General features: G+C 40.1%; 2 long non-coding RNA genes across 3 annotated transcripts in view; both read right to left on the bottom strand.

The window, feature by feature from the left end:
* Window positions 1-10,635, bottom strand: part of LOC132654541 (uncharacterized) — a 13,219-nt gene extending 2,584 nt beyond the window's left edge. Inside the window, exon 1 of one of the 2 annotated variants that reach the window (XR_009592169.1) lies at window positions 10,592-10,635. This is a non-coding gene — a long non-coding RNA (uncharacterized LOC132654541). Of the gene's footprint in view, window positions 1-1,414; window positions 1,459-10,591 lie in introns of those variants that run through there. The other variant, XR_009592168.1, reaches the window with a different exon arrangement.
* A 47,479-nt stretch (window positions 10,636-58,114) lies between these two features.
* Window positions 58,115-64,037, bottom strand: LOC132654719 (uncharacterized). Its single transcript, XR_009592411.1, has 3 exons — window positions 63,848-64,037; window positions 62,259-62,375; window positions 58,115-58,743 (listed from the first exon to the last, which is right to left on the bottom strand). It is a non-coding gene; the product is annotated as an uncharacterized LOC132654719 (long non-coding RNA).
* Window positions 64,038-72,089: the final 8,052 nt, after the last annotated feature.

Raw genomic sequence — 72,089 nt, 5'->3', positions numbered from 1 at the left:
ATTTTTCTTCTCGTTGCTAGCATTTGGGAAAAAGAAATTCTTTAAGTTGCAACACCTGAGTTTTCTTTCCCAGGCTTTTGGAATGCATATACTGGACATTAGCAGTTGGTTTGTTCATCGGCAGCAGAGAGATAGCAAATCATGCTAAAAGAATATACAATAAACAGCTTCACAGAAAGTTCTTCTATTCTCTCCCCGCACCACCACACCAAGGTTTTGGAAAACTGGACTTTTTTTTTTGTAGGTACTAGACCTTAGTCCTTCGTCATTCAGAATCTCCCCGAAAGCCAATAGGTGGGGCTTGATGCACAGTAGATAAGGGAGGTGCAGACTCCTAGCCTGGGTACCTTGAACTGTAGTCCTAGCATTACAGTGTGCTGGTTGAACAAGTCTAGACCTGTTATCTAACCTCTTTATCCCTGTTTTGTGCCTGAAAAAAAAAAAAGATGGGAGACGAGGGAGTGTGTAATTATAACTATACTGGATGGTTTAAAGATTATGTGACTTAATGCTTATAAAGTCCTTAGAAGGGTGTGCAACACAGAACAAGCACCCCCCCCCAAGTATGAGCTTATTCATACCACAGCTCCATTCACCCGTCCCCTCCCCCTGCAGCCTCGTACCAGCTGAATCATCAGCACTGTTGTGCAACCTTTCTATCTCCGTGAGTTGGTATACCATCGCTATCACTACTCTGCTGTCCCTTGTGCTTCAATACTCCACAGACTCTACGTGGACTCTACATGGAATCCATCTCTTTGGAACTCCTTTCAAAGAACTAGTAATGGAGACAGGGGCGATGCAAGCTGCGTTCTGAAGCCTTGAGTTTTATGCGCATTGATTGTTCCAATCTGTGTTCTCCGCTTCCTGGTTGGCCGTATTGTAAGTTTGCACTGTCTCATGCATCCACTGTAGAGGACTGAGCTACTCCTATTGGCTGTATCCCCTGCCACGATGGACTGTAGACTCTAGGAAACTATGAGATCAAATGATCCTTTCTTCCGTGACGCTGTTTCTGTCAGATATTTGGTCACAGACATGCAAAAGTAACCAATGAATTCATTTACTCCCAAAGGATCAATGTTGATGTCTCTGTTTATTCTTCAACCTTTTTATTTTGGCAAGCAGATCTATTCAAACAAATTACTACAAAAAAAAAAAAAAAACCACACACATAAATCAGTGGGCTGATAAGATGGCTACGAAGTAAAGGAGCTTGCCAAACCTAAAGACCTGAGTTCAATTCCTATGACCCACATTGTACCATGACAAAACCAACTCCCTGAAGTTGTCCCTTGACCTCCTGACATGCATACTATGGCGCGCGCACGCGCGCACACACACACACACACACACACTAAATATATCTGTAAAAAAAGTTTAAAGAAAGAAGAGTGAGATGTTTTTAACTCACCTAAATTGATTAGTAGCTTCAGGAATAAAGCAAAACAGAGGACACGTTAGTCAGCCTAAACACTAGTCGAGTAAATGTTTGATAACACACTTAACCTTTGGTTATCCAGGCCTTGGAGTTATTCTGCTTTCCCTAAGTTTGCAGTGAGAAGCGCATTCCTTTTTCTAAAAAGCGCGTCACACGATGGCTGCTGGATCTAGTTTGCATTGAGTACAGTGCTGAGAATGAGAGGCAGTTAGAGTCTTGCAAAGTTTAAGTTAGTTTATGCTCAGATCAGTTCAAGAACTCATTTTCAACAACCTGGCTCTGATGTTTTATTTTAGTTTTCAAATTTAATTTTGGAAATCTCGCCACTGTGCAGTGAAATCACAGGACTCAGTGAAACATACATCTCACATTAAAAAGAAGCCACAGAAATGCTAACCACGGCTGGCAGAGAAGCCGTCCTGATGTTCTCAAGTACAGCACTAAAGCATGACTGGTCCCAGCTCTCCAAGTCCACAGTAAGATTTTGAGTTTCCATTTCAAATTAAACGAGAACATTCTCTGTATTCAAAGGGAAAGACAGAAAACTTTTTTCCTAGGCCTCAAATTTTCTAGAACTTCTGGTAGTTCACATTAAACATCACAGCAAACAAGATGTAAATGAATAAGAAACAGATGCATCACCCTGCCTTGGACACACTTATGAATTTTAATATCAGGAATGCTTGGAGAGAAAAAAGCTGGTGAGATAATAAATTGATCATGGCTGTATTACATTATCTCATAATGAGAACGATCTTTGCCACTTGAATGCAAAAGGTCTGTTTCCAATATGTTCTAAAGTTTGCATTTGTTCCAGGATCTTTAGTAGTATGACACTGTTAATATATTCATGAAATAAAAACTTTTGTGCTGTTTTCTAAGAAGGCATTTATTTCTAGAACACTAATTTTCTTGTTTTTTTCTAATTGATTACTCATTCAGTATTGTTTTCCTTTAAGCCCTCTAATTATTTACACATGATCACCTAGATGATGCCAGGCACACGGCCACATAGAAACATATATGCCTAATTTTCTTCCACTGGATCCACAAGAAGAGGGAAAGATAAAGCAATATTTTAATTTTTTCCTTGTACATATCAAGCATTTTATAATGGTGTGGGTTTTTTTATGAAAAAAATTTAAGATCAGAATTCAGTTATATATTCTCAGAGCTGGAGATTTTAAGGGGATATTTGTTGACTTTCCTAGAAAGTAGCAGGGAAAGAGACTTCAACTTTCTGATGGACTGTGCAGGCCCAAACCTTCATGAGTATAAGACCTAGAGACTCTGCTGTCGAGACTATGGCCTCTGTGCTTCGTGAGATGAACTGCTGTTTGCTCATGAATACATAGAACGAGCACAGATATGCAAGACATCAGAAGTGTAGGCCTGCCTCATGTCTTTCGAGAACCAAAGGCTCGAGGTTCAAAGTTTTCCAACTTAACCGTCTTTATGATTAGCTGCAGTTTCCTAGACCTTCATGCTGCTCCCCCCCCCCATTTGGAATTCAGATAGGACACCTCTGAGTTAGTCAGAACTAAAGAAAGAATGTGTGGCCATCAGGCCGGGAAGAGCAGCAACCCTATACTTTCTAGAGAAGGATCTCCCATGGGATGGCCTGGCACCAGAGTTACAGAACATTGTGAGCCACCATCTGAGTTCTGGAGATGGAACCCGAGTCCTCTGGAAGAGCAGCCAGTGCTCTCCACTGCTGAGATTTCTCTCCACCTCCTAGTTAATAGTTATTAATACTCTAACTGTGAAGGTATCTTATCCATTTTCACTCCTCTTAAGGCCACTACATACAGCTACCATATTTTTGGTCTCTAAGCCTCCGCTCTCTAGTAATAAGAAATTTAATGGAGAACACATCAACATATTACATTCCTAATCCTTCCTCTATTCTTCATATATCCAATCCTTCTCACATCCTTCTTACATGCCAATCCTTCCTTATATCCTTTGGCTCAGGTGACTGGATTTTGAACCCTGTTCTCCAGCATTCATTCTGTCATGAGACCACCCACACTTCCTCAGCTCTGCAGGGCACTAATGGATGGCAAAAGGCATTCCTTCTACCCTAAAAGCATGCTAGCTACTTTGGCATAAAGATTATTTGGGCAAGGTATTTTAACACAACAGGGGCCATGCTGAAATCCCAAGGTCCCTGTTCCTTCTAAAACAATTCATAAAGCCACCATATGAAAGGCGTAAGAGGAAAAAAAAATGGCATTATTTTAACTACAGATGAAGAGTTGAAGTTGAGAAAACTATACAGATAACCTGTATCTGCCTAGTTACCTTTTTTAAAAAAAAAAAACAAAAAACAAAAAACTTTGAACTGCTGTAGTCCTTCTGCCTTGTCATGCTTGCATAATTTACTACCTGTTGTCCACACTGAGCTAAAGTGTTTCACTTGAATTTCTCTCTTGGGTCGTCACCTCTTGAGGGTGGGTGGCTCCCACAACATGTAAAGTTAGCACGTATGCTTACTTCTATGGGTTTGTCTCAGGCCAGATGAATTCCCAGGTCCTGCTAGAGACCCTTTGGAGAGTACAGGGGAAATGATTTCTTTTCCTGTAGTTTCAAAGAGTTCTTTTCCTTGTGCAATCTGGTCACTAGCCAGGGATCTGCAAAATCAAATGGCCAAAAGAAAGGTGACTGAGTGGTTTGTTGACCCGCACAGTGCAGGCCCCTCAGGGGAACACAGTGAAGATTAATGGAAGAGCAGAACCATTCTCGGCTTGATCTTCCGCAGCATCTTCACCAAAGAATGGCAACTTCTCAGAGACAGGACGAGACAATGGGAAAGTGTTTTGGCTTTCCAGGGCGATAAGCTGTAGGGGAGAAATGCATGGGGGACATTGAAGGCCTGAGGTTTGATATGATATGCAGGTCCATCTTGGTGCTGACTCCATCTTTCTTACGGCTGTAAAACATCATCGACCGGGATTCTTGGAAGGTCTAATTTAAAAAACATATTTTGCTTTCCGTTAAAAAAAAAAGCTAATTATAGGCTTCTTTGGGCACATCTGTTGGTTTCTGTTTGCCTCCAGCTCAAAATAACCTTTATGTCAAAGTAACAGACTTGGGGATACCGTAATTAGTGACAACGTGTTGTGATCCCTGTAGTCAATTGTGTTATTACTCTATTATAAATCTGTTTATAGATGATCTCTAAAACAGCTTACATCTCTGCTTTCTCCATCCTTCCTGCTTAGTCTTATTTTCAGATGTAATTTACCAACACTAAAATCTTAAGTATAGTTAGCTTACATTATAAGGTGTTTCTGTGGAGCTAATCTAATTATCCTACTTTACAAAGCCTTCCTATTTAGTGTGTCTGTCACTTATTCCCCATTTAATTTTTTTTTTTTTTTATTTCTGCCACATTCAATCTGGTCTTAACTTTGTGTTCTTATCAACACAGATGAAGTGCATGGGTTTAAAATTACTCTATTGAACAATATTTGAACCAAACATCTCCTGGCAAAACTGCAAAGATAAAGATTAAGATTTCTGTTTTGTTGAGGTGGTTTGGCCCCGTGATATAGTAAGCTGTTGAGGGCGTATATGTTCACTGTGCTTATGTGAGAACTGCCACAGAGCTTTCCAAATATTCCCAGCCAGTCTAGTTAGAATATCATTGTAACAGTTTCTCCATCTGCTATTTCCTTTTGGCAGATGGATTTTTTTTTTTAAGTATGCTCAATCTTGCTTGTCAACACACGTTTTTGCATAAAAGAGAGATTATATATATATATATATATATATATATATATATATAATCGCTTGACAGGGACCTATTAAGGAAGAAGACCTATAAACAGCTCAGCCTCCAATCACTGAAGAGTACTAGTAACTGCCAGAGGGAAGCAGATTAACTTAGTCTGTTGGTGTCCTCCCTTTCTGCATTTGACATTTCACTCTCACTGCTACCTATATCTCTTCCTTAGTGGACTGATTATGTTACATTTATCCACTTTTCTAAGTTCTTTGCAATGCAATGAAACATAAAAAAAAAAACTTTATCTCCAGAAAATTTGAATTTTTTCACACATCTTACTGATTTTCATGTAATTTCAGAGTGATCAACATGAACACACTTTGAAATACAAGTGTGTGTGTGTGTGTGTGTGTGTGTGTGTGTGTGTGTGCTTTGGGAGAGTGGATGGATTATGGAGAACAACATTCAGAAGAGGTACTGGCACTGTCCTCATTACCCGCAGCAAAACAAAGACCCAGCAGAAGGAACAATGAGGGTGAGATGAAGGAGGGAAATATGAGCCATTACTTTAGCTAGGAGTTATGAATATTCTTTTCTTCTTCAGGACCTCTGCTTTAAATGGCCAGTTGTTACAGTCTCATCTGACATCCCTGTTGGCATTTGGTCTCCTGGAAAGGATCAAAAGATGCCCTTGGAATTTGAGTATAAACAGCATTCCAGACTCTCTGCTGACCAGATCAATAGATCCATAACCGCGTGAGAAATGTGAACGTACCTCTGAAGTGGGCTCAGCTGTGGGTCTGGAACCTGTCCAGTGTCAACAGTTAGGAAGCACTGGGGGAAAGCGGATAAAGAAGGAAGATACTGTCTGATGTTCACCCATGCTTATCAAACACATCCCTTTCACTTTCAGGGGAAAGCTTGTCATGCAATTCATTATCTACGGTTGTTCCTTTTGAAGAAGTTAGAGTGATGGATGATTTTTTTTTCCTAAGGCCTCTTTCAATCTTAAAGACACAAACCTCTGCAGCAATAAAAGTGGCTTTTCTTCTATATTAATTCCTAGAATTATCCATGATCACCGATCACCATTTCATACTGCATTATCAGTAAACATTTTAATTGCCTATTAATGGCCAGATTCTAAAGAACACAGTCTAGTTCCAGCTCTTTTTCTCTGGGAGCTTGTAGGCTGACAATGGAGAGCCACATCACCTCTTTTTGTCCTAGAAACTCTGGAATGTGCGCCCTACCTCAGCGTGGGTGGCTCATCAAAAACTCATAGCTGACCATATCTGTTATGCAATTACCAGCAGATTCATACAGGACAATATAACACGTGTTTCTGTCTCCAGTATTTTGCTGTAATATTTGAAACCAAGCTTTTAAAGTGCTTTAAGTTCTGAGACTTTTAACAATACAGAGTGTTTGAAGCTGGTCTTTGAAGTCTGGTCTGCTAGGAGGGGGATTTATAAACAGCAGTCTCAGAGACATTTATGTATATGTGTAACATCACAGAACTGGCTGAACTTTACAACACGCACACACATTACCCAACCTAGATTTTGTGCGCATATATATATATATATATATATATATATACTAACTATTGTTTAGTGAGAGACCATTCCTTTTCTCGACCTACACTTTTTCATATGCTTTAGGAGAGAAGATATAATGAGAAGGCATGGGGAAGGGACAGATTGCCAGAAATTGTAGGATATGATAGAATAAACGACTAAGTAACTACAAGAAAATATATATATAAAAAAGGAAGTATTTAGAGGAAGTCAACAAAACTCATTTTAATTCTTAAGGCAGGTATTGTTACAATATGAACAATTAGTAAATTGCCTGTTGAACATTTTTCTAAAAATAAGGGTGTAGCCTTTCTATAACAATGCCAATTTCAAAGTCCAACAATAAAGTTATTACTGTTTACAATGTCTTCCACAAGGTCACTTTTAAACTTTGTGATTTAGGTTTAGGGAATTTTACAAAGAAAAGGGAGTGACATATCTCCTCATCTAAGTACATTTAACTATGTTAAAACTGTAGACATTGTAACTACAAAAAAACCACATGAAGACTCTAAAGCATAGAGACGGTAAGGTAGATTGACCAGAGAATTTGGACATGACGGAAATAAAGCCATTAGATCCCTGGATGCTCTTCTTGCTTCATTTATTCCAGACTTGGGGCTGAAGAAGCCAGCCTCCTGGAAACAATAACAAATGTAGACAAAAGCAAACACAAAACCTAAACAGAAAGAAAAACCAGCCAAAGCACGATTTCTTCTGGCAAAATACTTTGAAAGAGGGAACCAAAGAAGAGAGAAAGCTGTTAAACAATCACTTCCCTTATTTAGCAAAATACCACAGTGCAGAGGGGAGATACTGAGAGAGAACTGAGCCTAGGCTCTGACGTGGTAAGACTACAACCTCATGAAGTTGTCTTAAGGGACTTCAGTGTTTTACTAGGATAGTGCCTGGGAAAGCCAAGGAGGTTCTGCTGGCTGGTAATAAGACATTTCCTGTTCACTGCCAGTGGCAACTATATGAGAAAATGAAACTCCAATATTTGATTATCAGCCATAAAGAGTCCTCTCTGCCTTGCATATTTCAATAACAACCAAATGAAGGATGTGTTCTCTAACAGCTACTTGAGATTAACAACCATTTTTCTCCCTGCAGATTCAGTGTTAAAAGAAAATGCCAACCAAAACAAACCTACAAAAATTTATATACCACAGAGAGTCTCCTTAAATAATGTGAGAACGCCCAGGTTTCAAATGAAAATTTTCTCCTCATATCAAGAACCAGTAAGATCTCGTAAAGGAAGGAAGTAGATTATGAATAGAGGAAGTGATGCAATGACAGAGACATTATCTGAGAAGGATTTTAGAGCTGCCATGTAAAACATGCATCAATGGGTGATCACAACCATAACTCAAGTCACAAAAAAATGTCTCAACCATTAGATGCTACAAAAAAGTTATACCCACAAAGTCTCATCCATGTGACCACCCAAATATGAGCTGACCACGGATGATGACAATGAGCACCCTAGAGAGGAAAAGCCAATGAGGTCTCAACCCTAAACAGAGAAGTACAGACAGCTGAGTAAAGCTGGGGGCTGAAGAAGTGACCCTTGCTAGCCAAGAACACATCACTCCAGATTATTTTGATGAAGATATATGTATATAAAAATACATATATGCGTGCAATAACAATTAATGAAAAAAGAAAAGACATGAATTTGAAGAACAGGGAGGGGTATATGGAAGGATTAGGAGGGACCAAGGGGAAGGGAAGATGTTGTAAGTAAATTAGAACCTTAAAAATTAACAAGAATGAACAGAAACAAATGCAAACTCTAGAAATGAGAAATAAAAAAATGGAAATAAAAAGCACAGTGGACAGAACCAGAGCAACAGCTGATATTGTGCTTCTGTTGTTTGCTTACAATTGAATGGGAGTAAAAGACAAAAAAAAAAAAAAAATTAAGGGAGGAGCAGCCCTGCTAGGCCTCAGAGGAGGACTTTGCAGCCATTCCTGAAGATACCTGATAAAACAGCGTCAGATGAAAGGGAAGGAGGTCCTCCACTATCAGTGGACTTGGATAGGGGAAGGGAGGAGATGAGGGTGGAAGGAGGGAGGGTGGGATTGGGAGGGAATGAAGGAGAGGGATACAGCTGGGATACAGAGTTAATAAAATGTAACTAATAAAAATAAAAAATAAAAAGAAGAAATTTAGGAGGAGGGAGAGGAGGTGAGAGAAAGTTATGGGAGATAAGTTTTAATGTATTATCTACATATATGAAACCATCATTAAATAAATACCATTAAAAATAGAAAAATATGAAACTCTCCAGGTGTTTGAAAATAATAATAACATACTCATAGATAATCTATAAAGTACAAGAATGTTCATGGAATATTTGAAAATAATCTCAGTCTCCAAGCTGGGTCCCTAGTGGAGCAGGGGCTGTCTCTGATGTGGACTCTGATGTGAGCTCTGTGTGAGCTCCTCAATCACTCAATCACTTCCCCTGGGTGGGTCAGCAGGAAGAGGATGCAGGCAGTCCTGAAGAGCATTGATAGTTTGTGGCTAGTTAGTAAGGGAGAAGGTCTCCCCCTTTATGAGGGCTGAGAGAGGGAGATGGGGGAAAGGGGGGAAGGTGAGACAGGGAGGAGATGAGAGAGGGAGCTATGATCGGGATGTAAAGTGAATAATTTTTTTAAGAAAAAAAGAAAATTTGAAAGTGAATTAAATAGAAGAAAACTAGCAACGCTTGAAAAGTTGACACTCACTGCTTAAGAGACTCTGAAAGGGAGGCTGAGGTTTTGATAGGAGAAGGGCAGAGAAGAGGAACAGCATGTAAGTCAGCGAGTGCCCACGTCTTTAGGTTATTGAAAGAAGAAAGCAAGGGCAAGGCAAGGAAGAAGAAAGCAACGGAGAAAAGAGAAATGAGCGAATAGTCCTACAGATAGAAAACAGCAGCATCAACAGGACAAAGCAGTGGCTCTCTAAAGATTCATAAAGTGTATGAACTTGTAAAACCAACGAAGGGAAGAGTCAAATCATTATAATACTGCTGCAAAACCTGCAGCTGGCAGAAGAATAACAAAGAGTAGGATGGCCTGTGTTAGACACATAAATTTGAAAATACAGATGGAATAGATTAATTGAAAAATTCAAACCACTTAAACTTGTGCAATACAAAGTCAAAAATTAAAATAATAGTTAATTATTAAGAAATGTGAATTTGTAATTTAAAACTTCCTTGAAAAATGTCCAGGCCCATATAATTACATTGGAGAATGCATAAAGATTTAAGAGAAATTAATATCAATTCTACATAGTCTTTGCATGAAACTATTAAAGACTCTATTTGTTTTATGAAAATAGAACTATCCTGATATTGAAACCAAACTGGGGAGGGGAGAACACTGGAAAACAAATTAATTCAGAAGCCTATCCCCAAAACCATAACCAATTAAATTTGTTACTATACAAAAATTATTATGTACTTTAAATTAGCGAGGTTTATCCCAGAAATTTTAGACTGCTTCAATTTTCCCCAGACCAATCATTGCTTACCATATTATCATATTAACACGTTAAAAGCAAGAAAGTATTATAGCTGGTACATAGCAAGAAGGTACTATGTACCAACTGTAATAAAGAATGAATGATGCTGGACAAAAGATGGTGTACGGAGCAGTGGATGAGAACAGACTCATACAAATTACAGAAGTAATGGCATGTACGGATACATACACATATATAACCAGAAATATTGTTTCAGTAGACAAGAAACAATAATGGTAATTGAGACTTTTTTGTTTTATCAAACAAAAAGAAAATCTCTGTTTTTGAGTCCATTTCTGGGAAAATCTGGATGTAGATTTAATTACCTTCAGCCTTCGGAGTCCTCAGAAGGGAAAAATGTCTCACCCGGAAGCTTCTCCACACTGCCTACAACCATAGCTCAGACAGTATGCTACTGTTTCATTATTTAACTGTAGGTTACCAGTGTTTTGTGTCTACATTTAAAGATTTTACATGTGGAGTTGTTGAAATATTTATTATAGTTGAAAGAAATATTTACTCAATAGCATCACTCATTGAAATAGTGTTATGAGTTAAATGGGCGTTTTGCACAGCCTGGGAAGCCAGCCATTGTGTGTGAGATTGTTTTTTAGATAATATGTGTTCCCAGATCCTAGTACCCAATACAATAAATCCCAGTTACAATGGAAGTCTGTGAACACAATGACTATTGTCAGCTCAGCTATTCACCGAACAATAGAAAATATTAATAATTCAGCCTGTTCTTCAATTCTTCATTCTCCTTTCCCGAGTCACAACTTGTCTTTGCTCAGTTTGTGCTACATCCCTTCTACAGGGGTGTTTGCACCCAAGAGCTTTTGTTCTGGAGACTAGTGAACGTAGAAGGCTGGAAATGAAACCCGAGGCACAAATTATGGTTGAGAACCTTCAGTTACGGCTGTGCCTCTCACTGAGCTCTTTGGAGCGTCTGTCATCCCTGTGCCAATCTGCACACTATCCCGAGGAAATGCGTGCGCAGTTTGTAGAAAGCAATTCGCTGAACACTTTTGGAAGAGACTAACCTTCCCCGGGCATTTACCACAGTCCTTGGATGTTTGCATGAATGCTTTCAAAGGGCTTAAAGGTAAGGCTGCCCAAATGTCTGAGTGTCACTCGATGACAGAATTCAGCAGACTCCAAAGTTAGAGCCTCTTGGCTGAGACTGGCATGTCACCTAGGGCTCAGCTCCTATCCCAAAGCAGGACAGGAAGCAGACAACGAAAACATATTTTCTAGTGTGGGACCAGAAGGACAAGGAACTGGCTGTGAGGGAATTAACTGTGGGATGGGTTGCTTATGGTCTCTTCATTTTTCTCTTCCAAAGTTTATAATCTTCTCCTAGCCTGTGCTCAGGGAAACAACTCCACACACATATAGAGCAATATGCACCTGGAATGGAAACAGGAAACCAAGGCAATGCAAACCCTCCAGGTGGAAGGCAGAACTAATACGAAGGGCATTGGGTAATGCCAGCGGTCAGGAGAGCTCAAACAGCTTGCTCTCAGTGAGCTCAGTCACGACCCTGACATCACAGGAGACATGCCCCCCCAGGATCTTAATCTTGAGCAGTTGTGGAATTTGCTGGAAACTGCTTCTCCAACCTTTCCCCAACGCTTGCAAAATCGCACACACTTTCCAAGACTCATCATAAATCAAGGGCTCAGGCCAGGAAACAGCTGCAAAATTTCTCGGGTCGCTTTTCCTTCTTCTTCCATCTGTGGAGCCGGAGTGAGTCAGCTTTTGATTCCAACTGGAGAGCCAGCAATGACAGCTCAAGTAATAGCCAGCTAATTCCAGAGAAAGACCTGGCTAAGTTCACAGAGCATCTGAGAATGTTCCGGGGATTCCCCACTCTTCCAGGAAGACTCCAAATCTATAGGGTGACTGTGCAACCTTTAGAAAGGAAATTTTGTAGATGGCCTAGGAATGGCTTCCTCTAAAGGATGGAGGCTTGTGGACACCCTCATTGACTCACTTTTAGTCTGTAACGATGCACTTTCCCCTTAAAGATAAAGTGGTTTTGCTTTTTTGTTTTGTTTTCTGTTGTTTGTATGTCTGTTTATGAGATAGGGTATTACTATGTAGCCCAGGCTAGCTTCAAGTTAGCAATCAAGAGGCTTAAACTAACCAAATTCTGGTATTTTACAAAAGAACAGGCTCATAATTCTCAAACAAAAGGTGATTGCTGCTCAGAACTCTATGCTGCTCAGAAGGGACGTGTTGAGTGGCGTGTTGGCTAATTTATGCATATACAAAACATGATTCAGGTGTGAACTATGAGAATTTACCCCATCTTCATAATTACTGTTAGGGTTCCTTTTTTGTATCCACCAGGACCATGTGATAATTTTGTCTACCCATGGAAATAAATGAATTTATAAAGTAGTAAGTCAAGTCTTTAGGGACCTATTCCATTTTTTCCTGCCTTGTTGGGTAGGATCAGATCTTCTTTAACTACCGCTTTCTCCTTTAAAATAAACAAGAATCAGATTAGAACAAGAGGAATAAAAGCTCTCAGAGTAACCACCAACTAGGAATCCCTCCCTCCACCTCTTCACTAGTCTGTGGGATTTCTTCTTGAATTTGTTGGATTTAAGCAGCAATATTTACTCTTGCTCCTCAGCAATGTGGCAGATTATCCCTTCTCCTTGTTTTATGCTTTCCTCTTTCCCTCCCTGAGTATTGGGCCGAAGCTGCAACTTACTGCTTATAAGAGAGATTAACCTCTCTCTTGGGACTGGACCTCTAAGCTCAGTCTGCAAGCACTACCAGAAAACCCTGACACGTGATTAGATGCTGTTCTTTCATAAGCCTAGAAGAATTTATGATACCTACAAGAGTACAGTACCTACAAAACCATGGCCTGTGGGATCCAGACTATCAACAGACACCTGAGGGAGGTGGAGGAGCAATGGCATGATGATTCTAGCAGATATAGAAGGTATACTGATGCTAAAAATAAGAATTGTATAAAGAAGAGGAAAGGCATCTCTCTCTCTACAGGTAGAACCCCAAACCAACTGAGACTGCTGTTGAGACTATGCTCAGAGCTCCCAGTTCTGAGGACACACTTGGAAACTAGACTTGTAAGAAACATGCAAAGACAGGAGACAGAAAACCACAGGCCATGCTAGGAATACTTGAGAAAACAGACCAGCTAGGAGTCTAATAATGTATTAATCAACATGAGAGATTTTGTAAGTTTTAATTAGGGCAATTACAGGAGGATTAAGTTAATTGGATATACCTAAATGGTGCTATTGAATTAGAATTGACAGAAACTCATGATTTATTTATTTATATAAGCAATGAATATTCATATGAACCGAGGAAAAGGGCATTTCTGGGAAGATTCCCAAAGTCCTATTAGGGATGCCAAAAAGAAACAATGTCCATCTACCTTCCTTGAAAGCCAGTTTGTTTTCCAGGGATTCTGAATTGGCTTTCCATTTAAAAAAATGAAAAAACAAAACAAAACAAACAAACAAAAAACAGCTTTGTTTCAGGCATTATATCAATTTGGTTTCTTGTCATATAGAATGTTAGAAGCCAGGAAAGTCAGATTTACTTCTGATCCAAATTGAACCTGTCCCATTACCATGATTTTTATTTATTTGACTTACTTTGTGATTTGGAGGATGAGCTTAAACGCAGGACCTTTATCATCCTAGGCATTATTCTGAGCCACAGCATTAGCCCCGACTCTTGTTTCTTTTTACTTAAACAAATACTAGCGCTTAGGACATTTATTTTTACAAGCTAAATTCTAAAGTGCTTTGAGATCTGGGGACAAATGATCTTCCTCACCATTACTGGAGCCTGCTTTGGCTGCCTAATTCTAGTCCCCTTAAATCTGTCATTTGCCTTCTGGGGTGTTTCACATATCTGCCAGAAGAGTATCACTTCCTTGATTTTCCATCCCACTTCTGGGAGGTTGCAATAGCCCATTGTTGGCCCTCCCTTCTGGGTAGCATCTCTGGACACTTTCCCAATGCCATGCTACACATCACCCTGTTTTTCTGCCAGTGACTGGCTGTTGGCATTTTATCAAGTACATTACTCCTGAAATGGAATCTCCTGGGAAGCTTCAGCAAATACTAGTACCCAGGCTCTGTCATGAGGGATGCTGATGTTTACATTTTAAGCTCTGAAAAAGTTTTTGAAAGCTCCCCTGACAATTCTAATGTGGAACTACTTTTTTTTTAATGGAGAATCTGGGCCATGCATCTGAAATTCCAACACTTGGGAAGCTGAGGTATGAGGAACTGGAGTTTATGGTTCACCCGGTTATATGGTAAGACCCTATTTTAAAGCTGTAAATCACAGAATTCAATTAATGGCATATGATGACGTTTAGAGAAATAGTAAATATTGTATTTGTGGTTTTGAAAAGCAAAAGAAACACATTTTTATATTGCAGTCATAAATAATCATTTAAATTTGTTTTCAGCTCATCACATATTACACTTGAGTTTTCAATTCCAACTAACAATGCTACATTACATAAAAAGACTAGAGAAGGAGATCACTTAGTTGCTAAGTTGGAAAAGACATTAAGGAAAGTTTAACTGGAAACAAAACATAATCGTAAAAAGTATTTTACATATATTAGCTTGTTTGATTATATTTGCAACCGTATACAAAGTATTGACCCCGTTTGTAGAAGGGTTGCTGCTATCCAGAGAGGCTGAATCACTTGGGTGAAGTCTAGTAAGTGAGAGAGCTGTTTCTCAAGTGAGTCAGGCAGTAGACATTCATGCAGAATCCACTTCATCTTTGTCACATCTGCCTAGGAGTGGGCAGACACAGCCATGACAGGATAGAAGCTTGATCAGATTTAGAATGAACGACTTATTCTTAAAATACTCCCCTCACATGGATGTATTAAAAAAGACCATGTGATTAAAATCACGTTTATATCTGTAACCTGAAAGAAATGAAACTGTCGGGGGCGGGGGCAAACATGGCTAATGAAAGGGAGTTCAGAAGGACATGCCAGGGTAAGGTGGTATGGGGGGATAAGCTCCCAGGATAGTAAACGCTCAGGTGAAAATGCACTGTTGGCAAAATAAATATATGTCGATTTCATATTTACATGTGAAATAAACATGCCTTTTATGCTTGTTTTTCTCACACAGGGTCTCATATATGGCAGGCTGGCTTTGAACTTATGGTTTGTTCAAGGTGGCACTGAACTTCTGATTCTCTTGTCTCAACTCCCCAAGTGCTAGCATTACAGACATGTGTCACTGCACACAGATTTACACCAATGTTGAGGAGTGAACTTTGACCTTCATGCATTGTAGGCAAACACTATCGACTGAGCCATAGCCCCAGTCAACTCTGAAGTCTTGACTTGCTGGGCACCGTTCTTCTTACTTTGTCTGACGGGGTAGCTTGCTCGTAGACTCCCTGTTTCTCTGTGTTGCTTACAGTATCAGTATCGCAGTTACTTGAGGTTCTTTGTTTTAAAAAAAATGTAGATTCATGGGGTTTTTCCAAGAAACACTAAGCAAGAATCTCTGGTGTATGACCATGCATCTAGACTTTAAAAACATGGTATTGGTGAAAACTCAAAAGTAACTTCTGTGGAAGATTCCCCTTGTCTACCACATATGGCTGCAACACTGAAGAGGCCGTCTTATAACTAAATGTATAGAAGGGGACAGGCATAGGATAACATACTCATTTAAGTTAAAACTTCAAAGTATTAAAACCTAACAATTCAAGCAATGGCCCCAATTAATGCAAGTCCTCTAAGTGGCTTCTACAAAATTTATTGTGATGAAATAAAATATCATAACACCTAGTTTTGAAAACAAGAGCCCTTAGAAAAGAGAAATAAAAACAATGAGTCTTGTGATATATCTGCAACACTAGAAATAGTAGATGAAAACATTTTCTGCTGGTGCTAGTGGCTTAACATCTGGTTTGTGTCGTAGCATGGTTGATTTGATTATCTCTGATATTTAATACAGCTGCAAAAACACGTAGGATCGATAAATGATCGTCTTTGAGACCCTATAAGACAAGGGGGGAGCCAGCTTTACCCAAGGAGAGGCCCCCTGAAAGGGATCCAGCTGTGGGAGACGGACAGTCTGTTTTGTAGTTTATTAAGTCTAACCCAGCGGCCTAAAACAAATGAAACCACAGTAAATGTGATTTTTTTTTTAAAAAAGACATAGGCGTTCATTAATTTATCCCTAAAATTCCATCTTGAAGGATGGTAGTCAGACTAGAATTAGGCCATCCATCAGAAAAGATAGTTATGCTTTTCCTTAGCCACCCTAACTCCCTAGAATTACCTGAGATATGTCTGTACACAGGCCAATGGGCACATAGCTCTTTTCTATTCCCCCTGGGGTGAGGTGGGTGGGTGGAGAACTGTGGGTTACAGCCAGGGCTTGCACTGGCTCACAGGAAATGCTTCCAGCCAGAAAGGGTAGTGAAAGGTGTTAATAAGAAAACACATTTCAATGTCTCTGTAGAAAACCTCAGGGCTGGATTCAAAGCCCGTTAAGAATAAACAAGGCATTGTTGATTTTCGTGTCTCTTTCTCTCCACCTCATGCTCAGGTCATAAAAATGGGGAACTCCTATGTCTCCTTCGGACACCAGCTGCTTCTTTATTTTCTTTAACATTCTTTAGCTTTGCATCTCTCACTGAGCAGGTCAGAGTCCTTCCATCACAGCTGGTTAACAGGTAGGATGTTCCTGTCAAATGAACGTGTATTTTGAAGTACATTAACAAAAACATCAAGGTTGTTGAGAAGTAAGGAAAGTTGGCATTTTTGCCTCTACTTATTTCTCCTAAGTGAAATATTTATGGCAAATTTAAAACAAGCCCCCCCAAACTGAGCTTTTGGCTTTGAATTACATTTCAGGTCATCATACGGACTGTTGATTGTCGAGACACATGAAGTGTGCTAAATTATAATAAAGACTAATTTAGATAAGCTTTTTTTTTTCCTTAAGTGTATTAAAATAAAGACAAAGTGAGTGGCTAATTTTTCTCCTTCACATCAGTTTTTCTATTTGGACCAACAAATTACTCATAATGTCTTAGTAGGTTTTATTAAAAAAAAATAGTTGGCTGGCTGTAGTACCCCAGGCAAATGCAGACATTGCACAGGAAGATTTCATAGGGTAAGTAATTATGTCTACAGTATTGTCTCAACTCCACAGTAATCTTTAGGATCTTTAGGAACTGTGAGTGTCCCTTTCTCCAGCTAAATGAGTTTGCAAGTTGAATGCTGTTCAATGTTCCCTCCACTCTTAGAAGTGACCAAGAAAGAGCCAGACAGAAATAAATGCAGAAGAAGGAAGCCTGAAGTTTGAGAGCTTCTCCACTGAGAGTGGTGCCTAACATCTCCAGAATCCTAAAATAAATTCCCCCTATTTTAGGCCACTTCATAACTGAGCAATGCCCTGTCTGTGATGAAGGGACATGACAGGAATATTTTAAGAATCCGTGCACCATACCTGCAGCCAGGTGCCTAGATACACACGAGAGTTAATTGTACTTTCTGAAATAAAATTGCTCTCTTCAGACGCCGAGTGACATGGCTCCACCTCCCTCAGGTGTCTCTCGGATTTCCCAACCTACTCTGGCACATGAAGAAGGCCAAGCAGAAGCTTTCAGATTTAAGAACGCCTCTCACTAAATTCCAATTGGAAGCAAAATCCTTATGCATTATGTAAAGAGGACAGATCTTTAAATCAGTACTGGAAATGTAAACCAAGATTCGTTGGCTAAATTACAAATAAGTGATGAGTCGGCCACCCGAGGCCCTTTGCCAAATGCCTGTTCAACATACAGGGAGCCCTCCTTTCCCCTGGGACTCTCACCTTACTGTCTGAGGCCATGCACTGAGTGCTGGGTCACGGGTACTTTTCTTCTTTTCTGGAACTCAAGAAGTTGCCATTTGTCTGGCTCCTGGGAACATACCCAAAGGTTTCAGTATCCTACTTCAGAGATACTTGCGCAAACGCGTTCATTGTTGCTCCATTCACAGTCACTAGGAAATGAAATCAGCCTATATGTCCAACAACTGAAAAATGGACAATGAGTGTGTGGTGCATAAACAACACAATTTTATTCAGTTAAAAAATGAAATTATAAAATGTATAGGTAAATGGATGAATGTAAATGTAAGATTATGCAAAGTAACCAAGACTCTGAAAGATAAATGCCACATGGCTACTGCGTTAGAATTATTATAATTGTATGTTTTACCTGGAAAACCTGTAGTAGTAAATTATTTAAAGTCATTGAGATGGAGGATGTCTTAAGAGGGGAGGTAGCTTAACACAGGTGATATGAAAATAGAGGGGTACTTTTGAGGGTGGAAAGCTTAAGCTGATGGGGGTGAAGGAGAAGAGGAGAGAAGGAGGGAGAAATAACCAAACCTAAGGTTGTGGGGGGGAAAATCACACAGAAAACTTACTGCTTTGTAAACCAATAAAATACATGTAAGTTTAGGAAAAGAGAGGTTTCAGAAACAAATGTTCTGCAATCTGCACAATGCTGTTCCCAAAAGCTAAGGGGTCCAAGGGGAAAAAAACATCCAGATGTGAGATGCCTCCTTACCTTTGGGTCATATAGGCTCAGCCACTCTAAAACATACGGGTATTTGCCTTTCTCTTTGCTTGTCCACTAATTTAATTATAATATTTCTCTCTTTCTTTTCTTTCCTGAAAACTTGGCCACACACACCTCCTTGCTCTCTTTCAAATGTATGACCTCTTGTTTTCACTAATTGATATTGCATAGGAATACGTATAAAGGTATATATTCCCAAATATGAGCTTTGCTTGCATCTGTGTAACATTGCTCCCTTAAATAGTTTCAAGGATGACCGTTCAGTATTGGACAACCAATTGGTGCAATCTTTCCTGTGGAAGATGTTTTCTCCTGCTTCCAGCAGTCTTCAGCTGCCTATAGTTCTTCCTTTAGGGTTGAAGGTCCAGGGAGTTTTCCCAGCCCTCTTTGGCATGTCTACTGGAGTCACTAAGCTGCCATTTAAATCATTCCTTTTATATCCTAGACAAATGCTACTCCCAGCCTTAATTGGAGACACCACTTTGTGGCTTTTCTTTGGTTTTGCCTTAATTAGATTTTTCCTTTCTTTTTCTAATTTTGTTTCTATGGGATAACTTGAATACTGAATTCTTGCTAAAAGAGAAGTAGTAGTTATTTCTATATAATCATGTTTGTAGATATTCATATTAACAGTTAACTATGAAAATATGTTTGTTCTTCAAGAATACCAAGAAATTTCTTCTTAAAATAATTATTCGAGTATAGGATCATTTTCAAGTATCCATTTTATAATTTAGATGATAGTACATGATTTCTTAAAATATACCCCACTCTGCCCCCACACTAATACTATTACAATTTTATGCTTCAAAATATTGAGCACCAGGTATGAGCTTTACCAAAAAAAAAAAAGAAAAGAAAAGAAAAAGAAAAAAGAAAAAACATTTTTGAAAGAAATTATTCTGAAAGGAAATGCTGTCAGCTGTATAAAAAATTTTAACAGGAAAAAAATTCAAGAAACAATTGAGAGGTAATGGAAAACTCCCATTCCACTAGGGCAGAGTAGCTTTTGCCTTCTCGCGTAATTAATGAAAATGTTCCTAAACTCTAAATGAACACTTAGAAATGAAAGAGACAGAAGCCAAGGAGAACATGAAAAGAATAATGGTTTACACACGATTAAGAAGCATGATGATAATTTTGATCCTTGACAATTTACAACACAGACCTGGAAATTATGTAAAGTCAAAGATTCTCTTTTTTTGCATGTGGTTTCAGTGCAGACTACAATAAATTGTAAAATGGTCAGCAATATATGCCATTTGAGACACAATTTGCTCTCTAGAGCATAAATTGGTATGCACATATTTGTATTTTCAACCAACATTTGGTAAACAAATGAATTCTAAAGCTTAAAAAAGGGATTCTATTGCTAAAGACCCTGCACAGGTTGATTGCAAGGTACAGAGAAAGCAAGCTGGAAGCATCTTTCCTGCTTTATAATTCCAGAAGGTTCGATGCAGCCTGATGGGGAGCAATAGGCTTCAGCTGTTGTGCGCAGCTGTGAACCTCACAAGCTATAATACCAACCTGCCAGGCAATATCGATCCACAGGAGGAATGGAGGCACGGCAGTTATGCGGTTAACCAATCTCTCTCTGGTTGGATTTGAAGTTCATTTCACAGGAAGGAACAGCAAAACGGTCAAATCCACATGGTTGAAGGTTTTAGGCTATAAGCAAGAACTAATATTGTTATTTAGCTAAATGGTCATGACACTAAGCTGCCATTTAAACAATTACTTGTATATCCTAGACAAATGCTACTCCCAGCCTTAATTGGAGACACCTCTCCCTACAATGAATGGTAGTGAATGAAGAGACACATGGGTGCTCAAAGTGCTGACAGTAATGATGCATGAGTGCTCAGGTCTAAACAGGGAGGTCATGGCAGAAAAAAAATAAAAGACAGAAATTAGGGAGAAAGGCTTGGAACACTGTCTTTTGAGCATAGCCTAGCCAGTGCAGTCATGACCTAACAGTTGCTATGACTGCAACTGTGACTTTATCAAAAGTCATTCACGGATAGGGAAAGGATCTGCAAGGCCTTACCTCTACCCGTTAAGCGCTTGTCTCCTAATACATTCTAAGGGCGAGGCACTCATTGTCTTCAGTTGTACTTTACTGAAGAGCCTAGTGGACTCCAAGAGACAGTTCAAAACTCATGGTCACACAGACAATCCTGCTTAAATTCAAGAAGTCCCAATAAACAAAGAAACAACAGCTAAAAAATAAACTTGTGAGTATAGAAAGGGAATTTCAGTGAAGGAAGGAGAGTAGAGGTAGGAGGGTGATCAAAGCAGTGTTAAAATAATCAGGGTACATATTATACATGAGCAGAATTGTCACAAATAAACTCAATGAAGGTTATTTTCAAAAGGAACATGACTTTAGAAATTTTATGTTTTTCCTAACATAGAATCTTTTCAGTGTATTCTTTTCCATCATTAACTTGCCAGGGAAATCCAATAACAAACCAATTTAGCCAAGTAGTCAGATAGTATTGCTTTCAATGAATTGATCCGTAGTTTCAAGGTACTCACAGTATTAACTTTGAGTGCCTATTATGTAAGTGTGTGTGTGTGCGTGTGTGTGTGTGTGTTACAGTCCAAAGAGAAACATGGACTAGTAACTATGAGAAAAAGAATATGGTTTTATGTGAGTATAGGGAAGACAATGTCAGCATCACAGTCTACATACAGTCCTAGGTGACTCTATTTCTTCTTAATTTGAAATGTCAGTAGTCTTTCGGTATGAAGGCTAGTATTTAAATAGTATAGACGCTGCAAATTTCTTCTTTGTATGGGAAGAAATAGCTATTTGCAGGAATTAAAAACAAAAACTTAAACACTTCTTGGAGTTAGGTCTGGTGGTAAAACCTATAATCCTAAATGCCTATAATTCTACCACTTGGGAGGTGGAGAGAGGAGGATCAAAAGTTTAAAACCTGCTGTGGCTCCATAATAAGTTCAATGTCGACTTGAACTACATGGGACTCTGACTCTAAGCAAACAAAAAGCATTATTCTGAATTATATCATAGTCTCAACCATTTCTTATGTTCTCAAGGCAAGAAGTTCAATGGTATCCATAACTAAGGCATGTTACCAACTCCACCTTCACCAGAAACTGGCTAAAAACAAGTTGCCAAGATTTGTACACTTAGGACATTGCAATGCAAATCTAGGGGTCTGACCTCAAATAAATTTAGAAGTAATGCAGAATGGCTAGTCCTACAACAGAAGGAGGGTAATGCAGTCAGAGATACATAGGGAAATAATACTGTGGTCTGAATATGGGACCAGAGCAGTTAAATCACATTGTATGTTGAGATATTTAATGGCAATTATTTAAGTACTTCACTGCCTGCAAAATCCGCATGTGCTTCCCCAAAGAGATGGGATCAAGATACATTTAAACACATTTAAGTGTGCTTATTCGGTTTGCAGAGTCTTTGATCTGTCTTCCTCACCCCCCAAGAAACCCTTCCCCAAAGCTTGTGGGTTGCTGTAAATCACAGGGTCCTAGAGAAAAGCAATGACTGATTTTTCTGCTTCTGTGTTTATGCATCCTTTTGTAGAAATAGTCACAGGAAAATAGTGCCAGGAATTTGCATGGGTTGTATGTAAATTGCAGTACCTCACTAAGAATAAAGGGAAAGGCAGCAGACTGTGACAGTTAGGCTTCTCCCACCCCTTAGCTGTTTCAGTACAGTATTTACCATGAAGGAAACTTCCTAAAAAAGAAGCCACGCCTTCAGCTTACGCTTTCCCCAAGGCTGATTGACTGGTTAAAACTACAAAGCCTGTGAAGTGGTTAAAATGTTGCAGGTCTAGAGCTTAATTGAAAGTTATCTTGAGCTATTTCCAACACCCTTACCAGCCCTTCCTTTCCCACCTCTGTGGGACGTGAAACCTTTTGAAATGTAGGCACTTAGCAGACCCTTAGGTTCTGCCAGCTCAGGGGCTGAGAGTAACCAGATAACATCAGGTTTCTGCTGCTTTGTCATAACCCATCTACCTGGTACTTCCACCAAGAGTCTCAGTTTACATCCTTCTTTGTTCTACTCCTATAAAGCCTCGTGAAATGTCATTTGAACATGGAGGTTGGGCTAATCTAAATCTCTGCTCCTGCTTTGCTGTAGTCACTCATAGTTGGCTCCGGAATAAAACACCTCATGTCCTCTCTGAGGTGACAGTTGAGGGTTTTGTGTTAACACTACCCATATCTAAATAACAGCATAATGTACTCTTGTCAACAGATGATCAACTTTTTAAAATATTTATATGTATGTATGTATGCATGTATGTATGCTGTGTTTGTATGTTCAGATGCCCATGGAATCCAGAAGAGTGTGTCAGATCCTCTGGAACTGGAGTTACAAGTGGCTTGAGCCATCTTCGATGGATGCTTAGGGTGGAAATCTGGTCTTCTGCAAAAGGAGAAAGCATTCTTAACACCAAGAATTTTCTTCACTCTCAGTTTTCAGATTTTTAATGCTCCTCCCATTTACCACACCAGTTGATCCTACCTTCTCAGACCTCTTCTTCCAACTGCCAAGGAACAGACAAGTTTTATTCGCCAACTCAAAATCTCTATAAAATATAGTCCTCATATTGAGTAACAACTGATCAAAACCCCCATTTTATCTCCAGCTGGTGAGGGTGAGTAGGATTAATCCTTCAGGGTGTGAAGGATGTAGGAAGGAAGCATATTCAGAAAATGCTTTACTTTGCAACCGTTTCTGGTGGTGATACATTTACAGAGCATTTATCCCATTCCAGATATCAACCTGCTTTTTCTATGGGTTTCCTGAGACAAAGATGATATCACTTTCAAAGTTGGTCCTATCCTTTCAGGGACAACCGCTACTTCTGAAGTCACAGGCCCCAAGAAAAATGACCAAGGTCACCCTCACACAGCCTCCTGCTTTGTTTCGTAAGAGATAGCCCTTCAATGCTGAGAAACCTAGCTTCCAGGAACTGCAGGCCTCAGCCAGCCACTGTCTTTCACGTAGTCCCTTGGAGAACAATTGTGTGAAGCACAGTGACCTCAGAAACCCATTGCCTTACAGGCTATTTATGAAAACAGTGTTCTCAAAGAGCAGCTCAGGATGAGGAAACCCTATCAGAGCCTGATTTAGCTCCCACTCTGCCTGTGAGAGGATCCTAATAGAAAACAAGGGTAAATATAGCAAATGCAAGTTCAAAGGCAGAAGACCAGTTGCATGCTGCGCTCCTGTGAGTGAAAATGAGATCAATCTCCAGAGATATTTTAGCACAACTAGCATTCTAGTGATTTTTGCTGAGCTCGATTTGTCAAGCTGTTTTTTTTTCTTGTGTCAGTTTTTTCTTTTTTATGGGAAAATGTGCACTATATATTAGAAAGTGTTTTATAATAATCATGAGAAGAGCTGCTCTTGGTTTTTAAAATATGCATCCCTGTTATATCCAAAGCTGTGCAAATGATGCCACAAGTTTCTCTCCTAGCAGTTCAACCAGTTTAGACCAGTGGTTTTCAACCTTCCTAATACTGAGGCCCCTTATTACAGTTCCTCGTGTTGTGGTGACCTCCCCGACAACCATAAAATTAATTTTGTTACTACTTCATAACTTAAATTTTCTACTCTTATGGATCTGCTATGGAAAAAAACAAACAAACCTGATCTATGACCCCAAAGGGGTCAGGATTCACAGGTGGAGAATCAGTGCCTTAGACCAATGCAGATTATGGGCCGCAGGAATTTCAGCTGCCTCTGCAGGCTTCAGTATGGTTTGCTTGATGGGACATGCACATGTTAGCAATAAAAACAGGGGACACCAGTTATTGGTCAGTCACCTCGTGAAAAGAGAACCAGACTTCTTCAAATGAGTAATCAACTACCTCTGGAATTGTGTAAGACCACCGCCATTTACTAGAGTGTGGTTTTGTTGTTGTTGTTGGTTTGTTGGTCGATTTGTTTTTGTTCCTTCCTCACATATTTCTTTCTGGAAATGGCTACAAGTCAAATTAAGGGTTTAAGTTCTTTTGTTGAGGCAGATGTGTCAGAAAACACATGCTTTCCCCGCCACCATTGACCTTTCAAAAAACAGCACTTAGTGACAGTGTATGGTAAACAGTAACACAAAGGTATGACGAAAGCAGAGATGTAAAATGGCGACCTCGCTGAGAAGAACGTGGCAATGCAAGAAAATGATGATGTTGGAGTTTTCACCAATGATCACTAAAACGCCAAAACAAGCTCTTGGTATAAGAGCTCAAATATATTCTTTAAGTTGTCTTATAAACATATATATGCATATGAAATGAGTTTTGTACTTACTATTAACAAGGCCTGTGGAAAGAAAGTTCCTGTAATCTTGGTGTAATTCTGCAAAATTCCCTGGAGTGATTTTTTTTTTTCTGTATTAAAATAAAACAGATTCATTCTCCCTGTCTATCCTCTGAAGAGGACCTGGGATCTGGTTTTGGTGTTTCTTCTATTAAGAGATATGTATAGCATACTCAGTGCAAGGTAGAGAATCAGTTATTAATCAGCCTTATTAAGCATAGGCTGGTGACAACTCAAAAAATCACAGGCCTATCGTAGAAAAGAAATGAGTGCCTGCCTTTCCCTTCTTCTCAGCAGGCCTTTCTAACAGATGTGGAGGACCCACACAGGACAATGAAAGCACTTGTGAAACAATAGAATTCACGGGAGCACAATGACTGCTTAAGCACAAAGCTTTGTAAGTAATTTGAAGGAAATGATATCACTTCTGGATTGAATGAGATCCTTGGTAGCTCATTGAACTTATTCATTTGCTTCCTATCCCCATGGAACCTATCCTATCAGAAAGTAAAGCTTAGAGCAGAGCTACCTAGCATGGGTTTAAAGCTAGGAGAAAAACACAAGTCACAATGTTTGTGTTATTACATTAATACTGCTATGCATATTTGTCCTAATGATTCTTTTAAATGATTCATGGGAAAGCACTCATTGATTCTTCCATGTGCTTGTGACTTTAAAGAATTGGAAAAATGTGAAAATTTTAGAAGTCAAGGGGAAAATGCAGAACTGTGAAACTGAAAATAATAAAGAACACCTTCACAAAATTATTTTCCACCTCAGGGAATGTACTTCAAGTCATATCAGGATTCTGAGTGATGAGTTGATGGACGTTTCTGAACTCCACAAAGGAACATCATTTCAAGTAAAAATTGCATGGGGCGGGGGAGAACTTTTAAAAGGCATAGAAATAGATGTTCGAAGAACTGTGTGCTTCTGGAGTAAAAGAAAGAGAGCTAAGGCTGGATGTGAAACCCAGGGCAAAGGAAGACACAAATAGAGGTTAACAGATGTGCATGCATGGTCAGTTTACGTGTGCAGCCTGAAACACGAAGGTCATTTTCTAGACTCTGATTGACAGGAAGGCCATTTGATTCTGCACCAGCCTCACTAAGCCATTAGGATTTTGATTCCACAGCTCAGCTCATTCCTGCAAAGAAGAAACTGTCAGCTCCACCTGTCTAGTTCTGTCAGGAGCTTGATTATAGAGCCTCCTAATCCAGCATTTTAATTATAAGCTAGGTCATCATAGCAAGTGTCAATATTGCCTGTGTGTGCTGTGTGGTTTCTGACTACATTTTAGAAACTGCAATACAGCAAAATCAGCCGTAAGACCAGGTGACTCTAAAGGCATTTGTGAAGTAAAGTATATTTCAGATAAACAAATACAGTTGTAAACTTCGAGGCTCAGTTAGCAAAGGGTAGGTCACACACAAGCATGAGGACCCGAGTTCAGATACTGAACACATGTTAGGGTCAGTGGCAGGTGTCTAATCCTAGCACTGGGAATGAAGATAGTCGGAACCCCACAGCTTACTGGGGAGGCAATATAGCCAATAAATGAACTCCACCTTCAATGAGGGACCTTTTCTCAAAAAAGTAAGCTAGAGAACAATGGACAAAAACACACGACATATTGCCTCTACATGCCTAAAAGTAAATATGTTTGAACACCCATTCTGGGTGTTCTGCCTATAATCATGTACATTCATCACACACACACACACACACACACACACACACACACACACACAGAGAGAGAGAAAGGAAAAAATAAGGAAAGAAAGAGCCCAAATAACTCCTTTGAAATCATATATGTTTTTTTATCCTTTCAGCTGCCTAAACGCCTCAAAATGGGGAGCAATGTTCACTTTATAATTTTTATCTCAGGCTATATTCATGTTATTTATGGAGATTAAGGGTGAGTTACAATATATTTCACTGGGGAAATTCTTGTTATTGTTTCCAGGATAATGACATAGCATTAAAAAATAAATAAAATAAGTAAATCAGATAAAATATAAATTGTTTCCCTGAGAGCTTACTTAATTATCATGACAAGAAATTATTTTTAATTTAGAAAGCTTCCACATATTTCTTCCGACAATTTTCCAGCCACACAGTGATGAGCAATGAACTTCGACTCTAGAAAAGCTAAGTTCAGAATTCTTTATATTAACTACATAGGCTCCTGAGAAGTTTTGGCCTCTTTTTGTAATTTTAGTTTTTTTATCAATTATTACAACTTATTAAATTTGTATCCTTCCTCATCCCCTCCCAATCTCCCTCTCCCTCTTTCTTCTCCCCCTATGCCCCTCCCCTAGTCCACTGATAGATGAGGTCCTCCTCCTCTTCTACCTGACCCTAGCCTATCAGGTCTTATCAGGACTGTGGCCTGGCAAGGCTACACCCCCCAGGGGGAGGGGATCAGAAACCCTGCCACTGAATTCATGCCAGAGAAAGCTCCTGCTTCCCTTATTAGGTAACTAAGAGACTAGCTCCTCAACTGGAAAACAAGAAAGAAAAACTCACTTGATTCATTTCATAAAATAGCTTTGCTAGTTAGTTTTTGTCAACTTTACACAAGCTAAATTCTTCTGGGAAGAGAGGAGGGACATCAATTCAGAAGAGTCTGTGAAGGCTTTATATTGACCAATGGTTGATGTGGGGGGCCTAGCCTACTTTGTAATGCTACTCTGGGGCAGGTGGTTTTGGGTTGTAAAAAACAGAAGACTGAGCAAGCCAGAAAGCAGTGTTCTTTGTGGTCTCTTTAGTTCCATTCTCCTGTCTTGAGTCCCTGCCCTGACTTCCTTCAATGGTAGACTGTGACATTGAAGTGCAAGCCAAAGAAAGCCTTTCCTTTCCCAGACTGCCTTGTGTTGTGTTATCTATCACAGCAACTGAAAACAAGGGGAATGATGTAAAATATGAACTTGCTTTAATGCATGTTTTGATGAAATCTAACAATCATTATGTCATGCTTCCCAGCATGGCTTTGCTGCCTGTAACTTGAACTTGGTCCTTATGTTTCTTGTCTATTTTTCATGTCTTATATTTATAAGACATGCTTCTATTTTAGTCAGAAGGAAACACAGAGAAAGCTGGTACAGAAACTATTCAATGTGCGTTTTCAAAGAATGAACACTGCAGCTTTTGAAAACCACTTCTATTATATTGAAAGCTTTAATTTAAAAGAGAAACTCACATTTTACCAACCAAAGAAACTCAGTCTATTGTGTGTAAACAATAATCATGGGCAAACAATGGAAGATTATGGTATGCGAGTCTTTTTGTACCCAACTTAGAATTGCCAAGACAATTGAAAAAAAGAGAATGTGGTATACGTAGCTGCTCCGAGCTTATGCTCCACCTCAACCCACCCACTTCACAAACACTGAAGGTTGAAATTGATTTCTAAATTCAGAACAGTTTCCTTGAGGTTCTACATTTGGGAGAAGGAGATTTCCCTTGTCCAGAAATACACCCTTTCCTGTGCACTCTACAGACATCCAGATAGACAGTCCTGCTGTTATCTGCAACTTGAATTGAGGTTGGTAGCTTTGGAAAAATAGCTGGTAATTTGACAACTGTGGCGATGTTTTGCAGAGCAGAGCCGTGTCTAGAGACTCCACACTGCTGGGACGCTTTTATGAGCGTGTACATTTTTTCCCCCTTGCTCACAATACCTTTTTTTTTAATTACAATTATTTCACTTTGTATTCCAATGGTAGCTCCTTCCCTCAACCCCTTCCTATCTCACCATCCCTCTCCTCCTTCCATGCCTGCACCTCCACTAGTCCACTGATAAGGGAGGTCCTCCTCCTCCTCCTCCTCCACCTGACCCTAGCTGTGAGGCTCATCATGACTTGGCTGCATTGTCTTATCTGTGGCCTGGTAAGGCTGTTCCCCCTTCAGAGGGAGGTGATCAAAGAGCTAGCCACTGAGTTCATTTCAGAGATAGCCTCTGTTCCCCTTACTAGGGTACCCACTTGGAGACTGAGCTGCCCTCCATGCATGATCCTTGGTTAGAGTATCAGTCTCAGAAAAGATCCCTATGTCCAGATTTTTTGATTCTGTTTCTCTCCTTGTGGAGCTCCTGTCCTCTCCATGTCTTTCTATCTCCCTCTTCTTTCATAAGATTCTTTTATCATTGCACATGCTGCAATATAAAAGATGCTTGTTTTATCTCTCTGCCAAACTCACTGAGAAGAGAGGCTTTAGTTTTTAACTCATAGGTTCTATGTGCTTAGTAAGGGTTTGATGTAGGTTAGCAACAGACTTGTAACTGCTGAAGCGATGAACTGGTAATTTGGATACGCATATATATGGCTGTATATTGTAATGCAGAGTGAAATGACTCTGTAAGATCAAATAAATCTCTTTCAGATGTTATCAAATAACTTGAATATAGTTGTGTTATTCTGAGGGGGTCAAAAAGCATAGCTTTAGAGTGACATAGATTTGGGATCATCATCCCATTAACCCCCTTTTAGCATCCCCTGTCTTGGGCAAACCATTATATCTCTTTAATAATTACTTACCATCTCTTTCAGAGTCCTGTTACCCTCTTTGTGGTATCAGGATGGAAGGGCAAAAATGTGTAGAGTAGTTAGCAAGCATCCGGCAAGGTAGCAATGAGTCCTTGGCGAATGGCAACTTCCTGCATCAGTCACGGTCAGAAAATGAGAGTTCTCATAGCCTTTTAAGATGTTTAACTAGTGAACACACTTTGTCTTTTGCTTTAAGCAACATCTGCTTTCACCAGACTTTGTATTCAATGTTTACAAGTTAGGGTTTCCCTCCTGTTAAGCTGCTCAGTTACAGGTTTTCTCAAATGAAATAATTATTTTTTCCTTATGATAAATAATTAGTGTTAACTGATAGCCACCAAACATCGACTTCCTTTGGAAATTGCCTCATTGATTTCTGAAATGATGAAGGACTTCTAATGTGCCTGTAAACATACTCATTGAGTCACAAATTGCTCCTGGCAGCACAGGAAACCTCTGTCTATATGCTGTCCAGGCATCTTCCTTCCCCAAACACACATTTTCCCAAGGGGGAACCAGCCTGGATCCATTATCCTAAGTACAGCTGGCATGGAGTCATGAATCAGAAGGCAACTTTCCAGTTCCTCATCCTCTCTGAATTCATTATCATGGGCAGGTTTCCACTGGAATGTGATAGGCAAGAGTGTCTTGCAACACAAGATTATTATTTGTCAGGGTATTTGTCTGTTATATTATCAGAGTCTGAACTCTCCAATGAGCCTCCTGTGAAACATGTCAGGTCCTGAAATGAAGGTGACATTCACAGATTCAGAGAGAGAGAGAGAGAAAAGAGTGTAATATGTAGAGGAATTTTAATTCAGAACATGGCTGCTCTGGCAAAAGATCACATCCAAAGACCTTCTAGGTCTGTGTGACCTGACTAGACTACAAATATGCCTTTAATCTAGGAGATAGAGGCAAGCGGATCTGAGTTCAAGGCCAGCCTGCTATAGAGCAAGGTTCAGGTAAAGAAAAGCGTAGGTCCAGGAGTGGTGGTACATGCCTTTAATCCCAAACAATCAAGGTAAAGTTAGTTTGTAGAAGGATGAACCCATATTTGAAAGCTATGTCTAATTGAGTGGCAGAAAAAAGAAAGTGATGAATCAGAGAAGATTTGACAGACTAGGATATGCTCAGTTCTTGTGAGAAGAGAGAGGAAAGACAAGCTGCTTGAGGGGCAGTGCAGAGACGGTTTGGCAGTTTTTCAGGAGAGTTTTACAGAGAGGTTGAATGAGAGAACAAGCTAGACACAGGTGAAGAAAGAATGAGCCAGAGAACGGGAATGAGTCAGAAGATTAGAAAAGATTGCTGGAATTAGTTTTAGGCCAAGAAGAGCAATTCAGAGACTGAGAGAAAAGCCAGACTGAATAAGTTAGCGGGGAGAGAAGTCTGAGCCACAACAGCTGACTTGAACCAGCTAGCTTTGAGTTCAGAAGGAACAAGAAAGGGTGAGTTTTTTAAGCAGTAGGTCTCAGAGGCTGAATACATTCTAGGCCTGGGTTAGACTGTACAGAGGCTAGAAGCTTCCAGGCCTAGATTAGCAGAAGGAAGCAGTAAGCCTCCTAGATGACGATTGAAACCGGTGAATGAAAGTTCACTTTACAGTAATATACTATGAAGTTTCTCGTTTCCAGCAGGTTTCCTGAACTCTGCTCTCTGGATATTTTTTCACTTTGTCTTCCCAGTCTGAGAGAACAGAAACTCCAGGGTTTGTTATTTTTTTAATTGTATATAAAACTATACCATAGATATCTATCTCAAAGCTAAATCAGTTTTGACAACTTTATCTGGAATGAGATCGTTATAAAGCAAAGTGGTAAGCATAACCTCTGTGAAGTAAACATTTACAGTAAACCATACTCCAGGGATGTTAACAGTAAACTTCAGCTTTACCTTATAGATTGTCAGTGTTTACTCCTGGCTCAATTCTGGGTATATTTCCTGTTGCATTTTATTTTGTTATTTAATATATTTGCTAATTAAATATAATTTCATCTCTTCCTGCCTTCTTTGTCCTCCCTCCAACCTTTCCCATGCCCTCCCCCATTCCATCTCAAGCTGATGGCCTCTTTTTCTCTAATTATTATGGTTACATAGATAGATGGTAGATAAATAGATGGATAGATGATAGAGACATAGATAAATAATAAACAGACAGACAGACAGATAAATAGATAGGCAGATAGATAGATAAATAGATGATAGTCATACCTAGATGTACAAATATATAAATACAATCAGCTGAGTCAATTTTTATTGCTTGTGTACATATGATTCCAAGGAAGATCACTCTGTATTGGATAACCAATCAAGAACTCATCCCTGGGAAAGGCTAATTATTTCATCAGTGATCAGTTGTCTTCTTTTTCTAGGGGTAGAGCCCTGTAAAATTTTCTCCCTTCCACTTTAGCATGTCTATCGATATTGTTATTCTTCAGGTCTTGTAGCATCCCTGCTGACATTGTCATTGTTGTGGTTTAATATAAGCAGCCATGTCCAGGAGACACAACCTCATAGGAAACTTTCTGGTTCTCTGGCATTTACAATCTTTCTGCCTCCTCTTCTGAAAGCCTTAAGCATTTTTATTCCTTTTATCAAAAACTCTGTTCAGAGTCACACCCCATTTTTAATTGGATCACTTGAGCTCTTGACTGACAGGTGTATAGCTGACAAAGATTCTCTCTTGCTCTGTGGGTTTCTTCTTCATTAGACTGAATGTTTCCTTAGCTGTGCTAAAAAGTTTTGTGGGGTTCTAGTTGTCAATAGTTGGCCTTAATTCCTGAGCAAATGGAGTCCTATTAAGAAACTCTTTGCCTACATCTATACCTTGTAGGGAACTTCCTGCGTATGCGTCTATCAGTTTCAACATTCACACTGAGGTCTTTGATCCATTTGGGGTTCATCCTTGTGCAGAGTGATTAATACTGGTCGAATTTCATTTGTTCATATATGGATGTACAGTTTTCCTTGCGTTGTTCGCTGAAGACACTGTTTTCTCTGCTGTGGTTTTGACTACTTTGTAAAATAGCAGATGGCGGCAAGAATTACACAAAAGTTTGAGTCTTCTATTTTACCCCACTAGCCTGCGTTTGTTCCAGAGCTGTGTTGCTCTTTTTACTAAGGCTCTCTAATCTCTCCTGAGATCTGGAATGGTACTCCCTCCATCATGGTTCTCAGGAATGCTTTGACCATTTGAGATCTTTTTTGATTTCACAGGAATTTTAGGATATTTTTTTTCTATTTCTGTGAAGAATGTATTGGATACCCTCCTTTAAATTTTATTAATTTTTGTTAAGACTGTTGCAACTTGTTTCTCACTGTATATAAGAAACTTCGTTTCATAGGCTATTAAGGAGTATACGTCAATGCTATATGGAGAAACATGAAAACACAGCAGAATCAAGGCGGGAAGTAGTCCTATGCCAGAAATAAGGCCCTCGTTAATAATTTTGGGTTCCTTTCAGAACTGTCCAGTACCTCACTATCTGCAGACATGCTTGCAGCCACTGCTCCGCGCTGTAGCCAAAATGAACTTCTCAAGAAGGCAGTCCGTGTGCCAAAGGGAAGTAATTCACTCCAAGCACAGAACAATCTCCTTTTGGTGCTTTATATTTATTTTTCGTGTGACCTGCTTGAACTTTAGCTCTCTTCTGGAGTAGGAACTCCTCCTAGCGTGGTTGCGGCGTTGAGTGCGGGGATGCATATTTTCCTGAGCATGTACCTCTCCACGGTCCTGTCTTTGTGAAAGAAAAAGAGACAAAGTAAACAGAACCCTCTTTAGATCAACAGTCTCCAGCGACACAGAGGACGATTTCTGGCCATAGGGCTCATTCTTGTGTTTCTAATGGCACGGAACCCTAGTCGGACGTCGCTCCAGCAGTAGCTTCAGTGTCACTTTAGAAAAAAACGATCCCGTGTTTACCCCTGGGCTTTATGTTGTTTCTCTCGGAGTAGAAAATCTTCCAAGTGTTTGGAAGGACTCTTCAAGCCTGCTGAAGCTTAGCCAGAGTTGCCATTAACTGCAGCTACTTACTGAGCAATTAAAACAAGTCAGGGCCTTAAAGACGCTTATAGGACAGCACAGCAATCACTGCTTTGCCCTTAAGGCACCGGAGTTTCTCTCTGTTTGGTACAGGGTGCAGTCTTCTCCCCTTTGGGTTAGGTCTAGGATTTTTCTAGTTGTCAGAGAATACGAACTTTAACGGTTTGCTGACAGCTCTCTTTTTCTATGTAGGGTAATTGGAAACTCTTTGTACGTTTTAGTTAGTTTGTTTTGAGACATAATCTCACTCTACAGCCTGGGGTGATCTTAAAATTGTCATGTAGCCAAGGTTGGTTTAGAATGCAAGACCCTTCTGCCTCACCTTCTGATTTCAGCTACATGCCTTCACATCTGCCTCTCAGGGGCTGCCTACTCTTTCTTCTCAGCAGGAGCCTAAAGAAACAGGGAAGACCCTTGTGCCCAGATTTTTTGATTCTGTTGCTCTCCTTGTGGAGCTCCTGTCCCCTCCAGTCTTTCTGTCCCCCCCCCTTCTTTCATAAGGTTCCCTGTACTCTGCCCAAAGTTTGGCTATGAGTCTCAGCATCTGCTTAAGGTAATAAGCATTAAGGTAACAAGCATCTGCTTGTTACCTTAATGGGTAGAGTCTTTCAGAGGTCCTCTTTGGTAGGGTCCTGTCCTGTTCCCTGTTTCCCTCTTCTGATGTCCATCCCATTTGCCTTTCTGAATGTGGATTGAGCATCTTACCCAGTATCCTCCTTCTTGATTAGCTTCTTTAGGTGTACAGATTTTAGTATGATTATCCTTTTCTGAGACTGATTCTCCAAACAAGGACCATGCATGGAGATAACCTAGAACCCCTGCACAGATGTAGCCCATGGTGGCTCAGTGTCCAAGAGGGTTCCCTAGTAATGGTAACAAGGACTGTCTTGGACATGAAACTTAGAGGCTGGCTCTTTGATCACCTCCCCCTGAGGGGAAAGCAGTCTTACCAGGCCACAGAGGAAGACAATGCAGCCAGTCCTGATAGACTAGGGTCAAATGGAAGGGGAGGAGGACCTCTCCTATCAGTGGACTGGAGAAAGGGCATAGGAGAAGAAGAGAGAAGGAAGATGGGATTGGAAGGGGATGAGGGAGCAGGTTACAGCTGGGATACAAAGTGAATAAACTGTAATTAATAAAAAAATAAATTATAAACAAACAAAAGAAGCTGGGAAGAACATAGCTTAACTGCGTTGTATCCCTTACAAACTCCGTGCAATCCATAAGCTTCCACATTTCAAAAACAGATAAAGCCAGAGAGGAATATACTTTTTTTTTCTTGAGAAACAGACAATAAATTATTTAATATTGACAAACTTTGGAAGAGTCTCTGAAGCATACTGGGCAGACTTTCTAGTAAGTTAGTAGCTTTATGCACTTTGACAGGTTCTTTTGCAGTTAAAGCAGAATGGGCATGAAAACAATTGAACTATTTGTAGCTCTCTGCCCTGTAACAAATGGCTTGGCTGGCTGGCTACATTTCCAATCCTTTGCCTGGCTTTAGTAAACGTTCATTTTCCTGTTTGCCTTCACTTCCTGTTGTGCTTTGAACATTCCCGAGGGACCCAATAACTACAACACATGGGCTATGGTGCACAAACCTGAAGAAACACATTTTTTAAATTAATTAATTAATTAATTAATTAATTAATTTTTATTTATTTATTTTTTTTACTATTTGCTCTCTTGAGAACATTAGATTCAGATAATTTCTTTCTCACAGTGTAAGTATGATGTACACTGCTTGTACACTGAAAGGAATCTTTCAAACGAGTTGTGCAAAATGGTGACAAAGGTTTATTGAAATGAGCAGAATGACTTAAAATGAGTAAATGACTTGAAATGAGCAGAACAAAAAGTGTCTAAAAACAAGCAAATAGATATTGCCTGCAATAAAGAACCTAGCCTAAAAATGTTTTGTTTTTTTTTTCAAGTTTACCTAAGAATGAGGTGGGATTATAATTTTATAGTATATGTTTTCCTAGACTTTTCCTACTTCTTCTGGGCCTGAATTCTAGATAACAATTCCTTGATGTTTTTAGCAGGCAACCAAGATAAATCTGATAGGAAAAAAATGGTGCCACATTTACAAAATAGTAAGTTAAAATATTAATATGGAGAATCAGAGATTCTGGTCAGAGAATGCTGCAACTAAGCAGCTATTTTCAGGAAAACTCTGTGAAGGAAAGCATTTATCTCATTCTAATGAAAAGATAGGTAGACCTTTATTCTCTAGAATATTCTAAATGAACTTCGGGTTATCTTGAAACCCATAAAAACACATGCACACAATTTTTAGATATATGCCATTTCCTAAAGAAAAAAAAGTTTATATTCAAATGTTTTTTTTTTTTTTTTCCTTTTTAGCTTAAGGGTGAAAAAACTAAATTTCAAAGAGATTAAGAAATGTCCTTACTAGTTAAGAAACGAATTCTTCTTACTCTGAGTGGTTATGGAGGTTTTTAGCAAGTTACAGTTGGCATCTGAAATAGAGATGTGATGGTTTGAATGAGAAGAGTCCCCAGCAGGCTCAGGAATTTGAAAAGTAGCTCTCCACATTGGGCATGGCTGGAGGAAGTTCACCACTCGAGGAGGAAGTAGAGCATTCCTAGCCTAACCACACTCTCAGCTCACTCTCTGCTTCATGGTTTTCTAGACCTTAATTTCATTATCAGCACTATTCTAATGAATGTATGCTCTCAAGACCCACCCTGGAAATTTTCCTCAGTATTCTCCCCTAGAGACAGTGTCCTAGGACAAAAGGTTGGGCAGAGGACAGGGGATAGAGTAGGAGAGGGGGGTTACAGTCAGTGTTACTTAAAACCTGGGAGACTTGGTATTTTCTAGCCCTTTCCTGTAAGAGGGTAGCATGGGGCAGGACAGATATACTAAAGATCAGAGAGAAACTGCCCTTTGGGAATATTCCCACACGATGATACAAAGTTCACAACAACAACGCATGTTTTCCATTAAGGGGCCTTCCCATGTTTTCTTCCCTTTACACTTACGTATTCTCTCTCTCCGCCCCCTCCCCACCCCCGTGTGTGTATGTGTGTGTCTGTTTCTCTTATCTATGGGTCAGATTCTCCAGGGCCTTACTCAGAATAAGAACAAAGAATAATCATTATATATGTATGAAAATGTCACAAGAAAGCCCATTTTTTAAAATATGTTAACCTAAAAGTCTTTTTTTTCAATTAATGGAAAGAAGAACTTGGGGTATGCATAAATGGATTGACCTGGAGGGTGTGTAAGTACAACAGAGAAGCCGTTGAGTTACAACTCTTTACCCTCTGTGGTGCAGCTCTAACCAAGAAACCCACTTGGGGTTGGATGCTGAAGAAGAGGGTTCTAAGGTCACATATCTTCCCCTAGATATGTGAGCTCTAGGATTTCCTGGTGTGTGGCTTTGCAGAAAAGGGCAATGTGATTGGTGTCTCAGCATTCTGGATAGGGAACCTGGCCGCAGCACAAATGGTTCTCCCAAAGGTTAAAGGCTGTGTAATGTGACCTTCCTAATTTAACAATAGTGACTTTCTTATAAGATTTAAACAGTCGCTTAACAGGGGAAGAAATAACATGTTTATAGACTTGTGTGTCTCCTTAATTTAAGACTGGGCCCAGAAAAGAAGAAAATCGCCTCTCAACATTTCAGGTTCTTGATAAGACCCAGGGGTTCAGAACTGAACTTATTCTGATGGGCTCCTAGAGACTCTTCACATTGTGCCTAGGCATGAGCATCTTGAGCAAGCTGACAGCACACTGTGGGTTTAAGGCCATCACAGGCCAGATGAGGACAAGTGGTTAGAAAGTTGTGTGCTTGCATAGCGACACGTGAGGCCATGGGGCAGAGAGGAGTGTCCAATTCGTTTGTTTGATGGACAACAACTCTGAACTATTTCAGGACAAGAGTCCATGTTTAAAATTAATATATTATCACCAAAAAGCCGTATAACAATAGTAATTAGTGTAGTAATGCAATACAAGCAAAGAAAACAAGAAAATCTATTTCTAATAATCTGATGCTAACATGTCAAGCCATACAAAAGAAGTAAGTGAGAACAGATTTGTTACCTGCTTTTTAGAAGTGACAGTTTAATTTCCCCCATTTAACATGTTTAAGCCATTAAGGATGTCTACAAGCCTCCATGTAAGATAAGGGAATGTTATAGATGTATAAAATTACGCTTCCTGCATTCCTTTGGTGTGCTGAAGCTAAGTTTAGCTTGTGCTGAACGGAAACAGCAGCTTGGCTGTGTACACTGCATTAAAGTGTTTTTTTTTTTTTATAAGTTTTCAAGAGAAATAAACACATGCATTTCCTCTCTTCCAGCCCATCGTTAAGAAAAGGCTATTTGGGGACGGATTTCATGACGCATGAGTTGCATCTAATCATCTTCCCTTGCAGGTGATGCAAGTCCTGTCAGACTTGGGAGATACAGATTCTCCTCAGTGATAGACAGCTAGGGATCCGGTAAACAAAGCTGTTAAAGCTGGAGGTGTGTCTAGAAGGACAGTAGATAGTTAGGTGTTTATATTCTCAGACAGAAACTGCCCTATGGGAATAGCCTGGTATGATGGTAAAGATAAAAGTTAATAATAACTGCCCATGTTTTCCATAAATTAAGGAGCCTTTCCAAACTGTGTTTCCTTCCGCTGACGTGTGAGTGTGTCTGTGTGTGTGTGTGTGTGTGTGTGTGTGTGTGTTTCTATCCTGCAGACAGCATCAACAGGAAGTGCAAGATGTAAATTCTGGAGGTGGCAGTGTGGCATCAGACAAAGCACACCTTCGAGAAGCAGGAAGATCTCCCAGGAAGAAGGAGGCTGGGGCTTCCCCCCTTCTCTGCAATTGTTTGTACAGAGTTCTTGTAAAACATCTATGGAACAGGATTCTAGTTTGCGAGGAAGAACATGAGACAGACCAAAGCCTAATTCACGAACGAATTAACAATGTGTTCTTCATAGAGACGAGTCGTTTGGTTCACAGTTAAATGCATGCTGTGGGTGAAGTGATTCTGTGTTCCTTCTGCTTTTAGTGAATTACAGAGTTTGAAGGGAATTGCCTATGAAGAAATGGGGATCGATGTACATACTATGTTTACCAATTCACTTTTAAGCACTAATTCACATGACATTCTTGAACGTTAAAATAGGCCTTTTACTTCAAAATTTTATGTGGGTGTGGATAATATTAAATTTCTCTCTATTGGCAGCTTGCCATGATTTTGATATTTCTAACTTTACAATATGAAAGAGGCTGGGCGCGGTGGACGAGAGGCAGAGGCAAGTGGATCACTGTGAGTTCAAGGCCAGCCTGGTTTACAAAGCGAGTCCACAATACAAAGAAACTCTGTCTCAAATTAATAGTAATAGTAATAACAACAATAATAATAATAATAACAATAATAAAGAGATTCTAGGAAGAAAGTCACAATTTGTTGGCACCCTAGAGTGGTCCACATGCTCATACTGTTATATTATCTGCCTTTATCATGTAGCCTCATTCAATTCCTCTAGAGATAAAGAAATACAGCTTGGAGAGATGCATCAGTTTACTGTTATTCTGAAAGAGTATCACAACTGGGTGACCACTGAGAAGGCTCAGCAAGTTAAAGTGGTTGTCAATGTGAGTTTGATACTCACTGCTCAGGCAAAGGTGGAAGTGGAAACCCAGGTCCTGAGAGCTGTCCTCTGATCTCCCTCCATATAAGCACCATGGGACATGCAAGCAAACACGCACAAGCACACACTCAGACACACAGTTGAACACACACACACACTCAATAATAATGAATTAAAACTTTGATTTTTTGTTGTTGTTGTTCGCAATATTGTAGGCTCTAAGTCTAAGACCAAAGCTTTGGTAGCTTATCTTCTGATGTAGTCTTTAACTTGCAGGTGCCTTCGCCCTGTGTTTAGACGTGGTTTCTCTCTGTATCTTTCTGTGTCCAGTTTCCGCTTTCCTTTTTAAGCCCTTGCATGATCTGAAATGCTCCCCAAAGGTCCATGTCGTAAAGGCTTGGTGCCCAGCTGTGTTGCCCTCTTTAACAGCTTCTCTGTCTTATACACCCTGCTACGATGGTGTGTGCTGAGCTTGTTTTTAAACTCTATTTTATTTGGGATATTTAAACCTCTCCCTCCTTTCCACCAACTCTTTAACCCTAGATAAGAGTTGAAGGTTAGTAGGGAGAGGGGGTGCAGACATCTTTACTTCTCCTGGCTGTTTAGGGTCGATGGGTTCTTTTGGGACTACGCCAATCTCAGTTAACAGCAAACACAGCAAGTAGTCTCCTCCTCTCTGTCTCCTCCAAGCTGTCACATCAGCTGTCTCTGATCTCTCCGAACTGCCACATGCCACACTTTCTCTCTCTAGGCTCTCTTATTTATCTTTTTCAGAGTCCCTAGGCCACACCCCTTGAGGCAGGCCATTACTAACTGGCAAAGACAATGCTCTGCAGGAGGCAATTGTCAGCTGTAGACAAATTTAAGCCCAAACTAAAATCCCACACTTGGGATTAAAACAGAAACATATTTACATAACATGTCTGAGTTTTTAAAACTTTCATTACAGGTGTGCCATAGGACCTACAGTAGCAAGGCTTCCTGACCTAGAACTGCAACTTTTTTTTTATAAATTTTTTATTAAAATTTTATTTTTTATATTAATTACAGTTTATTTAATTTGTATCCCAGCTGTAGCCTGTTCCCTCATTCCCTTCCAATCGCAACTTCCCTCCCTCAGGTCCTCCCTGCCCCTCTCTAAGTTCAGTGATAGGGGAGGTCCTCCTCTTCCATCTGACCCTATCAGGTGTCATCAGGACTGGCTGCAATGTCCTCCTCTGTGGCTTAGATGGGCTGCTCCTCCCACACGGGGTGGGGAAGTCAAAGAGCTAGCCACAGAGTTCATGCCAGAGACAGTTCCTGTTCCCCTTACTAGGGAACCCACTTGGATACTGAGCTGCCATGGGCTGTGTCCGAACAGGGGTTCTAGGTTATATCCATGCATGGTCCTTGGTTGGAGAATCAGTCTCAGACAAGCCCTTGCGCCCAGATGTATTTGGTCCATGTGGAGCTCCTGTTCTCTTCAGGTCTTACTAACTCTCTTTTCTTTCATACGATTCCCTGCACTCTCTCCAAAGTTTGGCCATGAGTCTCAGCATCTGCTTTGATACACTGCTATGTAGAGTCTTTTGGAGGCCCATTTGTTTTTCTAAGTAAGGATTGATCATCTTACCTGGGTCCTCCTTCTGTTTAGCTTTTTTAGATGTACAGATTTTAGTATGTTTATCCTATCTTATAAGTCTAGTATCCACTTATAAGTGAGTATATACCGTGAGTGTCTTTCTGCTTCTGGGATACCTCACTCAGGATGATCTTTTCTAGGTTCTATCATTTGCCTGCAAATTTCATGATTTCCTTGTTTTTAATTGCTGAGTGGTATTCCATTGTGTAAATGTACCACAGTTTCTGCATCCATTTGAACTGCAACTTCTTAAACCATAAGCTAAAACAAACCTTCTCTTTAGTCATTACCTTAGGCATTTTGTTGCAGTAGCAAAAAGCCGGCTAGCGTAAGTAACTCTACTCGATTAGACTTCATCCTAGTGGTTTCATTTTAACTTAATCCTCTCATTTAATGCTCTGCTTTAAAACACTGCCACATACCAAAATACTGGATATTAAAAATTCCACGTATTATTTAGGAAATGAGCAAGCAGCGGTTAATACTTAAAAAAAAACTGAACTATGTTCATTAATTTATGTGTGTATGTGTGAGTTATGAGGGTGTATTGCTATAGTGGGTGTGTGGAGGTCAGAGGCCAACTACGGACATCAGTTATCTTCTCCCATCATATAGATTCTGGGGATGAAAACTCATGTTGTGAGGCTTGTTGGCAAGTGCCATTCCTCACTGAACCGTCTCGTTGACCGAAGACTATTATTTCTTAAGGTTATATACAGACAAGTTTAATCCAGGTTGAAAATGTCTTCCCTATAAGTTTATGAGTTTTAACAGCTTTCCAAAGCAGCATTTGCTTTATTTATTTCACCACTGCATTGCTGCAAGGTCACTATGTGCCAGACAGAGCTGTGGATGCCTATGAAGAATTCTCAACCAGGGTTCCCACGTTCTTCACCCTCCTGAAGTCTTAGAACAGATATGCAGCCAACAGTGACGTGAAAACACAGTAGTGACACCACATACGTACATTAAGCGGCACATGGAACATCACAGGACAAGACTTTGACGTGTGACTCCTCAGTGTAGAGCGGAAGGCCAAGAGACAGGGGAAGGTGCCTGTTTTCCCGTTTCAAGACAAGATTCAAGAAAGTATTCCTACAGAGGGCAGGGAAAGATATAAGCAGGGAGGATCAGGTCGCATTGTTTGCAGAGAACTGTGTCTCTGAAGGTCACTGCCATACTGCTCAGAATGGCCGTACTTGACAACAAACTTGTCTTATGCAGGGTATATAGTACAGATTTAGAATGTATACTAACAATGGAACCTGGCAAGACACTTGTAATCTGGTCCTCAACTTCCTCAAGGGAAGAGAGATAATGTCACTTGGGTCACTGTGCTAGCATGTAATCTATGTCTCCATCTGTCCGTCCGTCCATCTATCTATCTATCTATCTATCTATCTATCTATCTATCATCTATATCAATGGTTTTCAACCTGCTGGTCACACCCCCTTGGAGGTCACATGACCCTTTCACAGTGCTCACCTATGACTTTTGAAAAACACAGATATTTACATTACAATTCATAACAGTAGCAAAATTCCAGTTATGAAGTAGCAACAAGAATAACTCTACGGTTAGGAGTTAACATAAGATGAATAACTGTATTAAAGGGTCACAGCACTGGGCAAGCTGAGAGTCATTGATCTGTATCTGTTGTCTATCGTTTTCCCCCAGGTTCTACTTAAATGTAATTTTACTCAACAGCCCTCCTGCTTCATCAAGTAACTGAACATATTTGCAAGAGCAAAACCTACTGGATATTGAATAGGTCACCCCTCGACTTGTTTCTGTTTATCGAGTGGCTCTCGGGAAATGTCACATTCTCCGGGTAACTCAAGCATGAGCAGGCATGTTCTTACTGGCTGGCACGTGGGGCGAGTGTCCAGTCAGGATTTTATTTATAAGAATGTCTACAAAGCCATGAGAGGAAACTATGCAGCATCCTTTTAGATGGGTAACCACATCTCCATATTTCATAGATGAGACCTCTCTCATCTCATCCTGTAGTGATCTGGGCATTCTACCACAGTGGGGAATAACCATGCAGGGGAGAAAGCAGCAGGTACGCAATTAGCGTGCGTATTCCAAACCACTGCGCCTTTGCACACGCCATTCCCTCTGCCTGAATGCCTGTGTCCTACTTCTCTTCACATTCTGTTTTCTTCTTATGATCATTTTGTCAACTCATATGGCACAGATTAGTCACCAGATACTCAATTTCTTTCTTTCTTTCTTTCTTTCTTTCTTTCTTTCTTTCTTTCTTTCTTTCACCCCAATCCCTTCCTATCATCACCCATTATTTTGTCTTCTCGGTGTTTATTATCCACGCAGGCTTCTGACGTTTGACAAATGAATAAACCCTGAGAGCAGGGGCAGTGCCTTGATGTCTCTGCATCACATTGCCTGAGTCAAAGCAGAGTGTCATCGCACGGCCCAGGTCCCGATGGAGACTGAATGGGCTGAGTGCTTAGATCAAACTGAGAGAGATGGCTGATTCTGTGAATAGGACAATGTGACTTAAATTCCAGTTCAGAACTTGGTTACCAAGGATTTGCTTTCTTGGAGAAAAGAAACTTTGAAGTGCTAGAGAAAAGCCAATTATATATAGAAGACTTAGAAGGGAAAGCCAGACAGATGTGAACTCACAACCTGGTTTTGATGCTAATTTGGTTTGTTGGCTTGAGGCAATCACTCAGGTTTTATTCTTCTCAGCACTAGCTCTTACACCTTGGAATTCTAATAACACCCTCGGTATTATTAGAAATATTTAATTAAATAAAGTAAATGGCATAAAGAAGTTCAATAAATACTTGTTATTATAAAGAGGAGAGTTACTCATTTTTAACCTAATTAAGGAGTTTATCGAAAGTAGGAAAATCTAAGAGCCATGCCTCGACTTAATGCAAGTATCTAGTGTGTCTAACCCTCTGTGGAAACTGTAGACCAGGTTTCTGGAGGACTGGACCCGAGAGTCTTTCATTCCCACTGGGTGCCATAGAACACATTGACTTCCATCCTGAAGGCCACAGTGACCCTTCTTTAAGAAAGCATATTTCCACCCAAGGAAATACTGCCAGTTTCTCAGAAAGTTATCAAAAGGGTTTGCTACTTAAATACCAACATTAGTATTCTAGCCAGGAGTTTTAAGATTCCACAGGCCTAGTTCAGCAGATGGGCTAGCTGTGGTGTGGCAACGCGTCGCCACATCTCAGCTGCAGCTTTAGGGATGTGAAGACTCAGGGCATGCTGAGTTCATTTACGCTGATTTCAGGAGGCTCACCCAAACCAGCGCACGCAGGAAGGATGTGAACCGGATATGTGCAGGTGTGCCTCATGCTCTTCTCTTGTGACGTGTTTGCTGAGTGAGGGCAGGTCATCATTTTCCCACCGGTGGCAGTCTAGTCCTTTCCCAAACTTCTGAGTCATGAAATGCTTGGGGCTGTTTTCCAAGCTTGAGCAATGAGTGACCAAGGATAGACTGACTGCCTTGCACATCCCTTCCTGCTCCCTATCTCTGCTTCTTCCCCTGAACCGTCCAAGAGAAATACCAAGGGTGAAGATTACAGGCATAAACATCAGAGAGGACAGGAATGTTCCTCGGAGCTAGGCACAGGTTAGAACGTTTGCTACATTTTCTGAGTTGACCTCCTGTGACACCCCAGGCTTCACCCTGCCTTTGTGCTGTCTGATCACACACTGTTTCCACAGAGATCAGCTGCTCTTCCCCCATATGCAAACTTTCAAGACAGTCAATTCGTTACTATCTACCACCTTTCCTCAAACAGGGGTTGTGTGGATAATGATGAATGATACATTTGGTTATTATATTGGACATGGGTATGAAAAGAGAGGTGAAACCTTTTCTCCAAACCTTCTTCTGGAAGATGCTTGAACCAAAATTGCCTGTATTCCATGCCACACTGGAAACTTCTCTTTTTTGCTCATGGGAAACTTTTACCCAGATGTGCCCACCTGAAAGCACAAAATGGTGACACCTTCCATCTTGTAGACTTTTGAAAAAAATTATATTGTCGAACAGATTTTTAAGCCCATGACTTAGCATCATCATGCACCAACTGAAGACTAAACACCATAATTTGGCAGACAAACCCATTTCTAATCTAATCCTCTCTTTCTTTGGTAGCTTAATTTTGCTCCAAGCACAGAGAAATGGAGGAATCTCCTATGCTTCTAAATCTTGCACATACCACTCTGAACACCCAGGCAACAATTTGCAAGTTTAGAGTTAGTAAGGATATCACTATCCCAGACAAATCTGATTGCAAATCTAAGAGGAAATTTTGAAGACTTTCATGTGATCAAAACACAACAAGTACTGAGACCTAACACCCTAGACTCATTAGGCCAAATACTAAAATCCCTAGAGGGACTTTTTAAACTCAGACTCTGCAGCCCACACTCATATCCATTCCATCAGAATCTCTGAGCATGAGGCTCAACCCCAATGGCATTTTATAGCTCCCTTCCTGATTCCAATTTTATAAAGAAGTGGCCACAAGGGTTCTTGCCTACAATCTCTGGACAACCTGTTTCTAATTCTGCAACTCAGTCTCGATGTAATGTTCTTAGCCATCTTTCTAGAAACAGGTGCACCTCTTGATGCTCATAGAATGCCGTTGGGCAAGGATGACTGTCATGATGCCCTGTTTGTTCATGTCCATCCCAGTCTGACCCTGAGTCCTTGCAAGAGAGAATGCACAGCGCCCTCAGAGGCTAGTGCAGGACCTGTCAGACAGGAAATGTGTAGCCATGATTAATGTTACCTTGTTTCTGTTCTCATGCTCTTCCAAATGCTGTCCTAAAATATCCCATCCTTGCTTCATTTCTACAGACAAAATATAGTACGAAATCTTCAAATCTATTCCCTCTTCCAAGAGACAGTAATATGGGTAGTCAGAAAATCCAGCAGAGACTCTACACCCTCTCACTGTTTTCCTTCTACTCGGCCTCCAAATTAGAAAGACAGATTCACCTGGAGGTCTGACTGTCATCTGTGAAGAGTTGATTTAAAAGTCCCTAATAATGTTGTATACACTGATACTGTACTGTATGTATCAATAGTAAAACACTTCTGCCCTAGAGTAGAATCATATGATTAATCCAGATTCTTGCCCTAGAGTTTCCAGGAGCTGCGTGAATTTGAGCTAATGAATTCTGAGCCTTCCAGTCCATCGAATGTGGACAGAGACATTATATAGTTTGGAGAGTTAGGAAAACTAAGCGAAGTTGTAAGTACTCACACACATAGAATTGTGTGGTGTAGTACTATGTACTAGGGTGATTTGATAGCATATATTTGAGAAGATGGACTCCTCTCAGCTGCTAAACAGAATTGGTTCTGATGATAAGTGGGCCTACATAAGGGAGAGTAATTAATCAGAGAGGGCATCTTAGCAATAATCCACTTTCTGGCCATGGTATTTAGATCACAAAGTCAACTATGGGCTGCGCAAATTTCATTTCTCTTATTCACCAGCATTTGGCTCTGTGTGATAACTGACCCCATCTGTGAATACATAACCATGTTTTTTTTTCTTGTACATAAAATTCTGAAAATATCTTACCCAACCCAAATAATAGATCTGAGTTTCTGATTTCTTCAACTTCTTCTTCATGAATTGTTAACGTGCTGCAATCATCATTGCTGTGTTTCTAAATGATTTATATTCATGAGACTCTTCTTTAAATCATTAGAAGCAGATGTCTAATGAGAAGATTGTTATGAGATGAACAAAGCTCTTGAGTGTAGCAGGGATATTCAAGTCTGTTTATTGTGGTTCCGAGAAGTTACTTCAGTTCTATAGAAAATAATCTTATTTCACTGCAGATGCTATGACTTCAGCAATAGAAACTGAGATATTTCCTGAGGTTACTTGAAAGGAAACACTGGGTGGAGTATGGGTAGGGAGGGCTAATCGAAAGGTACAGTGTGTGTTTATGTGTGCCCACACATGTGTTTATGGACACTGGTGAGCCTATGTATCAGAATACATATGAAACACAGCACACTTAGCAAAATTCTATCTGTGTATGTGGGCTATGTGCATATGTACAAGCTTGTGTGTGTGCATGTGTGTGGGTATATGCATGTGTGTTGAGGTGGATAGAAGTAAGTGCCAGGTGTCTTACTTCATCACTTCTCCCTCTTGGGTTTTAAGACATGGTCTTTCACTGAACCCGAAGCCCACTGATTTGGTGAGACTTGTTGGCCAGCAAGATCCAGGAATCTTCTTTAGTTAAGCACTGGGCTTATAAGAGTGCACAGTCCCTACCTTTAGATGGATTCTGGGTGACAGGTCTTCATGCTCGTGTGTTCAGTATTTTATGAACACGTTACCAACTGAGCTGTCTCCCCTGTTCCTAAAATCGGTTACTCCCCCACTTTAAAACTTATTTATTATGGATTTTTTAAAGATAATTGTTCTTTTTTCTCTAAACAATATTTTTTTCCAAATAGCCCCTATATTAAAATAGTTCTGTATTTGTGTCAACTCAGATTGCCAAACCAAGCAGAGGACTGTGCTGTCAGAAATAATGATACCCAGTCTCATCCCGGGTTCGAGGTGTCAGATCAGAGGAGGCTCAAATGCTCAATAAATGCTTGCCTGGGACTACAACTGGCTTCTGCATACAGAACCAACTGCAATGGGTGGCATGTGCTACCATGCAATCAACAGCTTTTTACCATGGACAGTTCATTCCTGACATGGGGGATGTCACAATGTCTCTTCCCATGATGCAATATGGTGGAAAGGGAACTGTTGGCATGACTCCAGGACACACTCAAATGTTTGTGGACCATCAAATAGAAATTGAAGCCTCTCAAATAGAAAGTGAAGCTCCTCAGGGAGCTTTCACTTTGAGTCAGGTTCTGGTCTTCTCTCTGTTTTCATGAGTAATGACTGCTGATAGCAAGAAGTCAATGGTGGTGTATTGAATTGACTCAGTTCCTTGAGCTCCGATGGTTCAGTCAATCAATGTAGATCCACTGTCACTGCCACTGTCTCCTTTTAATGTTCTGACTGTGCTGTCATAGTAACCAGTGTGGCTATTTATAACATAGCACAACTCTCTCTCCCTCCCACTCCCCTCTCCTTTTCTTTCTCTCTAACATCTCCTACACTAATGCTAATTTTATTGACCATGTTGTGGTCCTCTTTCACTGTGTCACTATGGCCTCAATAACATGGGCCCAGCTCAAGTGGTTCAATCTGACAACTGATCACTGTTGTCACATGGGCTCCTCCCACCTCTACTGGAATAGTCAATTACAGGAAGCTCTTTAGACAGAGAACTTGAAAAAAACGCAGTGCTTGTCACAGTTAATATTCAAACCAATAACCTGTACTATCATTAAGAGATAAGCCTCTCTATGTCTCTCACAGTCTCTGGCTTACATACAATTAACTCCAGTTTGGATACCAATACCGACGTCTCACGTGGAAGCTCGCTGAAATAACACACTTGTGCGCATGCGCTTCTTTACTAAAGTCTAAACTAAACTGAATTTCAAACGTTGATTGTTAAACACAAGGAAGGATTTTGTTGACAGTAACGAGATGATAGGGTGAGAAGAAAGAGCAGAGTGTGAGGCAAGTGAAAACGTCTTTTCAGGTGTCACGATAGCTGAGCACATGTCTCAGAGCACATCTGAGACAACCTCCTGCCTGGTGCCACAGGGCATAGGTGAGACAAAGCACTCCTGAGGTGACTCCTCAGGGAGCCCCAGGTGCCAGTGAGATGAGCAAGTAAGAGGTGGAGAGATGGAGGAGAAAGAGAAGCAGAAAGGTGTGTACATGGGAAGAGAGGCAGAACTGGAGACTTTAGGGTACTGAGGAACAGCTTGATGTGAGCAGTGGGTGATGCTACCTGAGCCATGGTGAGGTCCAGGCACTTGCATGTCTGGATCCATGGCCCTCCAGCAGTTGGTGGAAGGATAGGGTGATGGTGAGTGTCTTACTACCAGAGGCTATGAAGATGCACCTGTTCTGGGCTGCCACTTGGGGCCATGTCTGAGCTGAGACATACAGAGCTTGTCCCGCTCCTCACCAGCTGCAGTGAGTGGGAAAGTGGCCTTGAACCTTGCCTGGGAAGCACAGTAGAGCTGGCCCTAGTGGCAGGAGCATGGTTGAGCTGGCCCCAAGGTATGAGAATGGGAGAGCTGTCCCTGCCCCTCACAAGCTGTGTCATTGGGTGAGGTAACAGGGCAGTGCTGGAGAGCTCTCCCTGGTGGTGTGGGTGGGGGAGAGCTGGTGGCTGACAAACTCAGCTACCATCCAGACCCAGATCCAGGGCTTTGAGTTGGCCCACCCCAACACCTACCCCTTCTATGAGCTGCTGGAGTATATGAACGGGCCAATCCTACAGATCCAAAGCAGCAGGATCTGCACAACACAAGGCAACAAAAGGATATCTGAGAGGAGTCCTGATTAGGACCCAGTATTATTGTTGGAATGAACATTTGGGAATAAAGATGTGTGGACAAAAGGGTACACTGTGACACACTGTGACACACCATAGCTTCCACAATGAGATGGTGTGTGTGTGTGTGTGTGTGTGTGTGTGTGTTCTTTAGGGGGGAGTAGCAAGAAAAGTGTGTGTGTTCTTTAGGGGGGAGTAGCAAGAATGAAGGGTGGATATAAAGGGATTAGGAGGGGAGTAGGACTAGGAGTCCATGACATGAAATCCACAACGAATCAATAAAAAGTTACAAAAAAAAAAAAAAGTCTTTTCCCGTATTGTGGATCAAATTACATTGTTTCAAATTTCAGAACTTGAGTCTTTACAATTAATAGACTCAGAATCTATCTGGAAAGAGGGTCTTTAAAGAAGTAACAGGGGTTAAATGAGCTCATGTGTGGGGTCCTTAGTATAATCTGACTAGTGTCCTCGTAAGAAGGCATGTACACAAAGAAAGGACACATGAGGACACTCTAGAGAGGAGATGGCGCCCTTGAGTTAGTGCTTGAAGCTACAGAAGAAAGCACACTGCCAACTCCCAGACTTTGAGAAAACAAAATTCTGTTACTTAAATAGCCAAGGCTCCTCCGCTACTCTATTATGGCAATCCTGATAAACTGGTTAATGTAGAGAAAAAAAATGTGGTGAAGCTAGAACAAATTTCTGAAAGAGAAAGAGATGGTCATGTTACTTTTATGCTTTGCTGCTTGGGTGTGTCTTATTTATGTTCTATGAAATTGATGTGGTCCTTATGTGTAAAATTGCATTATGGCTTTCTAATCTTTCCCCTTCACATGATCCCCTTCAGATAATGTTTCCCTCTTTATACAACAAGACATGAGGTTGCACAGGGAATGGGCCGCTCAGCACACATCTCTGGACTGTCATATCCATACTTATTAGTGCCTAAGATCCTAACAAGTTCGTTTTCATAGGTCCACATTCCCTGTAGAGGGAAATCCCGAATAAAAACAACAACAACAATATTCTTGAATGCCCCGTCTTATATTTCTGTCCACAGCACTTGGTCAAGACTTTGAATCCACCTGAGGGGTGCTACAAAACATGGTTTAGATCGTGCATGATTCTGTGAATGCTATTCATTATTTTCCACGTCAGGGCAGGCATTTCAACTGTGTACATTCAGCTCTGTGTGCTCTGGAAGATTACGGCTGGAAAATAATGCTAAGTGTTAAGGCTTAACATTCGACTTAGAGAATAGCATCATCTGTGAAACTCAGTTAAAACCATCTGCCAAGGCACCAGACCTTACCCACGAAGGAATAAGATTCTCAAATAAGCCTCTACAGAAGGGAACAGCCTTAGGGACCCTTCTCCTTCAGGCTCCCATCTGGCGCACACCTCCTTTCAGTTTAGATAGCTTCAAGTTTCTCGAAACTGTTCAGAACTGTCATGTCAATGCCCAGGAATTACCTCTGAAGACCCAAAACACAGGGTTCATGCTTTCTTCATGTTATACTTCAGCTGTTTTTAGTTGTATTTCATTAATGGGGTAAGGGCAGAAGGGACAATAGACTCTTTAAAAAATAGTTTCTTTTTGTTTTTATCTTTTTTTTTTGGTCCATTATTTTTTTTCCCACTTACCTAGGCATGTTTCAGCTACAACTACAGAAGCAAAACCTCCTTAATTTGGATCTTTGCATTCTAACTTAGCAGATGCTGTGTCTAAGACAGTTTTACAGCACTTTGAGATCCCGAGGATTGAATGTGACAGGGCAGACTGTAGCTCCTCGACTATCACTTGGCATATGTTCATAGTCACAGGTGTTAATCATGTTCCAATCAGGCTCCAGGATGTCTTCCATAGACACAGTCACATTGTAAGCTTTTGTGACCTGTGGCAACAGAACTTGTTCCATCTTCCGGTTTGTGGGGTTTATTTTGATTTAGTTTGCTATTTAACCATGAATCCATAGATTTACTCACTGCATCTTGGATACTGTGTGACCTCACTGTGGGACATTATCTTTTTCTCTGGACTTTGATATATGCATTAAGACATCTCACCTTTGAACCTGATGTTCTTTTGGTGTGTAACTTTTCATGAGTGGTATGCCTGGCTCATTGGTTAAAGTCTGGTTGCCATTATCGTACCTGCCTGATTTTGTTTAGCTCCCAGGATTACTTGAGGTAAACAGTTCACCATATTAGTCTCTGATAAACTATGCTTTGCCACCACAGACAGAAGTGACATTTGCAGGGCACATTTTAAAATAAGGTTATAGTTCTTTCACCTTCAGGACTTGTACATCACAACATAAGTTTTCTCCGTCTCTGTGAGATAAAGTTCTACTCAATACAGACACCATCCCAGATGTTTTCAAAAAGATAGCTGAGCTTAATTCAGCAAAAGTCTTGCATTTCTTGCAACTTATCTGCCTACTGCTCTCCTTTCTTTGAGTTCTGGGTTACATCTTTGTGGTTATGGTTGTTGTTATTTTGATTTCGTATGTGAGTGTTTTGCCTGCATACATGTATGTGCACCACATGTGTGCAATGCTTGCAGAGACCACAAGAAAGCATCAAATTACCTGCAACTAGAGTTAAAGACATCGTTATCTGCCATGTGAGTGCTGAAAATCAACCAAGGTCCTTTGGAAGAGCTCCAAGTGCTCTCAACTTCTGAGCTACCCCTCTTCAGCCCTTCTATGTATATATAGATGACATATATATTTTTAATTACACAACCCATAATAGTCAATTGTGAACTGGCAATAGAAGTATCTGTGGCATATATTTATCATATATTTATACCCATGCATGTTGATATCTGTATACCGTCTAAGCACAATCTATCAATACATGTTATTGGAAATGTAGCTAGTGAAATTACATTTTCTCATATGGTTGATGGCTGATGTCTTGATAACACAACTCTAATGAGTTTGAGATTCAGGAAACAAGTACATACTGTGAAGGACTTCTGTAAGTATCATGTGATATGGATTCTTTCAGGTAGCCGTACTTTATTCTTTGGAGGTGTGAGCGCCCTGCTTCCTCTTTAAGAAAACAGTAGCCTCTTTCAAAGAGAACCATCCCACTCCTGCAGTCAATTTGGAGGAGGCTTATGAAAATTCAACTGCCTTACCTGCTTATGTCATGCCTTCAACTCCCAGAGGCGGACTCATTGCTAATGGAGAAACAGAAGACCAGAGTGTTTGCTCTACACTTAAGAAACAGGAAACCAGAGCTGACTCCACAAACAGAAGCCATGTTGATGTGAAGCTTGTATGTAAAGCACGATTCCTAGAGGTACAGAAGAGTCCCACCCCACCCCCCCTTTTCTCAAGAATCTTAAAGGGCGGTATTTCCTAGCAGTTCTTAGACATGAAACTAGGCAGAAATGTGAATTCTATTTCAAGTTACATATCCAGATGGCTTCTCACATTAGCATGGCATTGGACCTTTCTCCCAGGGGGGAAAATTTCTTCCAGCTCAGAATCTGTCAGGAACAGTGAATTATGGGTAACAGAATGGTATTCTAGGTTATTGCTGAAACACTTTGATAGCAGCATCAAACAGTATCTCAATATACAGGTTAATCTAGGGTCCTAATAACTTGAACAGTAAATGACTTGAACAGCTGCTATGTGTGTCCAGGAAATGGGATTAGGAAAATTAGTTCAAGCCAGTTCACTTATCTTAAGCAATTTCTGGGAAGCAGTTCTTTTCAGACAGATCATTCCCCAGTAAGCAAGTTATCTTCCTGAAGCACTTCAGCGGATAGGAAGTCAACAACATTGCCTTCAAGGTCTCCTCATTGTTTGAATAAACAGAACTTCCATTTTACTAGAAACTTTAAACGGAGCTTCCTTTCAAGTTTTCTTTGGATTTCCCCCCATCTCTATCACACAAGATCAATAGCAGCTACCCTAGCGTGGGAAACACACATCCATTTGAAAAGCAAGATGAACACTATGATAGGTCTGAGAATTTTCATTAACAGAACTCATCACAATGCCTGAAGAAAATCTGAGGAAAAGGAGGGTACTGTTATTCCAGCATCAATTCTTAGGTCAGTTAGTTTGGAAAGAAAATGAAAAGACATTAAGCAGACCAGTGATGGGATCAGTATTGAAACCCATTTTTTTTCTTCACTTTTTTGTGTATTTTACTGACCACAAAAAAAATCTTAAATTATCTTGAGAAAGCAAAATAAAAATCAGTTGTGTAACAGAAAGAGAAATTTCCAGCTTTGCTTCTTAGAGATAAGCACTGAACAGTTTCTTAAAAACCTCCCTCAGTCCCCTCTTCTTCTCTCCATCACTCACGGACACCCAGTATTGAAACTCTTAACGATAATGGTTATAAAATATAAACAAATAGCAATAAACAATGCTGCCTATTTCTCTGGGTTCCAATAAGACATTACTATCTAACTAGGTATCTTAAAGTAAAAGAAATTCCCACCCAGGGGCTGCAGGAAGTCTGTAGGAGCTGGTGCTTTTGGAGGCTCAAGGGGAATCTATGCTATGCCTCCGTCCTGGATTCTAATCTTTGCCGTCAACCACATTCCTTGTCTTGAAGAACTGTCACCCTGCTCTCTGCTCCTCACTACAACCTCCAAATATCGTGGCAATAGTCAGTTAGCTTTTTCCAGGGGCAAATGTGTCATCACCTGTCTTTCCTTTAATATATTTCCTTTAAAAATACATATATATATATATTTACCCTAAACCAATATGCCATCAGAGTCTTTGATTACACCCTTGAGGCTCCTTTTGAGGTTTCAACTATATCTTGGACGGAGGACGCTAGTGCTATCAGACCAGTGCAATCACCGTCCATATTTCTTTACCTCAGAGTTCTGCGGAGACTACACGGCATGATCAAAAACAGGCGCACTTGGAATATGTAGGGCTGATTATTTCACAGAGTTGCACTGACCTGGGGCTTGTCTTCCTCACTGGCACGCATGTAGGAAGACTGGAGGAATTCAGGAATCCTCGTCACGGCTCTTAACAGGCTCTCAGTGTTGGGATCAGCAAGCAGGCATTTCTACAGGCAGCCCCTCGGGCTTGGCAGACCGGGTATCAGGCATTTGGAAGGACACCCAGACCACCTGCTGACCACCTGGAACCACCCGCGCATGCTCTGGATCACCCTATAAGAGAACCGGGGCCCCTCCCCTTGCTCTCCTCTCTCTCTCTCTTTCTCTTCTTCTCTCTGTATGTCTCTCTCTCTATCTCTATTTATCTCCCTCTCTGTAACCCCCCTTTACCTAATAAACCTCCCGTGTGGAACCGATCTCGTGGTATGATCTGTGGTCCCGCGTGTAACCTCACATTTCGTACATTTCCTAACACTCAGGCCTCTATTGTCTGAAATCGTATGCCTTTTGCAGGGGCAGGCATATTTATGCTTTCTTCAAGTGAGAATTTTCAGGGTTTTTCTCTAAATTCCTCCAAAAGGTCTTTGAACCAAAAATGCTCCCCCTAACAACATCAAATTACACGAGGACTCCACCAAAACGCTCTGCAGTCGGAACACATATTTGATCTGTGTTGTGAATTCCTGATTATGGTTCCGCCAAAGTTTCCGGGTAACGTGTTGGAAATCTAGCCTCTAAGATAATTCCAGCCCATTGATTTTCAATCTGGCTTCTTCTACAGACGCCACAGGAGGGTCGGCTTTCACTTAGCTGCTGTCTTATGCAATAGAAAGTACAAATGAAACATTTGCTTGGAGGACCCAAGCTCATGTCAATATAAAGAGAAGAAAGAAGTGGGTTTGAGCAGATTTATGCTATATATGCAGGGTCTGGTATCAGAGCCTTTGGAAGAAAGACCTGGTGGAAGAGGAGGAGAAGACAGCGGAGGACATGGAGTCATGCTGTGGGATTTGCAGCTTCAGGTGAGGGTTCTTGTTGCCTCTTAGTCAGGACTGTCCCTCACCTTGCACTATAGAACCTTTCTAACAAGAAACAACATATTAGTTATTAAAAGTAATTCTGTCTGATGCTCAGCACCATCAGGTGGCCTGGCCTCTGCCCTGTGTTTTAGAAGCACACACAGCCTCTGTTCATGCTGCCTTCTGTGGGTGCTCATGTGTCAACAGCCGCCTGGCAGGAACCCTGTGTACTTAGTTTAAGCAATAGGCCATCTGGCCTCCTCTGATTTTCCTGACCTCTTTATTGCATTTGCCCAGTTTTTATTTATTCTTCTGTTTGGAGGCTCTGCACAAAAAAGCCCACTGATTTTCTGTCAGGTGAGAAAGATGTGGTCCGTGGACAATCTTAGCTATGTACATCTTTTCTCGTTCTATAACACTCTTTAACAGTTGGGGCAGAGGATGAAAAGTCTTGAGCAAAGTTGGGAATTCTGTATCTCGATTACACAGGCCAGGAAATAGATTCTTAAAAATTTTAGACATACATAATACACACACACACACACACACACACACACACTAGAGTGAACACACACATGCACACACGCATGCACACACTGATGCACATAGAGAAAAAAATCAAAAGATGCTTTTAATTGAAAACACAGTTTTCTTCAGTAAAGGCTGGATTTAAAGTTAAACAAAAAAATAAATGAAGAAATAAAGTTAATTCCTTCTTAATAATTTATAATTACTTTTCCTAATTGCTTTAACATAATTTCTACTTCTATAAATAGAATGTGCAAAATATAACAAAAACTAAAGCAGCCCTCTATGTGGTTTTCCAACTGTCATCTGGGATGTTCCCCAGGATCATTTATACTTGACAAAGACTCAACAATTTCTCTCATGCATTCTTGAGCTGATGATACCGAGTGTTCCTTTTAGGCTGTTACAAACAAACAAATTTTTCACGAGTGAGTGCGAAGTCTTTCTCCCCAGCCTTGTAAAACAATAGCGTAAACCAGTAACACAGCAGGAGCCCCACAGAGCATGCAGAGTTCCTGGTTATTCTTTTATTCTTGAACAGTTAGGGCAAAAGATGAAAAGCCCTGAGCAGAATTGGGAATTCTGTATCTCAACCATATAGGCCAAGAAACAAATCCCTAAAAATCTTAGACACACACACACACACACACACACACACACACACACACGATACATACCTGCTGATCACCCTGAGGGCAAGAATGGGCTCTATCAGAGGTACTGTCTGTCAACCTAGAAAGAGTTGAGGTTAGAGGAAAGGAGAGCTCACTGACAATGTGAATCTAACCATTTTGATTTGTTTTGATTAGCTTTTTAATTTTTTATTTTTTGAATTTTTAAAATATTTTTTATTTTATTTTTTATTAATTAACTTTTTAATTTTGATTAGCTTTCTAATCAATATTTTATTTCCTAAAAATCTGACACATAACCAAACAGTTAGTATGTTTATATTAAAAAACATACATATGCTTTTCCTAATATAAATAGTTTCCACTATTGGGGAGTTGGCCAGTTGCCCCCTCAGCCACCAAATACCTCTGGTTGGGAACTGTTTCAAAGCAGGCCAGAAGGACACCATCATTCCCCTTGAGATGCCAGTTTTCGTTACTGCTTAAAGTTATTCATATCATCTTTTGCTGTGGTTGGTGAGATGAGCCTCACTATGCTGCCTGACTAGCTTGAACCGGTATGGACTGATATGACAGCTCTGCCTCAGTGTCCCAGGTAACTAAGAGCACAGATCTGTGACAGCCACCATACCCAGCTATTCACTGGCTATTTGTCTCTGAGAATGTGAACCCTCTGAAAACTCTGCCTCCTCCTGCCTGGGGATGAGGGATCAGAACACACCACTTTCCTTAGCAGGATTGGTTACTCTCTGGCTTCCGGAAGGTCTGGTCTGTGTTCCTTGACTTCCCTTCCAATTCATGCACTTTTTTCCATATAATTTCCAAAGTCACCATATTACTAGATATCTCTATTGTCTCCATCTTTCTTAGTGTAACGTGCCCTGGTCTGTAAGGTTCAGTTTGAGTTTCCCAGACCTTCCTTGTTCTTCATCTTTCTGTAGCCACACTTCCCTTTCTGTCAATGTTGACTCTATTTGTCTGGACTTCAGACTTGTGCACCCTTGGCCTTTTATTGTGGGGTTTTTGTTGTTGTTGTTTTATATTTGTATATTTGGCTTTTTTTTGAGGGATATCAGTGTTTTCCACAGTAATCGTTACATTTGCTCTCCACCCTTGTGTCCAGAAGGGGACTTCGCATCTTATGTGAGCAGAGTCTCTTAGGTTTAGGGCAGCAGTTCTCAGCCTGTGGGTTGTGACCCCACACCGGGGTCACATATCAGATATCCTGTATATCAGACATTTACATTATGATTCAAGACAGTAGAAAAATTAGACTTATGAAGTATTAATGAAATAATCTTACAGTTTGGGGTCACCACAACATGAGGAACTTATTAAAGGGTCAAACATTAGAAAGGCTGATAATTACTGGATAAACTAAGTCTTATGTGTAGCTAAGGCTCTTCATAGAATACACCAGACATAGGACACGTGGTCCCTTCAGCCTCTATACTGAGAGTCACCCGGGCGTGCTTTTTGTATGATGGGAAAAAAAAATCTTGGGCAAAATTACAATTTGTTGAAAATTGTTATATCTTTATTTTACGCACACATTTTACATGGGAAAATAAGTTTGAAAGTTAAAAAAAATTATGCCTCCAACATTTTTATAAAGATTCCAGAATCTTTGTCTTTGAAATACATCACATGAACTGAAGGATAAGGTGTGATAGATACTCCATTCTTGATAGTCAGTGTTTCGTTGCTGTGATGGAATAACTGATAGAAACAATTTCATGGAGGAAAGATGCATTTCGACTCCTGGTTCCGGGGATCTCAGCTCATGGCCACTTGGCTTTCCTCTCTCAGAGAGGATAGTAGAATAACAATTCTCACTTCATGGCTGCCAGGAGCAAAAAGAGGCAAAGAAAAGGGGATCTGGCAAGACATAGCTTTCAAACATTCACCTCCATGGACCTTCTTCTTTTTAACAGCCATTCATTATGAGCTCATGAAAAGATTAATCCATTAAGAAAGGCAGTTCCCTCTTAATAGTGTCCAACCACCTCTACCAAATAGATCCAACCACCTTTTAATAACAGTACTTGCTGGAGGCCAAGGCTTCAACATAAGCGCTCAGGAGCACTTCATATCCAAATCATCACATTTTAAGTTTTTCTTCATTTGGTCTGTTTTCTCCAGCATCTCATATGGAAGCATGGGATAGGTCTGAACCAAAACTTATTTGAGCAGGCAAGAGGATAAAAAAAAGAAACCAATATTAAAAATATTAATAGTCTGCATCAAAATTCCCACAAACTTCTTTTGAGAAAGTCACATATGACTAGATCTTGGTGATGTTTTCAGAAAGTAAAAAGAGCAGCAATCCCTTTAAGATGAAGGCACGGTGGCTGTGGGAACCTATTGAGAACTTTAGAACTCTGAGTGAACTCCAATTATACTTCTGACATCTATGCAAACTCTTTATATCTATATAAACTATAGCAAAAATTAGATGTTTATAAAATGTTTCATAATTTTATTTCTCTCTTTCTGATACACAGTGTTTAATATTTTTAGGAACGCAGAGGACACTTCACTCTCGGAGAAAAAGCAAAGAAAGATTATTGAGTTTATTTTAAACCACAGACCAAAACCTTCCTGAAAAAAAAATCCTTGCCTATTTCTAGATTCCCAAATGATGTTTTCTTTTATCTTAAATGAAAGACTAAATATCACCAAGGCTACTACATCTTCAAATGTTTCAAGACAGCCTGCATCACCCGTGCCTGCTTCAGATTACATGTGACACTAAAGTCTGACCAACTGATACCCCTAGAGTTTAATTGGGGAACAATGCACCCCAATTAAGCAGGCTCCATGTACCCTCTTCCAGTAGAACCCAAGTCGTTTTTGCAGATTACAACAGGTCTTCTTCCTCTAGGAGCACCGTTCAGTGGCAGAACCCTTCTACTGTGTGGTCCTGCTTCCATACCACGCCTAAATATTCCAAGGGTAGATGCTGGACCCAAACTGGGATGAAGTATCTTTTAAAGTAATATTTTTTTTAATCTATTATCCCTGTAACATATCACCTTTGTGATTCTATCAGTTACCTTTCTGCTGCTATGTTAAAATACTGTGATGAGAAGCAGCTTAAAGCAGTTTGTTTTGGCTAACAGTTTCAGGGAGCTTCATGTTTATAATAGCAAGAGCAGAAAGCTGAGAGATCCCATCTCCCTGGCACACAGGCAGCAGAGACGTAAACTGGAAGTGGGATGTGGCGATAAGTGCAAAGCTCGCTCCTAGTCATGCGGTTTCTCATGACCTAAAAGTTGCATAACATAATCACTACCAACCGCGACCCAGTGCTCAGTGAGTGTGCCTCTGGAAGACGTTTTCATTTAAACTACAACAGCAATCATGTCTTTTGCTACCTGTACTTGAGAATTAACATGGTAAAAATACATTCAAATTATTTTCTATGTGGTATTCCAGACAACATAGCTGTAACAGGTCCCACTTTCCACATGTAGCTCCTGAGGACTTCATATATATATATTCATTTGTGAGATAAAAGCTTAGATCCAAAATATTATTTATCCATGCTGTAAATCTCTATAACTCACTTTAAACCTTTAAAGACCATATTCTATTAACTCTCTCCATGCCTTCACTAGATCCTCTAAATCACTTGTTGACACCTCTTTACTTCCTGGTCATGGTGAGGTGAACCAGCTAATGGAACTATTTGATCTCATGTATCCTCCCTTCCGTTTGCATCCACCCTTGAGAAGGAGTAGACTGACAAATTCAACATTCCTATCCTTGCTTGAATATTACCTCTGACAGAAACTTTCTCCTGTTTTCACTTCCTAACAGTGATTCACTCCCTCTAAAGCTCCCCACAACAAATCTCAGGGGAGAAGCGAATGGTTTTCTCTCTGTCCCAGCACTGTGCCTGTCCATGACAGCATCATTAGTGTCTTCTAATTCATGCCCATCCTGCCCTGAGACTGACTTCAGGGAAGACAATGGTTTTATCCAAAATCCAAAGTCAGGGCAGAAGCCAGCCCAGATTCTGTCACTCTAAATAGCTTAAGCCTACAGATATCAGAATACACTTTCCCATACTTCTGTTGCCTAATTCTGCTAAAGGGCTGATATACATAAAATTTACAATAATAAGAATTAAGAAAATTATTGTCATCAAAAACTTAATTTGTTATCAGGAATCAAAACAAAAAAATAGATGCTTGAGTTGAAGCAGCTCTTCCTCATGGAGTTTTTGTTGTTACAGGAGTATGAGAATAGCTAGGTCCTTAAGAAATATATATGTATTTTAAATCAATTAGCTTCAAAGCAGACAATACGGGGGGCAATGCATTAGATGTCAATGAGATAAACATTAAATATAATCATACAACCAGAAAAATCCTCTTCTTTGGCTAGACAGTAAAACAAAAACAAAACTTCTTCCTACGGAAACATGAATAAAAGGGAATGAAGACCATTTCTGGCAGCTCAGTCTGTTAAGGAAATTTAGTTTTGATTCTTCTTTTCATCTTATATAGAATGAATCTGTGCAGCAGCTTTGGCCTAAGTACATGGGAAATGAGCTATTTTTTTTTTTTCATTCTTTCTCATCTTTGCTCTAGCAAAGCTCCATGCATTTGCTACTTTTGTTTACAAGTGTGATTTGCAGTTTTAATGTATTTTACTTAGCCTATCAAGGCTTACTTCAGACTTTTATCCCAAATATCATTCGTTAGCATTATTCCTCCACTACGCCAATAAGTGTCATCAAGTTAAAATATGGATTCTTAGGAGATTATTTCCACTCCGAAACCAGGTGAGGACTTGCCATATCTCTCTTTCTGTTGAGCCAAATAATTTGTAGTTTAAGGCGTAAAATTCATGGTAATATCTAGACCACATATTCTCTATTGTTTTCATAATTTATCTACTTCTTCATTAGGTTTCTCTATAAGAATGAAAAATAAACAATTTAAAGCCTTAAGTTTAAAAAAATGCATATCAGTGACATTTCTATTTACTTACTGAAAATTATAAGAGGAATTACTTTAAGTAAATATATATCATCTCTTCTTTGCACCAGTGACTACCAGAAAAATTTAAGCACTGGGATTTGAGTTTAATAGCTGAGATTCCAAGGATTCGGACAAATTTCACACTGCTAATTAACTTCACACAGCTCCAGGAATTTAATCAACTTGACCTTTGGGTTACATATAATCCCATCTTTCCACAGACATCACAGATCAGGGCTGATCAAGTGGCTCATTAACAGAAAGCTGCTTTAAATGCCTATGCACTGCAGACACCCCTTGGCAGTGATAAGCCATTAATGCCAAGCAAATATGTCATTAATAGAGAATTCAAACAACAGCTTCTTCTTGAAAGCATTACGAGCTCTTTGTAAATGTTTAGGAATATTAATAACTTCTCCTACCTGCCCTCTATATTCCACAATTAAATTATAATGCTAATTAACCCCTTATGCTCTTGGACTAACATGAAATATGTACTATTTGTTGCTGTATGACAGATCACATGAGAATTTAAAGGATTAAGTATTAATAATATCCCAGTTTTCACTAAAGGCTAAATGTTGGTAAGAGCTTAGTATTGTTTGGGAAGCAGAGCTATTGGTGAGCTTAAATTCAATACGCCACCTATAACGCCATATAGCTGAAGGCTTGCCTTGGGTCACATTAGTTCGAAGATTGCTTACTGACATGACTGTTGGCTGGAGACCTCAGTTCTGGGCCACACAGACCTTTCCACGGAGCGAAGGGCATAGTAAAGCTGTCAAATGCTTTAAGAGATTCTTTCTTCCAAAGTCAAATTTCTGAAACAAATATCAAAGACAAATAAAAAAACCTTTAAAAGGTACAGTTTTAGAAGTGATTTACAGTCATTTTTACCATATAATATTCATAAAAACGAATTGTTAGGTACAGCTCATCGTCCAAAGCAACTGAAATGGAATCCACAGTATGAACAAAAGAGAATCAAGGAATTGTGGGTATATTTTGACACCACCACATACGTAAAGCCATCACAAAAATAATGGTTAAATGCAGCATACATCGAGAGATGCATTAAAAACAGAAAGCTAAATGCTTGTATGACATAGTACGTGTGCTATAACTCTATGAAAGTATTACCTTCTTAAATAACAACAAAAAAATGAAGTCTGTTGAGAAGACAAAGAATTAGCATCTTTGGGGCTAGGATTTTGTCTGAGAAGTTTATCACAGCTTCACAGCAGACTTTTTACATTACTGGTAGTGCTTTGGAGCTGGTTTGAGAGAGAGGACCTTTAGTGTCTCTCCGCAGTTCCATAAAGCAAGTTTGAAATCAGCCAAGGTAAGAACATTTGCATGGTGAAAACTGATAAACAGCAGTGATTTCACATGGCCTCAGTTGGCTATGATTGTGGCCATAATTTTGGTCGTAGTTTTAAAATTTGTATTTTAAATTTTGCTAGTACTTTTCATCCCCTGATGCTCTAAAAACTAGATTATGGTAATGTCAGACTTTACCTCTATGCTGAAAGATAAAACCACATTTGTTTAAGTATAGATGTTGGTCCTAAAAGGGTATTTACTGTTATACATTGTCCAAACCATTTCACTTGTCTCTAGGATAATAATCCAGACTAACCTAGTACCTACTACCACTTATGGTTAGTAAATTATTGTATTGCATTTAAGGATCAAGAAAGGAGTAGTGAAAATTTAAAAGAGTAAAAGCAAAGTACGGTTTAGTAAATGGAAAAACTGAGGAAAATAATTTAAGATAGTGGGGGCTTGAATTTTGACAAAGAAGAAATACATGAGGTAGCTCTACATTATCCAAATGTAATATGAGAATATTCTTTCAAACGGTAAATGTCTCACTTCTCTAATTTAACATTTATTTCTCAAATGCAATATTTATTACCTCTGCTTTCAGATAAACAGCCTGGAGAAAGCATTCCTGATTTATGCAACTTTATCCTATTTTTATATTTAAACATTCAGATCTCTCTCTCCCCCCCCGACACACACACATACACACACACACAGAGAGAAAGAATATTAACTTTGTGTAGACAGCCAACAAACACAAATGCACACATCTTCCAAAATGGATGCTGTGGATTCTTACAACACGTGGAGAATAGAGAAGAGCTGGTAAAAATAAATCATCCCGGAGCAACCACTTTTCAACAACAAGCCTGACACCCCCCACATGATCACACTGACGGATAATAAGGAGACAGTGTACTGCAGACTACAGACATGTGCGTTAAGACACATGCATCTGAAATCTTACCTCTGTGTTAGGGATGAAAACGTGATGGCCAGGTTACCATGGAGACAGAAGCAAAGACACCAGCTACTAACTCTGAATACCAATTAACAGCTAGCACTTCTTTATGTTACCGAAATCGGTTTCCAGGGCAACTCAAAGGCTTGGCCCAGGTTGTCAAATTAATTATGCACCAAATCCAAAAATGTCAGATTTCTCAGAATTTTATGGGACTTAAAGAAATTATTTATTAAGTACATGCACCCTTCAGGGTGGTATTTATAATTTGTGGTTTCTCCTTTGTTATCCCACCCCCCAACACACACGTCTTTCTCTTATATTTACCTCAGGCAGAGAGCAAAAGATATATTTCTTAATATTTTCATTTGTTTTTCTAGAAAAAGGAAACAAATAAAACCATAATTCAAGATCTTCATTCAGGCAATAGACATGTACAAGTTTTTTTGAATATTTTATCTATCATGTACCTATAACGTATTTTTCATCTCTATATATCCATCTGAAATACACACACACACACACACACACACACACACACACAGTTATCTTATCAAAGCATCTACTACCAAGTGATGTGCCACAAGGGTCATAATATTTTATTAAATTTACAGCTTCTGATCATGTAGGTATAAACCATGTCTTTCTAAGAATCAGGTGTCAAATTGACAGCTGTGCGCAAGAGTCACTCTGAAGCCATCTTTGGCTTTTTTTAGTGTCCGCTATGCAGGAACAGTAAAGCCCAGCACTTAAGAATAAACCTCTGTCATCCGAATACAGTGCCTGCTACCCAAGAGCTATGTAAGCTTGCTCAGGCTTCTAGCTGAATTGATGGAAAGCTGACAAGAAAGAAGTGACTGGGATGATTAGACATTTACGTGATGGGAAGAACCTCATTGCAAAGGTTACTCTGCACTAAAGATACGACAAGGGGAAAAAGTGAACTCTGTGAGCACATGGGAAAGACCACTCAGGTAGAGGAGCCTAAAAGGCCAAGGCCTTTCTCAAGAGTGGGAACTAGAGACTGTGGGAAGGTTAAGCCTGGTGAGGAGCGAGCAGTCCAGCCTGAGACTCCAATCGCCTGTGACTTTGTGGAACACGGCAAAATCTCCAACTCTAGATAGAGTTGGGGAGTCACCCAAAGTCACGGGCGCCATACGCATTTTGTTAGGATCCTTCTGGCTGCTGATAAAATGTCGAGGCGTTTGTGATTTCCCACGGTGAGCAGGCTGCCTGTGTGTAGTAAGGGGTGGTGCTGTCCGATGTGATCAACGCCTACTTCTCACGTAAAGCTGGAGTTTTAATAAACGAGTCGCCTCTTGAGCCTAACCAGTTCGTGTAATCAAACCGCAAGTTTGGTTTCTTTGTGTGTGTGGTAGTGATTTACAGCATTCTGATCTGTAATAAATCATTTACTGCTCTTATGACTTTCTTTTAAAATGATCATTATTTCCCCATAACGCTATAAAAATTAAATGAATAACATGAAAGCCATATAAATATTTGATTGAAAGTCATAAATCACAATTGCCCTTCTGATGGAGGATCGTCTTTCCTATAATGCTTATTGCTTGAAAATTACAAAATGGTAACATTTGAAGTAAGACTGACAAAAGTAAGTAGATACAGTGTGTTGCTTTTGGGAGCCCTTTCATAAAACACACTGTGTTCATGTAATTATTCCTTCAAATAAATCCCTGAATATGCATATAATTATATAATAAAAAATACTAAGAATGTTCTCTGCTCTCCTTGCTAAGAGAATGTGAAAGCATTTTCTAATATGTAACCATAAGCATTCAGCTGAGAGCCCTTGGCTATTTCTTGAAACTTAAATAAATCCTTTTTTAGTCTAAGAACACATCACGTTCCACTGCACACTGACTTTAAATTATAGAAAGAAGTAAGGCAACTCTGTCTCATGATTAAAGCTAAGAGGAGGTTTTCCTTTGTTTCAACTATTAAGAATAAATGAGCATCTCAAAATTTCTCCATTAACTTAAAAAAAACTCTTAAACTCACCTACCTTTGGTCTTGGTGTTTGTATGAAATTCTGAGGCTTTGAACCTTGTCAAATAGCCATCTTTTTAAAAGCAAAAAAAAAAAAAAAAAAAAAAGAAAAGGAGTAAATGAGCAATATGACTTTTGATCTTGTCATAATAGCAACAATTAATTGAAACATTGAATTTTTTTGTTCCAGATAGTGTATTTTAAGTCTAAAACTCAATATATGATGGTAAGACTCTCATGATACTCTTGGCATCATATATATTTTACAACTAGAGAACTGGACACAGACTCAGAAATATACCCAAGGTGGCTCAGTTTGTAGATGAACAATTGCAAGTCATTTGCTATGGCCTTGATTCAGAGTTCGTGCTCCTGGAACCATGCTCCACTGCCCATCAGTGTATAAAGCAGTGCAATGTTTTTGAAGTACGATTCCACATTTTTTTCTCAGACTTCTCTTTTCCATGCTTAGATGTCCTCTCAGCTTTAGAGCTAAAGGTAGAAATGACTTGTGCTTTCCAAAATCCCAAACATTTACAGGCACTTAAAATACATTGCTAAGATGTTAAAATGAATAGAAGAGATCGGGAAATTGGTCACAAGGGGGTAAGAAGGGTCTGTGTCAAAGAAATGAGAATAGTACTAGCCTATGCAGGTCTAAAGATGCTTCTTTTCTTTAGACTTTGAGAAACCCAAGAAGATGGCCATGATAGATAAGCTTATCCTATCCTATCCTATCCTATCCTATCCTATCCTATCCTATCCCATCCCATCCCATCCCATCCCATCCCATCCCATCCCATCCCATCCCATCCCATCTCATCTCATCTCATCTCATCTCATCTCATCTCATCTCACTATCTTAATCTCATCACCACTGACAGGGAAGACCCCAATATAAAATTGCACCAAAGTTGACTAGGAAAGAAAGGAATGCAAGATGAGAAAATTCTTAAAGAGGGTGTGGTCTACTGGAAAGAAAAATTCTCAACTTCATATGGAATAACAAGAAACCCAGAATTGCTAAAACAATCTTCTACAATAAAAGATCTTCTGGAGGTATCTCCATCCCTGATCATAAGTTGTACTATGGCGCAACAGTTTTAATAACTGCATGGTACTGGCATAGAAACAGAATGGTGGATCAGTGGAACCGAACGGAGGACCCAGAAATAAACCCACACACTTATGGACACCTGATCTTTGACAAAGATGCCAAAACCATACAATGGACAAAAGATAGCATCTTCAACAAATGGTGCTGGTCCAACTGGATGTCTACATGTAGAAAAATGAAAATAGATCCATACTTATCACCCTGCACAAAACTGAAGTCCAAGTGGATCAAAGACCTCAACATAAAACCAGACACATTAAAATGAGCTAGAAAAAAAGGTGGGGAATACCCTAGAACTCATTGGTACAGGAGACAACTTCCTGAACAGAACACCAACAGCACAGGCTCTAAGAGCAATAATCAATAAATGGGATCTCATGAAACTGAAAAGCTTCTGTACAGCAAAGGACACCATCATCAAAACAAAGCGACTGCCTACTGATTGGGAAAGAATCTTCACCAACCCTTTATCTGACAGAGGACTCATATCCAGTTATATAAAGAAACTAGAGAAGCTGAAAAGCATCAAACCAAGTAATCCACTTAAAAAATGGGGAACAGAGCTAAACAGAGAACTCTCTGTAGAGGAATATCAAATGGCAGGGAAGCACTTAAAGAAATGCTCAACCTCATTAGCCATTAGGGAAATGCAAATCAAAACAGCCCTGAGATTTCACCTTACACCCATCAGAATGGCCAAGATGAAAAACTCAAGTGACAACACATGCTGGAGAGGTTGTGGAGAAAGGGAAACCCTTCTCCACTGCTGGTGGAAATGTAAACTTGTACAACCACTCTGGAAATCAATCTGGCACTTTCTCAGACAACTAGGAATAGCATTTCCTCAAGATCCAGCTATACCACTCCTAGGCATATATCCAAAAGAGGCTCAGGTACACAATAAGGACATTTGCTCAACCATGTTTGTAGCAGGTTTATTTATAATAGCCAGAAGCTGGAAACAGCCCAGATGTCCCTCAACTGAAGAATGGATGCAGAAATTGTGGTACATCTGTACAATGGAGTATTACTCAGCAATGAAAGATAAGGAAATCATGCAATTTGCAGGTAAATGGGGGGACCTGGAAAGGATCATCCTGAGTGAGTTGTCCCAGAAGCAAAAAGACACACACAGTATATACTCACTCATATAGACATACAACATAGGATAAAGCCACTAAAATCTGTACATCTAAAGAAACTAAGCAAGAAAGAGGACCCTAACTAAAACGCTCAATCCCCATCCCAAAAGGCAAAGAGGATGGACATCAGAAGAAGAAGAAAACAGGAAACAACCTAGGAACCTGCTACAGAGGGCCTCTGAAGGCCAGAAGAAGAAAACAAGAAAAAACCTAGGAACCTACCACAGAGGGCCTCTGAATGGCTCTGCCCTGCAGACTATCAAAGCAGATGCTGAGCCTGATGGCCAACTGTCAGGCAGAGTGAATGGAATTTTATGTAAGAAGTGGGAAATAGTAAGAGCTGGAGAGGACAGGGTCTCCACAAGGAGAGCAACAGAACAAGAAAATTTACAGGGAACTTCCCAGAGACTCATACTCCAACCAAGGACTATTCATGGAAATAACCTAGACCCCTTGCACAGATGTAGCCCTTGGTAGTTCAGTGTCCAAGTGGGTTCCATAGTAATGGGAAGAGGGACTGCCTCTGACATAATCTGATTGGCCTGCTGTTTGATCACCTCCCCCTGAGGGGGGAGCAGCCTTACCAGGTCACAGAAGATGACAATGCAGCCACTTCTGATGAAAACTGATAGACTAAGATCAGAAAGAAGGAGAGGAGGATCTCCCCTATCAGTGGACTTGGGGAGGGGCATGCATACAGAAAGAGGAGGGAGGATGGGATCTGGAGGGGAGGAGGGAGGGGCTTATGGGGGGATACAAAGTGAATAAAATGCAATTAATAAAAGTTTTATTCAGGAACCTTGAACAATCCTCGGACCCTGGGGAAAGCCAGCCCACAGCTTAAATAGCCTCTGGGTAGCCAACCCAGGCGTGCCACGTGGGCAATGCAGATAGGTCCACATACATGGAAGCAAGCCAGATCCTCAGCCTTAGCCAAATGTGGAATTGTTCGTGACAGAGAGCACTCACCATCGGGAAGGTGGAAGGCGGAAACCAGCTCCATCTTTAAGGCATAGCATTCCGCAGCTCTTTACAGTTCCCCCTTTTTGTTTTAGACGCATCAGGCAAGAGTAGAGGTCTGATCTCTGATATTAGAAATAAATTGGGACTTTGTACCGATGTTCGTTTAGGTGTCATCCACCCAAAGAGCATCAGACCCGTCCGATACCTTTTTCTCAGAGGTGGGACCTGGGGCATCAACCCGCATGCAACCAGACATGCTCTTCTCTGGGTCCAAAGCGGCTGACCCTGAGTGCAGTGCTGATTGAAAAAAAAGAGAGAGAGTGTGGTCTAAACGTCCTATATCTCTGGTAGGATCATGGCTCAAAAACACACAATCAAACAAACAAACAAAAATCATATCTCAAGTTCTCAGTGTAAAGGTATTCACACTTTTTACAAACCTGAGTCGAGGCCTCAGAGACATGTGCATAAATTAGATACTGTGGGCTAAATGTCTACCCTAATGTTACAAAGGAAAATCGGTATTCTGACTACCAGTGATTAAGAATCCCCAAATTATTCTTTCCCATGCTTCAGATAACATGTCACTACTCTTTTATGGATGCTTGAATTTGCCGCGGTCATAATTGGAATTCAGAACAAGCACATACTACAGATATTCTTGTTAAACAGGGATTGCATTTCTGTAGAAAACCTGAGTGGATGGATATAGTTTCAGGTCCATGCTCTATTGTGAAACGGCCAAAAAAGAAAATACGATGCAGTGTGACAGACAAGTCTCCAAAGTACATCACTACCAGAAATGAGCAGGAGATGTCAGTCACCAGAGAACTAGAAGTTAAAAATTAAAAACAAAAACAAAAAAAAAACTGAGTAGAAAATTATATTTTACACTGTTCTTAGACTTTTTCCTTCCCACTCCTAAACCTTCCCTCACTCTCACCTCCTACAATTCTAGCTGGAAAATGACCTTGATGAGAAGGCTCAACGGATGCAGCAATGCTTGTGCATGTTAAAAAAAAAAAAAAAAGGAAACTTGTAGTATTACCTAGGCCAGTAAGACGCCCTATCAAGAGAATAAACACTGGTGTGTGTGTGTGTGTGTGTGTTTATGTGTGCCTTATGGCCAGAAGTGAGTTGCCATGTGAGTGCTGGGAGCTGAACTCAGGTCCTGTGCAAGTACAGCAAATGCTCTCTGAACCACCAATCTTCCAACTCTGATAGTCTAAGTTAAAAACAATCATCCAAAAGCAATCTTTCTAACTTCTCTATGTTTCCTTGATGTGGCAGAAGCACCGAGTTCAGGTTAACAGGGTGTTTAATAGGGTGTTTCTGTTATGCCCACTGGTACACTCCCAGCTATGCAGATCATATTAACTGTTACGCCATCATTAATGGTGCACATAGAATTCAGGATCTTCTTGTGACTACACCAGAACGAGCATTAACCATGATTGTGCTGAAGCACCAATGAACAAGAAGCAAGCTTAACAGGCTGGTAAAGCAGAGAGCTGAAAAGTTGTGGCTTACTTCTAATGCAGGGCTATACCTCATCTTTTGACTGGCAGGTCTGTAAAGGAGCCAAGTGCAAAGATTCTCTAGGAAGACATTCTGGCCTCTAACCTCAGTCATGTCAGTTAGTAGAATGTGAGATCTGGCCAATTACTAAATAAATAAATTACAAAATAAATAAATCTGAGCTTCAGAGTTTCCATCAAGTAAAGCAAGTATGCAAAACCTATCCATCTATTCCGTTTGCCTAAGAATTAAATAGATCAGTATGTGGTATGTACTTAGAACAGAGATTAGGGAATAACAAGTGTGATGTGAGATCCATGAGAATTATCCAGGAAACACATAGGCAATATGGTCTAGACTCTCCATTTTAAAAACTGTGTTAAAAATAGTCACCCTTGTACATACTTGAATATCTGTATTATGATGACATAAATATTATTTTCTAGACTGTTATAAACACTTAAATATTTTAAGTCATCTGATATGGAAACAGCATACCTAATAAAATAGCTTCTTTTTAAAGGATAGGAGAGAAAAGATAATTCTTCATTTTTTATTTTATTTTTAAAAACGATACTTGCTTTAGTACTTACAACCACTGCTCCTTTGTGTCAAGGTCCCAAATATTAACATGGAATATGAAGTAATTTTAATGCAGCCCAGAGGTATATTGAGTTAGTTACACAGCACTTCCGCTGACATTCTTAGCATTCAAGACTAAAGCTAACAGTTTTGGAAGCTATTTTAAACATAGATCAACTAGAGCCCAGACTGGATCAAAGCTAACGTAGGGTCCGATCAAGCTAATTTAAACAGTCACATGTATCCACACCCAAAAGTTATGCCTGTCAACCTTTCTTCCCCTGGTATAGGAATGTCCAAATCTTTTCTTATATCAGTGAAATTAGCAACTTATATCACCCTGGCCAGCAAATGTTCTCCTTTCAAACCAGCACTTTGGAACGTGTCGAGCCGTGTTTCTGTGAAGAATCACCTCTGTGGGTTAGCGCCTAAGACCTGCTGGGGTAAATATTTGCTCCTACCCTACTGGATGCTTCAGTTGCACACAAACCGCTTTGCAAATAGAGCTCACAAATGTCAATACGCAGCCGAGGGAAATGAGTTTCTGTGGAGAAAACAGGACTGTTTGCTTATTCCCACAGATCCGGCAATTCTGTGCCCTCCACTTGTTGGCACGCAATGACAGCTGGTCATTCCAGCATGGACAAAAACATTTCCCTCTGGCATGTTCTCTTCACTGGCCTATGTTGGGTAGCAGCCAAGTTCATTTATAGCTATTTCAAGGGCAGATTTTAAGATGATTTAAGGGCTCTCCAGCGTTTGCTTTTCCAAGGTGGCACGGCTTGCTACACGATCCCGGTTGGCGGTGGGACTGAAACCTACAGCAGCTCTGCAAGCTGAGCAAACTTTCGTAATTATGAAGCACACAGCCCTGCCATCCAGGAGCCCTAACAAAACAAAGCAAAAACAATGTGCG

This window comes from Meriones unguiculatus, chromosome 6, assembly GCF_030254825.1.
Source record: "Meriones unguiculatus strain TT.TT164.6M chromosome 6, Bangor_MerUng_6.1, whole genome shotgun sequence".
In the NCBI taxonomy this organism is placed as follows: Eukaryota; Metazoa; Chordata; class Mammalia; order Rodentia; family Muridae; genus Meriones; species Meriones unguiculatus.
Note: the sequence above shows the minus strand (reverse complement) of the source record. Positions and strands in the feature narration are given on the sequence as shown.